Source organism: Phocoena phocoena, chromosome 13 (genome assembly GCF_963924675.1).
Source record: "Phocoena phocoena chromosome 13, mPhoPho1.1, whole genome shotgun sequence".
Classification (NCBI taxonomy): Eukaryota; Metazoa; Chordata; class Mammalia; order Artiodactyla; family Phocoenidae; genus Phocoena; species Phocoena phocoena.
In genome coordinates, this window is record NC_089231.1 from 77,446,911 (window position 1) to 77,518,999 (window position 72,089).

The window sequence follows — 72,089 nt, forward strand, 5'->3', positions numbered from 1 at the left end:
CGCCTAGAGCCCGAGCTCCGCAACAAGAGAAGCCACTTCAATGAGAAGACTGCGCATCGCAACGAAGAGTAGCCCCCGCTCGCTGCAACTAGAAAAAGCCTGCGCACAGCAACGAAGACCCGACGCAGACAAAAATAAATAAATATTTTTTTTAAAAAAAGAAGGAAATCCTGCCATTTGCAATAACACGGATGAACCTGGAAGACACCATGCTAAGTGAAATAAGCCAGACAAAGACAGATACTGCATGATCTCACTTATATGTAGAATGTTAAAAAAAAAAAAAAGTTGAACTCTTAGAAACAGAGAGTAGAATGGTGGTTGCCAGGGGCTGTGGGGTGGGAGAAATAGGGAGAGGTCGACAAAAGGGTACAAATTTTCATGTACAAGATGAATCTGATTTGAGGATAGAATGTTTAACATGGTGACTCTAGTTAATAATACCATGTTGCATAATTTAAAATTTGCTAAGACAGTAGAATTTAAGTGTTCCCACAAAAAAGTAAAAACCAGAAAGGATAACTACATGAGGTGATGGATGTGTTCATTAATCTGATGGTGGGAATCCTTTCACAAGGTATACGTATGTCATATCATCACGTTGTACACTTAACACTTACAGTTTTGTCCATTACAGCTCAATAATGCTGGGGGAAAAAAAGGACCATCATTTTTCAGTCAAAATTTGTATACCCATCTTCTTGGTTAAGGTAAGAGAAATAACCTGTCTCAGCCAGCCATGCAGCCGTAAAATCCAGAAACTTAGGAATTATTCTTGACACCTCCCTCTTCCTTACGCCCCCACATCCTCCATCACCGAATCTTTGCAACTTACCTCATCTCTCATTCACCTCTTTCCAGCCTCACATCTGCTTGGTCCAAGCCACCATGCTCTTCTGCCTGGACTATTGCAATGCTCCCCTCCCCAAAACTGGATTTCCAGCTCCCATGCTTGTCCCAGTCTTTTCTCCACCCTGCAGCCCAAGTGACCACATCTGACCATGCCACACCCTTAGTGTGATTATGTGATAAAAGTCTGTCTGAGCCTCTGGATCCAGCAGTGTCTGAAGCCAGCTACCCTTAGATGTTTCCTTTCCTCTTCTGTCCCTTGCAATGAATTCACCCCAGCTAATACTCACCTCTTTCCCCTACCATTCTGGACGCCCCTTAGTTATCTGTGTACCCCAGGTGGCTTCTCCAATGCCCAGCATCTATTAGACATTCACTACATGTTTGCCAAAGTGAGTTGATCTGGGTATTCAGTGTCTTGCTTTAGATAGAAATGGGGACTTGACAGGGAAACGCCTTGGCTTTGTCCTTGAAAAACCCACAGAACCTCACTGCACCAAGACGCCAGAGTCAGACCTAACAGTTGACAAGCAAGTTGTGTCACCAGTCCTCTTCTTCTCCATCCAGCGGTTTTTAAAAATAGTTTAGGGAGTTTTTCTCACTCTCTTAAATGTGGTTTTGCTTACTTGCTCCCCAGCCCCCTGGAAAGGTTCTCATCTCCTGGGCCTCTTTCGTTTTCAAGCCTGGGGAAAAAAAAAAATGTGCGTGTAGAAAACCCTATAATTACCGGGTCTGATTTTCATTTGAACTCTTCCTCTCTGACATGACTACAAAGTTCTTTGGTAGATGGCAGCCAACAAGGCCCCAGTGTGTGTATGCGACAGAGAATCTGCTGGCGCTAGTGTGTGTTTATGTGCAGGGTGGGAGGGGTGTGTGTATATGTGTGTGTGTGCTAATATAAACATATTAGCAAAGAAAGAGTGTGTGAAAGAAAGTGGCATATGTGTTTGTGCGTATGTTTGAGTGGGTGTGTGAATGAGTATGTAAGTAAGTGAGTGTGTTTTGGATATATGTATGTATATGTTGTGTGTATAAGTGTGAGTGTATGTGTGTCAATAAGTAGAAGGCTATGAATGAATGTGGGGATGTCCTTTTGTCTCTTGTGTACATGTGAGTGAATGTGAGTGTGTGTGTGTGTGTGTGTGTGTGTGTGTAAGTTAGCAAGAGCTTTAAACCAAGCCATGGTGGTATTTGAAAAGATGTACTAAGTGCCAAGCAAGGAGAAAGGGACACGGAGCAGGGACCAGAGATGGAGGGAGACCTCAGCTCTCCAGGCAAGAGGCACTCGTGTGGGAAGGCAGAGATGAGATGGAGGGTGGGTGGGCTTGGAGTCAACCTCAGAGAGTGAAACCACAAAGTCATGCCTATTACAGTCCCCGACAAACCTGTGAAGAGGACAATTAGATGTGAGAAGCTCAGAACCAGATGTTGATTTTGCATGGAAGATCCTAGAAATTTTATAGGGAAAAGGGTGCCTAAAAAGCAGTGGGCAGGGTCTTGGAGGTCAGATCCGCATCTTATTTAGAATGTAATGATGAAGACCATGAATTTCCAAGCTGGGCTCTGCGGGCTTGAATTTAGGGTCTGCTGCATCATCTTGGGTAAGTTAACTAACTTTTCCCTGCCTCAGTTTCCTAATCTGTAAAATGGGGAAGATCCTAGAATTTGTCTCATAGGGCTGTTAGTGATGATGGTTGGGTGAGTTAATATATAGAGAGAGTCTAGAATAATGTCTGGCTATTTAAGTGTTCATTATTGTCATCATCTCCATCACCATCATCAGCACCTCTCCAGCATTAAGCAAATTGCTGGCTATAAATGTAACAGGCATCTTATCTAAGTCAGCTGAATGAGTGAATGAACGAATGAAGTAGTTTTGCATTGATCGGCCAGATTTCCCTTCCTGAGGCCTTGACACATATCATATCCTCTGCCCAGGGCACTAGCACTCATTTTCTGACTCCTTGCAGCCCTCCCTCAGCCTAACTACATTATACCCATCCTTCTGGTCTCCACTGAAACTTCATTTGCTCCAGGGAGCCTGTCCTGACCTCCCCCATCCTCCTGGATATATACGTCCACACAGATCCTTGCACACTTTCTTCTTCTCTAAGTACTTATTCAATGTCTGTCTTCACTACTTGGCTGGACATCCATGAGGTCAGGAACTTTGTCTCCTCTGTTCACTGCAGTAAACCCAGGGCCTGGTACAGAGCAAATGCTAAATGCATTTTTTGATGAATGAATGGATGGATGGATGGATGAGTGGATGGATGAAAGACAGAGCAGTGCTACTCAGGCTTTACTATGCACGTGAGTCAACTAGGAATTGTATGAAACTGCAGACTCTGGGAATTACGTTAAAATGCTGGGACTCTGCATTTCTAACTAGTTCCAGGTGATTCTGATGCTGCTGGTCTACTTGCCATGCTTGGTAACAGGGTCCTAGAGCATCTACTTGTTTGAGGATTTGGAAAATAAAATTATTTTTATGCCATATAAACATGGATATAGAGGGAATAGAAAGAAAAGTTCACATGAACTTTTAAAATAAATCCCAAGGTTTTGAAGACACAGAGAAACACATCCCCAGGACCATTAGAGAGTCTTATCCACACTTCTCTGATATGCATGGGGTTCCTTGAGAAGAAAAGTTTGAGAATTCTTGCCCTACGAAGATCTCAATCCTGGAACAAGCCACAAGGAGACAAGCCAGGGCCGGTCTTAGAAATAGGTAAACCAGTCCATATAGCGTTTCCTGGTTACCAGGAAGAACTTACTTTCCCCCAAACACCTCCTTCAAGCCCAAATTTCTACATGGCTAAAAGCCACCTAAAAGGACATTGGCTTTTACTGCCCAGCCTCTGACCACACTGATTTCCCTTCAGTGAATTGTCCCTGTGTATTTCCAGATACAGCCCCACTGCCTGTGGCCTCTCCTTGGCCTGGTCCCTCAGCACTCCCTCCATTCCTGTGAGCATCTCTGATGAACTGTCTCTTGGCTTGAGCAAACCAGGGTTGGTTCTGTCGCTTCCAAGCAGTAAAGTCTAACCAATACTTTATCATTGCTTTGGGCAAATGCATTAGTTCCCAATAAACAAAACAAACCTGAAAAGAAAATCAATAAGGATAAATTACAAGCAACCTAATTATTTATAACAATATAAGATCAGTTAAGTGAATTATGAGATAGTCGTAACATAGAGTATCATGTACCCATTAAAATTAGGGTAGAAATCTCATAAACATAATGTCAAGCAGAAGACACTATACGCAGAGGAGTATATACTTATGGGACTCTGTTTTGTATGCAGTAGAAAACAGGCAAAACTGATCTATGGTGTCAAAATCAAGATACACCATTTTGTTGGGGAGATTGAGACTGGGAAATGGGCTGACATCTCCTGTTTCTTGATCTGGGTATTGTTTCCAAGGACGTATTGACTTTGTGAAAATTCACTGAACTCTGCTTTTTGATATGGGCATTTCTTCTGGATGTATATTATAGTCCAATGAAAACACTTTAATGATGAAAAAGAGTAGTTTTAAAATTTTGTTTCCTAGAGAGTCATGTGGAATTCCTAATTCTCATTAGGGAGAGGGGCCCCCAGAGCAGAACAGAGGCCGGGTGGATAAGACTTCAGGCTTCCAAACACAGTGAACCCAGAGCAGTTCATTCCTATCGGTTTTTATCTAGTAAGGAAGGTGGGAGGGGAATTTTATCTAGTAAGGAAGGTGGGAGGGGACATTCAACTGTATCTGTAATGCTGTGTTAAAATAAGCATGTGAGAAAGAGAAAAAATACCAGGCTCTATGGGAATTTTCTGCTTTAATTATCACTCTCTCCCCATTCTCCTGGGAGCTGAGATCTCCATGACTGGAGCCAGATTTGACCCCTATCCAGAATCTAGCACAGTTCTGGGTCAGTAGTCAACGCTAACAAGTGTTCGCTGAGTGACTGAGAGAACTATCATGGTAAAATCGGGTTCCTTGAAACACCGAGCTCCTGGATCAGGGCTTGCCTGAAGCCACTCCTACTGCTAAAATTTCAATTACATGAAATTCCCTTTTGTGTGAAATCCAGTTTCAGCTGGGTCTACTAACACTTGAAAGATTACAAATAGCTGCAGCCCCTTCATCTCTTTGTGCCTCAGTTTCCTCATTTGTCATACTTGTAGGAACACATGAAGAAGATGGGAATTGTTAAAAGCATAGGTTTGGAGTCAACAGATTTAGATCCAAATTTGTGCTCCATCACTCATTAGCTGCAAGAGCTTGGGTGAGTTACTTTACTGCCCTGAGCCTCAGTTTCTTCATCTGTAAAATGGGGACAGTGCCTACTTGCTGAAACTGTGAGAAGTATTCAATGCACGTAACGTCCAACACTCATTCGGTGTTGACCGTACGTGAAGTTCACTTCCCCAGCCCATCTCATAAAGATTTCATACACGTCAGATGAGTTAAGGCTCTAGGAAAGCACTTCCCTGATATTATAGATTATTATTAGCAAGGTAAACTGATTTACAGAAGCAGAGCAGAACAAAGGCCAAAGGGAGGCGAGATTGTGCTGGAAAACAAACCAGGGAAAGGAGGCAGACACAAGTGTTGTTGTTTAGGGCAAGAAAAAGGCTGGTACAAAATGGAAGAGAAGATGAGTATTTTCAAGCTTTAAATGAACGGTTTTTTCCCAACTCCATTCAGAGAGGAAAGTGCAGTCAGATATAATCAAAGGCTGACAAAGAGTGAGATATTTGTCCTGGTAAATACACTCATCTCTCCAAGCTCACTTGAAACATTTTCTGCTTTGCTAAAGAAGCTCTTATGAACTCAGAGCCGTAAAAAATCACCTGGTGAGCAGCTGTGCCAAACCGAGAAACAGCTGCCCAGCCCTGGACACTAGGAGCCCGAGGCGCCAGGCTGGGTGTCATGGAGGGTGACCTTGGATGGGCTTTAATGTGCTACTGGAGGTGGCACCACGCAAGTCATGAGCCACAGATGGGGCTCCTCCAACCAAGGAAGGTGCAGTGAGATGGCAGGGGGTGATCTGAGGCTTTTCTCCGGAAAGAGGAGGGACAGACGTTTGCTGCTATTTTTTCAATTGTTTTATGCATAATTGTCGGGTTGCAGTCATTGGGGCCTGGAGCGTGTGAGGGTCTCCATCAGCACCGCCCAAAAGAAAGATGACACAAGCCCCCATTTGTTTGCGTTTTCTTTAATAGCTTTATTGGTGTGCTAGTTTCTGCTGTATAACAAAGTGAATCAGCTATACGTGTACATATATCCCCATATCCCCTCCCTCTTGCGTCTCCTTCTCACCCTCCCTATCCCACCCCTCTAGGTGGTCACAAAGCACCGAGCTGATCTCCCTGTGCTATGTGGCTGCTTCCCACTAGCTATCTGTTTTACATTTGGCGCTGTATATATGTCCATGCCACTCTCTCACTCTGTTCCAGCTTACCCTTCCCCCTCCCCGTGTCCTCAAGTCCATTCTCTACATCTGCGTCTTTATTCCTGTCCTGCCTCTAGGCTCTTCAGAACCTTTTTTTTTTTTAGATTCCATATATATGTGTTAGCATATGGTATTTGTTTTTCTCTTTCTGACTTACTTCACTCTGTATGACAGTCTCTAGGTCCATCCACCTCACTACAAATATCTCAGTTTCGTTTCTTTTTATGGCTGAGCAATATTCCACTGTATAGATGTGCCACATCTTCTTTATCCATTCATCTGTCGATGGACACTTAGGTTGCTTCCATGTCCTGGCTATTGTAAATAGAGCTGCAATGAACATTGTGGTACATGACTCTTTCTGAATTACGGTTTTCTTAGGGTATGTGCCCAGTAGTGGGATTGCTGAGTCATATGGTAGTTCTGTTTTTAGTTTTTGAAGGAACCTCCATACTGTTCTCCACAGTGGCTGCATCCATTTACATTCCTACCAACAGTGCAAGAGGGTTCCCTTTTCTCCACACCTTTTCCAGCATCTGTTGTTTGTAGATTTTTTGATGATGGCCATTCTGACTGGTGTGAGGTGATACCTCATTGTGGTTTTGATTTGCATTTCTCTAATGATTAGAGATGTTGAGCATCCTTTCATGTGTTTGTTGGCAATCTGTAACATCTTCTTTGGAGAAATGTCTGTTTAGGTCTTCTGCCTATTTTTGGATTGGGTTGTTTGGATTTTTGATATTGAGCTGACGAGCCCCACTTGTAATTTTTAATTTTCTAGTAGCCACGTTCAAAAGGTGTGGGGGGGGGAAGCCCAGGAATCTTCATTTCATCAAGTACTCTCTTCCCAGACGATTAAGATGCAAGTGGAGAGCTGATGCTATTTTTTTGGAAACAGTGGTCGAAGGCAGCACTGCCCAGTAGGAAGTCAACAGATTCCTCATTCATGCAACCTTCATTAATGCATAGGTAGCATTGGCCAGTAGGGTAAGAGGACGACCTCCCCTTTTAATTCCAGGGGCTTCTATTTTTGTTTGATTTTTTTCCCAATGAGCATGAAATTACTTTTTAAAAATTCTTTGATGTCCTTGGCCTCGGTAATAAATGTAACTCACCTGCGTCAAGCACTCGCTGTGGCTCAAACGCCAAACTGAGCACTTTCCATGTATTATCTCACCTAATACGCACTCTCACCCTATAATAAGTACTGTTGTAATGACCATTATTTTTAATATTATTTATTAATTTATTTGGCTGAGTTGGGTCTTAGTTGCAGCATGAAGGACCTTTCGTTGCGGCATGCAGACTCTTTGTTGGGGCGTGTGGGCTTCTCTCTAGCTGTGGCTCATGGGCTCGAGAGTATGCGGGCTTAGTGGCACGTGGGATCTCAGTTCCCCGACCAGGGATCAAACCCGCGTCCCCCGCACTGGAAGGCGGATTCTTAACCACTGGACCACCGGGCAAGTCCCTGTAGTGACCATTGTATAGATGGGGAGGCTGAGGCTGGAAAAGACTAAGCAATTGCTCAAGGTCCCGGAGCTAATAAACAGAGGAGACTGGATCGACCGGGACTCATGTCTCAGTTTTGTCCTTTCTTTATTCATGTTTAGAGGTAAGACCACGTGACACAAAACGTTTCTTAATAAAGATCTGTCTTACACATTAGCATATAAAGCTCTTATAAGGAGCCTGGTTCATTACTGAAGACCCAGCACCTACCACGGTGCCTGGCACAGAGGAGCCCACCAAACTTTTGTTGAATGAGCAAGTGAATGAATGAATGAATGAATGAATGAAATGTGACATCTGAGACTTGAGGAGGCCAGGTATATAAAACACCCACTTCAGGCCAACGTCTAAAGCATTCCTTCCAGCTTCATCAGGGATGTATCTTAACAGCTCAGACATGCTTTCCAGTTGAAAACATTCATTTAATTAGCAGGCATTTTCCAAAACGGATGTGCCTTTCTCAATCACTGTGACTGCAGCAGACATTTGCTGCAAAGGTGCCCCCTTCCCCCAGACATCAAAGCTTATGCTCGCAGACCTTTCTCCCCCAATTACTTCCATTGGAGAAGGACAGCCGGGCGGACGAGAAATCGGTCACAACATGCAAGATGTTTTCCCTTTGTAGAAAAGATGCTGGTGGGATAAGGTCCTTTCGGCGGAGGGAAAAAAATCTATGCCTTTGTTTAATGTGTCTTTTAAAATGTTTCTTTGGCCGGCATGGGCTGCTCACTGTGACTGGCCAAAAATCATTTCTCATTGAGATCTAGCTTCCCCTCCCCAAAATAGTATCAAGGACAATCCGTAAGATATGATTTCATTGGGTTTGTTTTATTTCTTCCTGATTTTTGCAGCTCCTTGGATGTGCATTCTAGCTCTTGTGTCTGCCTTGGTTTGACCATTAATTACAACTCAGCTTAAATAGAGACTCTGCACCTTCTTCTCTCTGGAGTCCCTGCATCCCAGAGCCTGGGGAAGCAGAAGCTATGGAGTGGAGACGGCATCGAAATTTTGGAAAGATGATGGTCCTTAAGAAAACATGATCTCCAAATCCACTGAGTTATATAGCCGGAGTTGGCTGAATCAACCCCTTGCCCTAAGTTCTTCCATAGCTCCATCTGGATAATGAACGGATGCCTTAGCATGGTTCACAAGGCTCAATTCTGCCTACTCTCTAACCTCAAGTCTGCCCCTCCTGGACTCCAGCCAGGTAAGTTATTTGCAGTACCCAGCATCCTGCTTCCCCACTTCCCCACCAGCCCTTTTGCGTGTGCTCTTCCCGCTGCCTGAAACACCCTCTCTGTCCCACCTTATTTATTCTACTCAGCATCAGGGCTCAGCTTTGATGTCACCTCCTCCAGGAAGCCTTCCCTGCTTCTTCCCTCTACCCGCCACTGGAAGAGTTGAATCAAGTGTGCTCCCCAGCACTATCACATCTCACCCCTTCCAGAACTGACGGCCGTATTATAAATGCCCATTTATTTCTCCCTCACTCTCACTAGACCCTAATTCCTCAAGTGCTGAGTCTCAGAATCTGGCATATATTAAGCCCTCCATGAACAGCTGAGTGAACAGGATAAATACATAAATGTGGGCAGGACAAGGGAGGGGGCATAGCATCCAGGTAGAAAGACGTTGAATTTTCCTCATTAAAATGGTTGAGTTGCACAGTGCTGAAAGTTATCATGATGACAGTCATATCCCAACCCTTTCCCTCAACCCCAAGGGGCACAAAGACTAAATCTCCCCTACCATGGTCCCGACAAGGAAATCAACTTGGACCTACAACATAATTCCAGCCAAACAGGTCTGTTTATGGTTCTTCAAGCCAGCTAACTTTGCCCCACAGGCTGACCCAGAGGATTTGGCTTCCAAGACAAGCCACTTGGAATGAGCCCTCAAGGTCATGGAGAAGGTTGGTTGAGAAGAAAAGGCAACGATGGGAAGATAGAGGTACTTGGACAGGAATGCTGTCTCTGTTTGGCTTTGCGTTCTGCGTATATTCCTGTCCAGCAACTACCACAAAGCCAGGGCTCAATCATAAAGCTACAGTGGGAACTGGGTGGCAAAGGCTCTTAAAAACTGGAAGAGACTTTTTGCCTCCAAATTTCAGAGTCCTGGGGAAAACTCCATTTTCCCCTTCGCCTGCTTTGTCCCACACAGTGCTTAATCAGGTGAGTGGGCTTTGCTATTCTCCTCTAGGAGAGTGGTGGTGCAAAGCTCACTGCTAAGCAAAAATTACTGGGCTCTCTCAGCCTCCACCTACATGGCATCTCTTTGGGACAGTAAGTTTACACTTCTCTTCCTCAGAACCTCAAATTTCTCTTGTCCCTGGGTCATCACTCTAAGGAAAGTGCAAAAGGACTCCAGGCTCAGCGAGTTTTCCTCTTGAACAGAAGAACCCTTTCTTACCTCAGAATGTATGCTTGAGAACCATGCTTTGCTATCCTAATTTGATGCACACTCTCCCAGGTGTTTGAACCCTATCTTTACACCCTTCAGGCTGTGTGACCTTAGGCAAGTGAGCTAACCCCTCAGAGATTTGTCTGTAAAGTAGGATAATAATAGAGCTCTCTCACAAATTTTTGTGAAGACGAAATGAGATGTCAGAGGGAAAGCACCAAGCATGGCTCCTGGCTTCCACAAAGCACCTATCACCAGCAATGATTATTGCTGCACTGAAGTATACTCTTTTCTTGAATGAGGACTTGCCTTAAACCACTGTTTTTTCCAACCCCGATTCTGTAATCCTAACAAAGTACGTTGAATAAACAAAAATAGATTTTTCTGTTTTATACGCATGTAGAGCCTCAGAAAATCCACACGAGACAAAGAGCCGGTTTGCATTGACTCCAGGATGTATCATGAAGAAGTTTTGTTATTTCTGTTGTTAATACATTCCTGATAGCCACTTGTTTCCTGGTTATTTGCCTCTCTGGCTCTGATTGGCCGAGTTCCAGCTTCTTGAGGTTTTTACTGCATTTGGAAGCTATGTTATGAAAACCTTGAAGCCTCCACGAAAATGAAAACTTCCTTTTCTTCCCCTTTCTCCCCAGAGTGTGGTGGCCAAATACCCCTCAGAGTAGGAGGACTGTCCAAGTTCAAATGCTCTGTAGCAATGATTCCATAACTATCAGTTGTCCCAGAAAGTATAGCATTTTGGCATCTAAACTGTAATTCCCTGCCTTGCCTCTCACACTGAGAAGTGGTCAAGAAAAATTCTTTGTTAGTTCTGAGCATTCCCCATTTTAATTCAGATCATTTGACTCTATATTCATGATATATCTCATTTTTTCCTTCGTCCAACTATCCTTCCCTATCACCCAATCATTATATTCATCTGTCAATCACCTTCCCCATTTCTAACAATGTCACGCACACATACACAAATGCACGTACACACGCACCCAAACACCACACATGGTCAGCTCCCTTCTCTCCCTCCACCACGGGCACCCCCATCATTATGATTTATGGTTAACAAAAATTTTGGTTAAAAGGTTTGAGAAAAAAACAAAAATGCCTTTCATTACCACAGGGTAAGTGAAGGTGTTGTAATTACACGCCTAGCAAAAGAATCCATTTTTTCCTGAATACCTAAAAGGATTTGGATAATCCTACCAAGTAATAGTCTTGTTTTCTGTTCCTTGGTGCCAGACCAACATCCACCCACACCAAGACAAACGGTTCTTTTTTAGCTCTAGCAAGCTTCTCAAAAGCAAGACAGCCCCACAACCTGCAAATACAGCTCCTTGGCTTTATTACGTTTCTCCTTCTCTTTGTCTTTTGATGCTATTGTTGACTGCCCAGAATCAGCCTCAAACTGCCTGTCCACACCCTTGTCCAAAAGACCAAGAATAGCACCAAAATCATGTCCAGGAGTAGTAACCTGGGGTGGAGTGCCATCTGCTGGCCACTTTTATAAGACAGCTTCCAGCTTCTCAGCCCACACTAGGAAACGTTCCCTCATCTCAAAGCTGCTGAAAGAATCTGACGGTCTGGCCTAGGTACAAATGATTTTTACTGTATTAATATCCTATTATTGAGAATAGGCATTTAGAAATAAAGCCTCTTTCTCTTTCACTAATTTTTTTGGTATTTAAAGGCAAAATCGGAAATCTGGGAGAGACTGACTCTGCTTATAATTGCTTTCTTTAATTGTCGCTGTTAGTGTTATATTGGTGAATAATAATAATAAACTCTTAGGAAACTCAGTTTTACACACTCGTCATCAGGACCCCCTAAATCAGCATATCGTGGTTTGCAAAGGGATTTACGATCCTCGGCAAGTGTACGAGACTTTAACACAACAAAGGCAAGAAAATAAAGGAAAAGAAGAAAAATAAAACTGAAATGAATGATCCCCTTTCCAAAGGAGCAAGAATACAGATAATGAACCTAAATTTTTGTGATGAGGCTGATATGTTCCATTTGTTAATAAGCATTTCGATTCAAGGTCCTATGTGTTCATTTCTTTCTTCCAGGCTATTACATTTGTGCAGTCTCCTAAAATCCAGAGAAAACACCGGGGATTCTCCCTTTTAAATAATGAGCCTCTTCCAAGAGAGAAAACAGAAAATCTCATGTGTAAATGTGCTTCTTTAGAGCTTACTCTGCTTCTATTCTTTCTGGTTTCAAATTAAACAATGAAGTGGCAAAACTGACAGAAGGGAAGGAGATGCCTTTCTTTGAAAGAACTTACAGAACATTTTTATTTGTAATATTCACCGGGAAGTGTGTCAGTAACATACAAAAGTCAGACATTCTCTTTCCAATTGCTCCATATGGAAGTTCTCCTAAATGATCATCTACACAAGTGTAGACAAATATATGGAGAATAGTACAAATCGCATACACACACACAGATCCGCCACACTTGGAAATGTCCACTCTGGAGAAGGCTTGTCCTCTGGTTGAATGCTTGTAAGTTTTCTACACAGAACAAGTCTTTGGGATTCTAATCATTCCTTTTGTCTGTGCTCTGCTCAGGCTTCCAGAGGCATCTACAAGCTACAGTCCTTACTTCAAGGGGAGGATTTGGTTAATAGTTCTAGTATTTTCAGCCCCTTCATTGATTTCCTTCCTTTCTAGTATTTTTAGTTCCTGAGATAAAACCTCATTTATAATAAAGTCAAAATCCCTGGAAAACATTTCGTCAATGAAACATTCAGCTTTGCTGTTCATTATTTTATTGAATGAAGGGGTTTTTTTGTTGTTGTTTTTTTTCCCCCTTGAAACCTGGAAACCCAGCTCTGATTATTTAAAGGCAGACACAAAGGCAGAATTGGGTGGAGTTTTTAAATATCTTAAGATGTAAAAATCTTATTTTAAATGTTTGTTCTTTGCCATAAAATTGCCTTTCCAAAAGCACAGGTTTGCTAAGACCAACTCATTCACTTTAGGAACTAGCGTATGTCAGCCCCAGATTCAATTCTGACAGATCCTAATTAAAGGTATGTCTCAGCCTGTTTTTTTTGTTTGCTTGGATTTGTTTTGTTTTTTTGTTTGTTGTTTGTTTGTTTTTTAATCATTATGTGTTATTCGTGGTCCCTGGTCTAAAATATTGAAATTTTGAGACATGAGCAAATAATATTTTTAATTGAAACTAGTCCAGTAAGAAGTTCTATTTCTTTTTTTTTTTTTCTTTGTTTTTAAAAGTTTTATTTCTTTCCAAGGTCTTTTCATTATTTCCCCAGAAATTTGGGGAGGTTTTTGCAATCATCTTACATTTGAAATACCAGCAGCTAACTTCAACCCAATTTTCTGCCCTGTTTGAAAAGGATTTTTTGTTTGGGTTTAGTGACGTTAGGATTGAGAGTGTGTCTGCAGGCGCATGTGTGTGCGCAGAAAGATCGAGAATAAGAGAGAAAAGCACACAGATACTTTTGCTTTGAAGTTGCTACATAATTACTGTTAAGATCTACCAAAATGTACTGAGAGACAGCGCTCCTTACTCAAATCTGATGAATGCACAGGCAAGCAGCATCTAGGAAGGCTTTTTAAAAGGATGGATGAAATGAAGAATCAGGAGAAATGCAACCAAGGTAGATGAAAAGATGTGCTTTCTGTTGTTGTTTTCTTATAGAGACGCATTCGGAAAGAGAAGGAAAGGAGAGAGGAAAATGGGAGGAAGGGGATGGAAGGGAAAATTAAAAAGAGAAAAGAAAACATTTATAGAGAAGGGGCGAGAAACAGAGAAGGAGGGAGGGAGGGAGGAAGAAAGAAAGGAGGGAGGAAGAAGAGAGAGAGAAAGAGAGAAACATTTACCGAGCCGTTTTATCTTCCTGTGTTTCCTTATTCAAAGCCCTACGTTCTTGGTGCAGAAATTAAACATTACCTATGGGACACAGCAAAAAGAGGGGCTTAAAATAGTCAGTTTCCCTTGTTCACTTCCTTTGTTGGAATACCGGTTTGGAACATCTGAAGAGAAAATGGTCACAAAGTTGGAGAATTGTTCTTCTTTCAGCAGTGGTCAAACTAGCAGCCTCTTTCAGCAAAAGTTGTTGATGTCACAGTGCCCCCTGGAGTACGTCCTGGAAGGGACCCTAACTTCCCCCTTTAACTCCCCACTCTTCACTTGTTTTTCTTACCGTGGGGAGGGGAGGAGGGGAGAAGAGGATTGGAAAATTTTGAAACAATCTCAGAACCTTTTGAAGAGAGGATTTTGAGAAATAACTTCCGATTTCTTTCGGATAGTTAGGGGAAAGGGGAAGGAGAGAATGAAACCCTTCCTTCTCTTCATTTTTTTTTTGCCTTCCCCCTTACCCCCTTAATCCTATTTTAGTTGAGGTCTGACCTTGGAAATTTCCAAAAGACTTTAATCTCCTGTACTCCAAATTGCTAAAAGGAGCTCAAAGAGAGAGAGAGAGAGAGAGAGTGTTTGTGTGTGTGTGAGAGAGAGAGAGAGAGAGAGAGAAAGGTGGTTTAAAGTTGTTTATTTATGAATGGGTTAGACTTTCCTGATAGTAAGAATGTTAACTAGTTCATTAGGTACTCTCCTTACATTTAAGTCTTTTTTTCTCTCTCCTTTTCATTCCCTTCTCTTTTTTTTTTTTTTTCCAGACAAATACATTTAATCACCAAAACTCAGCTGAGAAAAAATGATCTTGAGTTCTGCCTTCTGCCTCTGGGCAGACCTGACCCACTCAAACGTTAATATTCTCAGATAGCTAGGAAATGCCATTTAGCATTTTCTATAACTACTTGCTCTCCTCCACCCCTCCAACTCCCCCAGAGAAAACAAATTACCTTCCTGTCGCAAGAGGGGTTTGGGGGGGAGGGAGGTGGAAAACCCAAGAGAAAGAATCATTTCCATACATATTTCCCAGATAAAAAAGAAATCCAGGCTCTATTCTGATCTAGAATTTGGGGAGGTACGAACTCATTGAAATCATTAAACATTTCATTTTTCAGATGAAAGGCTCTCATTTTGCATTACCGGGTAGGGTTCTGACGTAATTTGAAGTGTCACGTTGGAGGGGTCTTGGTGATTAAGTCTTTTCCATTTCTTTCATTAAAGGTCCGATTTTCCTGATGTGGGTTATAACTTCGTTCTAATCTGAAATTTCACCCACCCTCACCCCGCCACCCCCCCAAAACGATCTATATGTATGACTGATTTTGAAAGAGTAACAAATCCAGTTGTATACTTATTTTTTTAACTGCTTCTGATTTCATTGAACTACGAAACGCAGAAGCCACTTTGCTATCATTCTCAAAGGTCCATTTTAAATCATGAGCTACGTCAAGGTATAATTACTCACATTTAAAACACTCTGTAATTATAGGAAGAAAGAATAGAAAAACGACTTTAAAGAAAGGGATTGTTGGAAGCAATTGACTCTCAAGAAATGTCTGTCTTTTATAAAGTTCATAATTTCCCAGTAAATTCTTTTAAGTTAATAAACATCTTAAACATGAAGAACCTTAAAAGCAGCCCCCCACCCGCCACCACACATCCACACACAGAAAATGAAAACAACAACACCTAATTCTTCTAAAATACGCATTTTTTTAAAGACCTCAGAGACGGAAATATTTCTCAGGAAATGTCGAACACGAGAGTCTACATAATATCTACATGAAATAATAAATCAAACTCAGCTTTTTTTACCTGACAAAACACAATAAACGGGTTTGGAACGTTATTTTGGTGCATGTTTTTAGCTCTCCAAAAAAACCCAATAATAGATAATGCCTTATTGGGAAAGATAACGTGTGTTTTCTTATAACTTGGTGGGAAAAATTTTTGTTTTGCTCTTTGTAAAGGAAATTAGATATATATTTGGGGAAGAAGAATATAAGGTTTCACTGTGATACGAGCCAACAAAAACCCAGGAAATTCGAGGTTCAACTGATGCTCAGCTAAAAATTCACACCATTGTGCCCCTTTACTGACAACAGATTTAAGAGCCCAGAATGTCTAGGGGAACCTCAAATTTCCTGACTTCCAGCGCCTCATGTCTAAACACTAAATTATTTAAACATCGGTCGGTCATAGAAGGATTGCCTTTTTCTTTTTTTTTTTGCTTCTTGTATTTCCCCATGTATATTTTATATCTTTGCTAGTCTTTGTCTCACATCACCTGAAATGTATACATTATATTGCATTCTAACCCCAGTGACTGATACACTTTCTGGGGAAACTGAATTCTTCTTTCAATTTAACAGGAGAGAAGCATCATAGAATCGGAGTTTCCAAGCTGAGAGAAACCGAGGATATGGAGCAAATAAAAAGGTAAAGATAAGTCAGATGAAAAGGTGGAGAATTGGGGGGGTAGGGGAACCCCAGATTGTGTCCATGGCACTTTTGGGGGCTGTGTCTAGAAAATCATTAACCGTCAGGGACTCACGCCTTTGTGTAGGCTTCAGTTACAAAATCAAAGTATAGAACCCAACACGCTGTCAGGAGCCCTTGCTAAATATTTAAACCCTCAAGTTCCACACCATTTGTGGATTCCAGATCATTAATTTACTACTGGATTGTTAATTACAACGGAGTAATGGAAAACCGGGCTTGTCGATTTTATGGACACCGCTTCTGTACAAGTGCCTGCTAGTACTTTCAGAGGCTAAAAGCTTAAATTTTAACTACACTTTAAGTATTTGGGACTGGGGTGAAAGGGGGACCTGTGAGTAAATGCTTTGAGCAGGTAAGTAGTTAGTTATTAAAATGGGCTTTGAAGCTCTCTCTTGGTGTATGTCTGCATATTTTAACGGTCCCAGCAAAAAAACAACTTTTTTTTTTAATGCGCCTAAATTTGGATTTCATTGAATTTTCTGCATGCACTGATGTTAGGATATTTTGGTGAATTTAATTCCCCCAACCCTTCTGTATGAAACAAAAGAAATTCTTTCTCGAAGAGATTTAGCAAGGGAAGAGAAATCCTTTTTAAAAAGCTTAGAGGACAGGGAGGGGTGGGGAAATGAGCGGTAAGGAGGCTTTAATTTCTAAAGCTCTAATTCCACAGAAGAAGGACTATCTACGTAAGAACTGAAACTAATTTACCTGAATTCCTTTGTCACCACTTGGCTCTTGACTATTAAACGATTCTTTTCACTAGCCAATAAAACCGAATCCAAAGCCTGTTTGGGATGGAGGGGTGGTACCAGGCCTTCCCCCGCCGCAACATGGAAAGCCACTTTTCTATGCTATTTGTTTTGATTTCCGCAAAAGGATTTTCTGAGAGAGAGCTGGGGTTTGGACCACCCTACTTGGGTCTCACTCCGATGGGAGAACATGGGGGGACGCGTTGGCTCTAGTCGTGGGCTAAATGCCTCCTCGGTGTTACCCAGAAAGGAAAGAGAAAGTACCTGCCTCTCAGCCAGGTCGACAAACCGGTAGCCGCTTTGTCTTTGTTTCCCTCTCACGGGCTGTTTTAGGATCTCTGCCAACACACAGGGCTGTCGAAGTGATTGCTACTCTTCAGAAAACAGCCCAGATTTTCTGCACCTTAATATCTTTACCTCTGTAAATCAACAGCAAGATCCACTGCCCTCCATCTGGAAGATGTCAGAGAAGATGTTTACGAAAGATTTGGGGATCCTTAAAAGCAAGTAGCTGTGTAAAAATACTGAGTTGTTGTTTTTTTTTTACATTACGACAGTGACTTTCATTCTATTCCAGACATCCTGTTGGTCAGAATGACAAAGAATATATAAGAGAAGGCATTAAAAGTGCCTAATCATTATTATTAATAGGGAAAAGTACCCAGCACAGAGTAAACATTCAATAGCTATTATTTAATTTTAATAGTAGTAACAGCCTTTCAAACTCTTTCGTCCCACCTGTAAACTGGAAAGGTTTCCCCCCCCCCGCCCCGACCCCTTTTATTACAGGAAATCAAGCTGAGGAAGAAATGAAGATAAGATAAAACTGCTCAGTAATCACCGTCCCTGGATTTTCCAACCTCGAGTGAGGCTTCGAGGCCTTGTTTCAAAGTCTCTTTTCCAGACAATGACAAGCACCCAATTGAAAAAATGGATGAACTAAAGCTTTCGCTGTTCTATTGGATTGGTTACCCAATTTGACTGAGTGCTTACTTAGAAATTAGTCAATAAGGCAACTAATTAATAATTTGACTGGGCGGGGAGAAGTCAATTTCTCAGCGGCACACAGATGTAATAAGTCAGGGGAAATCTTGAGGCCCCCTTGCTGCGTAATTCTAGCAAAACCTTGTTGCTTTGAAAATCTTGTAGGCTGAGTTCAAAAAGGAATTCTGGGTTTAGTTTACATTGTATTAAGCCTTTTTGTCTCAATGAAATAATATAGTGGAGAGAAATGATATGCAGAGAAAAAAACAAAGCTGTGAGGGTTAATACAAGATATAGTAAAAATATATTCTATATAATTTATAAACTGTATTGCAAAATAACATAGTCATTATAATAAAAATGCAGAAGGTATTCACTATGTCCTAGGTATGTGCTAAGTAAGTACTTAGACTACATTGTCTTATTTAATCCTATGGTCCCACGATTAGGGAGGTACTATGATCCCCATTTTACAGGTGAGGAGACTGAGTCCCAGAGAGTTCAGCCACTTACCAACTGAGACTGTATAATAGTAAAGAGAACAGCAAGATTTTGAACCCAGATCCATGGATTCCAAACCCAGCTTTCCTATTCCTCTCCTCTGTGAGCGTGGGGAAAATTAACCAGTGATCTTGTTGCCAATTTTCTCCCTACCTAGGGGGAAAATGAATGACTTCCAAGACTGGCCCTAATTTGCTGTTTGCCCATGGACAAGGCGTGTTCCTCAGGACCTCAGTTTTCCCTGGACAACGTCAGAGAGGTCCTCTAACAGCAGCTCCATCAAATAACTCTATCATTCACCAATCTTGGCTCTGTCAAGCAATATGTTTTCAAAAATTCATCAGACGTTCTGTCTGTACCCAGAGATGGCAAAACTTGAAAAGACTAGGGGGTTTTTTGTTTGTTTGTTCGTTTTCTGCATTTAAAAATTTTTTATTTTATGTTGGAGTAGAGTTGATTTAAAACGTTGTGTTAGTTTCAGATGTACAGCAAAGTGATTCAGTCATACACACACCTGTATCTATTCCTTTGAAAGCAGGGTTTCTAAGTCTGGAATGGACCTTAAGAGATTATTGAGAGAGGCTTCATCACGTTATGAAGCACAAAAGCAGCCTGGGTTTAATTTGTGCTCCACCACTCACTAGGAAAGTGGGCCTCTGTGGCCTCACCTATAAAACTGGAATAATAGTATTAATAACACAGACATAAATACACATCCCAGAGGGTTGTGAGGGTTAAGATAAGAAAATGCTTTATACAGTGAAGGGCAGAGTGCCAGGAACATTGGGGATGTTCAGTAAGAGTTACCTAGAATAAGGATGATGGTGGTGGTGGAGTTGATGAGGACGGTGGTAATAACAGTGGGTGATGATGGTGACAATGGTGATGATGATGGTGGTATGGTAAAAATGGTGATGGAGATGATGATATTGGTGACGACTGTGATGATGGTGGTGATGACTCCGATCGTGAAGGGAATGATGGTGATGATGTTAATTCACCCAGTTAACAGCTGAGAAAATTAAGACCCCAACGTTTTACTCTAATAACCAGCCTAGCTGAAAGTAGAAATCCATCTCCCCTGGAGCTGGCCCACTGCCTCTGCCACTGTCCCATGCTAAAAATAAGTGGAGTAGGATTTGGCTGAAGGAAGCTGGGAACTGCAGGTCAGGTCATGGCTGAGAATCAGTGTGGTTTTGGCCTCCCCTCCACTCCGGGCTCATTTTACAATGCCAGAGAAATCACTCTGTCCTCACCAGACCTCATCCACTGCCTTTTATGGATGATGCCACCTCCTGATGTTTAACTGAGAGGTAAGGGAAGGTGAGGTCCAGCAAGATGCTTTTTTTGGTGTGTGTGTGTGGTACGCGGGCCTCTCACTGCTGGGGCCTCTCCTGTTGCAGAGCACAGGCTCCGGACGCATAGGCTCAGCGGCCATGGCTCACGGGCCCAGCCGCACAGCAGCATGTGGGATCTTCCCGGACCAGGGCACGAACCCGTGTCCCCCGCATCGGCAGGTGGACTCTCCACCACTGCGCCACCAGGGAAGCCCCAGCAAGCTGCTTTTTAACCAGTAGCTCCCAGTGATCCTATTGTAGCTGGTCCCACAACTGCATTCTGCGAAATTCTCCCGAACGGAATTAATTTACTTTCTGGTTTCAGCCCAAGAAACAAAATAACCTATTGAATTTGTCCATTTAATTTTCCAGAAGGGGCTAAGTGGCCCCTCAAGGGGCTTGTGATCAAGTCTGTGAGAAACCAGATTTGAAGGCAAAGAGGAGCATGAGAAAGGAAAAGAACATATATTTCATGCCAAGGAACAGCAAAATTGATATTTTGAGTCAGCGCACATCCCCAAAGAGCACTCTGTTTTCCCAATTATGAGAGAAAAATTACTTTTAAGATTTACCATCAGGGGACAGCTACCCCAAAAGCCCAAAGCTAACAAATAGGAAGAATGGGTGATGCTGTTTCCCTTAAGGTACCCATGGCAGACATTACTAACAGATAGTGGCATCCTCCACCAAGCCCAAAGCAGCCTCCCAAGGATTCTCACAGAGCTCTAGGCAGCCATGAGCAATCGATCAGAGTGGACCGACAGATGAAAATGATTTTCCACTTAGCATGTGGGAGACCCATAAATGATTCATAAGGTCTTGTGCCTGCTGAAAAAGCCATTAAGTGACTAGGTCAGGGGAGAGGTTACAGCCAGATTTAGGCCTCCCAGTCTAGTCACATTCCAAACATTGTGGGTGACATTTCATTCATTCCTTCACTAATCCATCCATCCATTTGTTCATCCACTCATTCATTCCCTCACTCAACTATCCATTCACTCTCTTATTCATTTTCTTGTTCATTCATTCCTTCAATCACTCACCCCTCAATCATTCATTCACTCATTCCCTCTGTCATTCATTCTTTAATTTAACCAATATTTACTTATTCTGCATTCTGTGTGCCAAACACTGTCCCAGATTCTGGAGACGTAAAAATGAACAAGACAGACTCAACCCTGTCTACAGGGAGCTTACAGTCTAACAGAAAAAATGAAATTTAACAATTACACAATTCATTATTTCTTTTTAATTGTGATCATTGCAACAAAGAAAAATACTGGATGCTCTGAGAGCAGAGATCAGGGACTCAGCTTAGCTTGGTAGGGAAAGGTGAGGGTAGGAATCAAAGAATGTGTCCCAGAGGAAGACACATTTGAGGTGAACACTTAAGAATGAGGAGTTAACTAGGCAAAGAGGGGGAAGGGTTTCCAGGTGGAAGGAATAGCTTCTGCAAAAGCCTGGAGGGGTAGAAGCACAGCACATTGCTGAAAATGAGAGCTCAGAGGGGCCAGAGCCCAGAACATGCAGGAAGGAGTGATGCTAGATGGTGCTACAGAGGTGGGCAGAGGGCAGTGCCCACTCCCAAACATGAGTCCTAGTGTGACCGTCACCTGCTAAGAACGCTTCAGTGACTGCCCCCTGCCCTCACAATGAACTCCAAACCCCTCACTATGTTCTGGCCCCGCTCACCTCTCCACCTTACCCCATGCCAGCCTTTCTCACTGAAGACACTCAACCCAGACTAAACATCCAGTTTCCAGAATGGGAAACACTACACTGTAAGCCCCATAGGAGCAGAAACAACGTGTGTTTTGTTTCCTGCAGCATCCCCAGTACTCAGGGTCCTGGAACAATGCCAGGCATATAGATGAACTTGAGAAATATTGTAAATGTACAAATGAGTGATTCTTTGACCCCACCCTTGGCATAGTGCCTAGCACAATGCACTGAAGGTTTAAACTTTGGACAAAAGAAGGGAGGAAAGAGAAAGGGAGGGAGGGAAGGAGGGAAGAAGCAGAAGGAAGGAAGAAAGGAAGGAAGGAAGGAAGGGAGGGAGGGAGGGAGGGAGGGAGGGAGGGAGGAAAGAAGGGAGGAGAGGGAAGGAGGAAGAAAAAACATCCTATGTGAGTACTGGAGAAAAGTCATGCCATAACCAAGTTTTTCAAAGGTCTAATTCCCATATGAAAAGACCCAGTGAATCTAAATAATTTCAGAACAAATTATTGGGAAAAAAAAAAATACAGACTCACCACCCTGGCAACACAGGGTCCGGGAGTGAGAAGCAGGCCTGACTGTAAGCAAGATGGGTGGGACCCATCTGGATGCTTCCAGCCAAAAAGCATTTCTGTGGCCTCCTAATTTCTGAAAGCTTTTGGCAAGGCTAACTGACTCCAGGCTCAAGTCTCCTACAAAGATCTCATCTTTGCCATTCCTCAGTTCACCCTCATGTACCTAACACAGGCCAGGCTACATGCTGGGCCTCATTTTCCCCACCTGTAAAATGAAGTCGTTGGGTTAGAACATATCTAATCCAATGCTAACACTGTTAGTCTCTCTTAGGTTCTTTTCTTGGAATCCCTTCCAATCCATCCACCTCAACTCCAGAAATATTAATAATAATTATGACAATAATAGTAATTATTCTTATACTAGCTACCACTTATTGAAGCACTTTTATTTCATCTTTGCAACTGTCATATAAGGTAGATCTATGATCTTCATTTTGACATGGGAGGAAACTGAAGTTCAGAGAGGTTATGTACCTTACCCAAAGTAACACAGCCAGGAAAGGGAAAAGATGGAATTTGATCTCAGACGTGTCTAAACCCAAAGTCCACCCTCCCCTTCCTTTGTCCACAAATCTAACAGGTCCTGGCAGGGCCTGTGTTTACTGAACACAGACATAGATTCCCCAGTTAGCATGTGAGGCAGGGACAAAAGAGGAAAAGGACTGTTTGTGGTAGTAACATCACTATTGTTTGCCCAGCCTCCCTTTTTCCTTTTTTTTTTGGCGGGGGCGGGTGGTGGTGGTGCGTGTAAAGGTGTGCCTCACACATATACAGATATACAAAGTTTTAGGGGCTATTCCTCTGCCATCCTTGTAGTTCTGATAGAACCACCAATCACACAACGCTCTCAACAGCAGCAGTCACGTCGGACCTAGGTCACGGGACCCACGCTTGCTCTATCATAGTGCGAGAGTAGTCATGGCCTGGTCACAATGATTGGTGATTGGTTCTTGTACTGGACATGTGACCCAAGACAGCCAATCACAGCCCTCCCCTGGTCTGAAGTTGGGAAGGAGAGGCTTTCTCTTTTCTCTAGAGCTGCTAAGCTGACATGATAGAAGCTTAGCGTTTCCGATGACCTTGCCCCACGGCCACCCTACCCATCGGTGCCATGAAAGGGAAGCCCCCTGTCAGAGAGAAGAATGTGGCCAATGGAGAAACTGAAATGGGAGAAAAGAAGAGAGGAACCCTCACCCCATGGATGGGCTGCTGAAGTCAGCTCCACACCTGTCCTTCCCAGTTACTAAGCCAATAAGGGTCTGAGCTGTGATCTGGGCATTTGGTCATTAGGCTCAATAGAATCCTAAGAGGAGGTTTTTTTGGTTTGTTTTTTTTTTGGTTTGTTTTGTTTTTGCGGTACGCGGGCCTCTCACTGCTGTGGCCTCTCCCGTTACGGAGCACAGGCTCAGGAAGCGCAGGCTCCTCGGCCATGACTCACGGGCGCAGCCGCTCCGCGGCATGTGGGATCTTCCCGGACCGGGGCACGAACCCACGTCCCCTGCATCGGCAGGCGGACTCTCAACCACTGCGCCACCAGGGAAGCCCTAAGAGGGGTTTTTGACCAGTCTTGCATACTTGTAGCCATATCCCATCACACACACACACACACACACACACACACACACACACACACTACATCTACTACTTAGAATTGTGAAGCAGATCTGGAAAAGGCCATCAGGGAGAAAAAGAGGCAAGGAAGAAATATGGAGAGAAAAAGAGGCCCCAAATCGCCATTTCCTCCACATCCAGTGTCGGCTCAGTCTCTGACCCAGGCCATAGCTCATGCATCGACGTCATCTGGGTTTGAGTTTCCCCAGAAAATCATGGCTACTCTTTACCAAACAGCTACCACTTTTTTTCTACTTTAGCTCATTTAATCCTCACGAAAACCTGCAAAATAGAAAAGTTATATCCATTTTGCAGAGGAGAAAACTGAGCCATAGAGCAATTAAATTGCCATTTAATTAACGAGTGGCAGAGCCTGGAGTTTTGAACCAAGATCGTGTAACTTTAAAATCTATCCCCTTTTTTTTTTTTTTTAAAACTACATCCGACTGTCACCTCCATCAATGACACATCGGTTTGGATGCCAGCATTTTCAATGGAGTTCTCCCTCTTCTCTTTCTGCTCTGATATGTCAAGGGGTTGCCTGAGCCTGAAGGTCTGAAATTAACCAGGCACATCCTGATACAAGAGATGTTTCTTTTCAGCAGCACAACGGCTTACAGGTAGTTTGATCCCGAGAGGAAATATACCCACGGCAGTGGCTGCCAACATGCAGCAGGTTCCCTCCGCTTCCAGGAATCAGTGCCTCTGTGTGTGGAAGGCAGTTAGGACAGCCCACTTGTTAACACAAAGGCAAAAATATGAAAATGAGGGTGTCTGATGGGTATGCAGTAAAGCAGGACAGAAGCCTTTGAAAGCAGACAAGATGAGGAAAATGACATAATATTCTTGTCACTTACACTGCTTTGAACCCCCAGTCCAAAAGCACTTTTAAATCTATGCTCAGTGTTAGTTTTCTTCCCGGGGGAGAAAAAGAGGTTCTGATGACCCATAGCAATCTGTACCTAGACTCTCTATTCAACCAATATTTATTGAGCACCTACTATGTGCCAGCCACTGTTCTAGGTACTGAGGACACAGCTGTGAACAAGGCAGCTTTCCCCAAACCATCTTTTGAACCATAGATCTGATCATGTCATACTCCCTGCCTAAAACCTTCAGTGGTTCCCCATTGCCCACACGATCAAGTCCAAAGCCCTCAACATGGTGTACAAAGCATTTCATTGTCCAGCCTCTTGAGTTTCATCTCTTTCACATGCTCCCCGTCCCCATTCCTTCCAATCCATGCTGTGGCTATACCGACATTTTTGCAGTGCCCCCTGGCCCCCAGGTTTTCAAGCTTTCTGCCCACCTTCCTTGGAGCAGTCTTCCAACACCGCCAATGTCCTCTCGCCCACTCATTGGCTGCCTCACTCTTACTTATCCCTCAACGTAGATGTAGCCTCTTCAGGAAGTTTTCTTGACCCCTCTTCCCGAAGAGCATCTTTGAATGATAGTGTTGTTTTGTTAGTCTCACATCTCTCTTTCTTCTCTGGTAACAGAAATCCTCCCTCCTTTGGAGAATGCATTTGAAGGCATTCGGGTGGGGCTATCCTGTGCTCCTATCCCAGCCACAGGTGATTTGAGCCTGGAATGTCGCTGAGCTATCACTGAGACCCCACTAACCTCTAAATGCCACAAGAGAAGGACAGACCTGTTTGCTTCACTGTCCTGACCCCAGCACCTAACACAGGTGGATAATCCACAGGGGGGGATTATCAATAAATATATTTAAATAGATGAAGGGAGAGAACTTAAACTGCTCTCACATTTGGTCAAGCTAAAACCAGCTGATTTTTCTCCCACCAAAAAGTCTTATTTTAGTTCACAGAGAACCGAATTTCAGCTTAAAGGTACCTGGGTTCATATCCTAGCTTTGCCACCTAAGAACTCAGTGGCCTTGGGCAAGTGGTTTACCCTCTTTGAGGTTCAGTTTTCTCATTCCTAAAATAGGATTTTAAATGAACCTGCTTCATTGGATGAAGGTGAGGGATAAACAAGATTATGTGTGCAAAATGCTTAGGGCAGGCCCCGGCACTCAGTGGAAATCAGTAAACATTAGTGGTCTCTGAGACTGTATTTAAACAGGACATAGCATTAGAGCTTCCTATTCAGAAGAGTTGCAACTGGGCATCTATTGACCATCAGAAATAAGATCCAGCCACAATGGCCCCTGATCAAGCAGACCTGCACTGGGAACTAAACAGTCAACAAAAGGCACACTTTACAGCCTCAACTCAACTAGCCAGGAGTTTCCCTTGATGCCTTATGGAGCATCATTTGGCCACATCCTCTACCCTTGTCTGTACCTAGGCATTGACCTGGATTGAAACTGCTACAATAAGGGACAGAGGGATGCCTGCTCATAATTTCCATTTTGTGGGCTTTGAAAGGCTTATCTTTGCCATACTCTTCTCATGGGATTTGATTTAGTGAAGTACCATAATTACCTAGAAACTCTCTCTGAAACACTGGTGGTGTTTCCTTGGGTAAGTGTGGTTGTTCCTGAAAGGGATGACTGAAAACCAGGCTATTTTTAAGAGCGAAAACTGGCTCATTTCCTCTTTGTCAAATCCAATTTGCTTCTTTCACCTACCAAAATGTAGCACTGAATGTACCAGAACGCCGTTGCCTGGTGCCCAACTGTGGTCTGAAGTCCTATTGGTAGTACTGCCTTGTGGGTAAGAGCATGAACTCTAGAATCAGAAAGACCAGCTGTGTGACCTTGGGGAAGCTACCTGAATTCTTAGAGTTAGTTTTCGAATAGGTAAAATGGGGACCCATGGTTGTCCTGGTTGATGACCTAATTGTTCTAGTTGGTGTTCTCCCGAAAGCAGACCCTATGTCATGAACTTGTGTGCAGGTAATTTATTTGGAACGTGATCTCAGAAAGTAGGAGTGAGCAAATGAGGAAGGAAAAAGATCATTTTTATAACTGTGTTATCCAGGTCTCTGCCATAGGCAACAGGCTCTTGATTTTGCATGGAGTATTTATTCAGTGGTCTATTGGTTAAGTCCCTGCACTTCTAGAAAGAGCTTGGGTGCCACCTAGCAGGCTCTCAGAGCACCAGAGAAGGTCCTGGGACAAATGCAGAAATCCAGGGAACAAGTCCTTGAGACTGTCAACGTAAGGTGTGTCTGAGTTCCCAGGGAACCGTCCACCACTGCTGAGGCTGAGATCAGAATTGACTGGAGAAGATGTGGAACAGGGACAGCACCTGGGACATCTACCTAAAACTCTTCGACAAAAAATAAATGAGATGAGCATGGATCCTGGCAGATAATAAGCACTCAATGCACTCAATAAATAAGAGCTCCAAGTGGGAGTGTTGAGTAACTTGGTAATTCCACAAGTACTACATGGTCAACTCAAAATAACAAATGTTTCCTCTCACGTGCCATCTCTGATCATGTGGGAGTTGGCTGTCTAGAGCCCTGTCGAGGCAAGGACTCTTAGATACCATCTGAGCTCAGTGGGAAGCAGTGATGGATTATTGATGTCTGCCATGAGAATGGGGTGGGGAGTAGGGGTACCTACGCTACTAATCTTATATGGCCAATATTTAAGATATATTGTTTCCTTCTTCAAGTCTTCCATTTCACACTTAGAGGTTAAGTGTCCTCACCTGTAAAACAAGGATAATACCTATGCTTGACCTTCTTGCCTCACAGGAAGACTTTGAAATCGTAAATTTAAAAGTGCTTTGGAAAGATATAGGATATACATAAATGTGAGAGCTTCCCAGCCAACTCCCTCCTCCCCATGACGTGGGGAGGAGCCCTTGGGAGTAAGGAGGTTCTCTGAGAAGATAAACCTGTTTCTCTTCTTGCTACTTAAATACATTGCATGAGACTGATTGATAGCTAGGGGACCCTTGTTTGACAATAATCCTTGTAGTCAATAAGTTGCTTTTTTCTGCCCATCAAACCTTAACTTTTCTCATGGCAAACTAGTACACTGAATTTCCTTTCAGACCCTCCACACACTCAGTCCATCTACTTTGGGTCCATCTTTCTCCGGGGATGGGGCTTTAACTGGTCTAAACCAGGAGTCAGCAAACTACAGCCCAAGGGCCAGTCACCTACTTTTGTAAATAACAAAACTTTTGTTTTATTTAAATACAGCCATGCCCATTCGTTTACATATGGTCTATGACTCTTTTCATGCTATAACAGCAGAGCTGAGTTGCAATAAAGATCATATGGCTCACAGCCTAAAATATTTACTGTCTGGCTGTCTAAGAAAATATTTTGCCAATCCCGGGTCTGAACTAATCACCCTACCCGTTCACTGGGTACCATGATTGGTCCATAGATTAAATCTGACCCAAATCAGGCCAATGAAAGTTCTCTTTTTCTCTGTACAAGAAGCTTAGAGGATGGGAGGTCTGGAGCCCCTGCAGCCATTTTGCAGCAATGAGGAAAGACTCATCTCTCTGGCCTCCAAGATCATGTAGAGGAAGTAAGACACATACAGTTGAAAGCTTAGAACTGAAATATAAGGCTTCAAAGAGGACATAGATGAATAGAACATTCAGAGTCTTCAGGGAGATGGTGTGTTTGAAGCTGGTCCTAAAGGTTCGTGGAGTTTGGACTGAAGGAGAAGAAGGAAAGTGTATCTCAGGTGGAGGTGACACAGAAAAACCATGGGTAGGAGTGTCTAGAGAACATTAGTGGGGCCACAAGGAGAGCTTTGCTGGGGGGAAACTATTACACACCCATGGGATTTGAAGCCACACTGAACCACTACGGAGATTCTTCTTCCATGTTTCAGCTAAAAAGATATTCTCCAAAGCCTATATGATAGAAATGGATAAGATGCTTAGAGATAAAGTATTAACAACAACAACATGTGACACAGCAGCCAACCACAGCCTGGTGTTCATGGGTTTTTCTTGGAGGAGGAATTGCTTCCCCTGGTTGGGGGAGTAACTGGGTACATGCTAAGCACCAAGCATTGTGCTAAACACTTATTTTATCTCAGTTAATTTCCTAAAAGCTCTCTGGGAATGCCCCCTGTTCTTATACCAATTTTACAGAGACAGAAACTGAGGCTTAGACAAGTTCTATAACTAGTCTGGTACATGGCAAGGATTTGAGCCAAGTTCACTGCCACGACTCCTCAACAATGTCCCTTCCTTTCCCACTCTGGCCCCCTGGTCGCTGGTGTGGCCTTTCCTTGGTGTGTGAAGGAAGTTGTGGAAATCCCCGCCACTCTCTACTGCTTCCCCCACCCCACGCCTCCGTGGCTCATGTGATTGGAGGGGGCTGCATGATGACATTCTGTTTACCTGGCCATATCCTGGGCCTTATGAGGGAATTCCCAGGCTTGAGATGTTTCTCCGGTAAGTCCCAGGCGGGAGAGAGGCCAAGGGCATTCCAACATTCCCAGGGGTTCAGAAGGCACCTGAGTGCCTGTTCAGCCTCCAGTGTCCTTTCCTGGACTGTCATCTCCAGAATAAAATCCAGATTCCTCACCATGGCCCACCACAGTCTTACTCCTGCCCGCCTCTCTGGCCCCATCCCACCCCACGCAACCCCTCACCCTTGGGCTCCAAACGCGCAGGCCTTCCTCCTCTTCTCCAATGTTCCATGCTCCCACCCGCCCCAGGACATTTGCACAAGCTGCTCCCTCCACCTTGAAAGTTCTTCCCCCAGTTAACTCCGGTGCATCTTCCATATCTCATCTAACATCCCAGGGAAACCTTCACTGACACCCTCTCCAGAGCTCATCAAGGGCCACTTGCATACACTCCGGTAGCCCCTGTGCCTCTCCTTTCTAGAACTTACCACAATTGTATTTAAATAATTTCTTGGGTCCTTGTTTTAATACCAGCCTTCCCCTCTAAAATAGAATCTCCATGTGGCCAGGGCTTGTGTCCTCCCAAATTCCTGGACCCTGGTCCTCAATACGTATTTCACTAAATGAATAAATGAAGTCCATGACATTCCCTCCAGGCAGGCTGCTGATAGATTCTTCTGGGTAGAGGAGGTACTTTCTGGATTCTCTTCAATTAATATTTACCAGACACTTACTATGATGCGGAAGTGAACGAGGGACGGGACCTTTCCTTGGAGGCGTACAGTGAGGGAGAAAGATATGCAAACCGTGCCACAATGGCAGTTCGTAATGCTTTGGTGGTTGCTTTATGGCCAGCACTGCACCCAATGCTTTACACATGGCATCTCTCTACAGAATTCATTTCATTTAACAGATAAGTGAAGTGAGGTTCACAGGAGCCAGGTAATTTGCCCAAGGTCACACAGCAAATAAGTGATAGAGCTAGCATTGGACCCCAACATGCATCTGACTCCAAAGCCAAGCTCCTAACCACTACACCCTACTCCCTCGATTTTCATACACAGCAGAATGACTTCAGTGCTATAATGCAGGTACAAGGGTTCAGATGGCGGCTGGGGGATATCAGAACAGTGGGTCAGTCCCATCTTGGAAATCAGAGAAAGATTCATCGAGGAGGTGGCATTTGAGCTGGACCTTAAAGGTCGGGACACATTTGGATATAAAGCAGCATATGGTATTCCAGGTGGGAGTCACAGCTTGAGCAAAGGTGCAGAGTCTTTGTTGTCTTACTTCTTCATTGGCTCCCATGGAGAATTAGTGTGAAGCTGGGGCTTGACACTCAAGGGACTGCACAAATGAAGAGGAAAGTTTTCCCATCCATATTTTCTGCCCAAGTGAGTTATCCAACTCTCACTCTGAGATTTAGGGTGGAGGAGGTAAGAAAAGGTGTCTCGACAGAGGGAAAGGAGAGGAGGGACAAGAGATGAGGGAAGAAGGAATCAGTGTGAAACAGGCAGAGCCCAGGAGGGATCACTGACCCCTGCCTGGAGCAAGTTCCCTTTACTCAAGTCTCCGCGTCCCGAGCTGACACTTTGCTGCTAACCCCACCCTCACCTTCTCCAGCTAACACTTGTCATCCTCATCTCTCAGCTTGGAAATCACTGACTCCCCTATCAGGTTAGATGCCCTTCCTCCCGCGCCCCCTGCCCCTGTGCACAGCTTGCCCTGCACAATCATTGCCTCTTGGGGCGCTTGTCTCCCCACTAGACCATGAGCTCCATGAGGCCTCCTTCTCTGCTGTGTGCTCGGCACCCAGACTGGTACCAGACAGAGAGACTTGCCACAGGGCTTTTGAAGTGGATAAATGATCCCAGAAAAATACAAAAGAGGCACAGAAAAGGGCCAAAGCCGCAATCTTCAGCAGCATTTACTCACTCGTGAATGGATGAATACACATCCAGACCTATATATAGCATTCCTTTATGCTCACCACCGCATTTGGTATCAGAAGTGCAACATTGGCTCTCAACTCAGATAGAGCTCATACGTGGCATGAACGTGAACATCCACGTGCAAAACGGTTAAATAACCATCCAGGATAACACATACTTAAGGGCCAAAGTATTTGGTATAAACTATAAATGAGGAAGGGGTGGGTCCCGGTTGACTGGGACCATGAGAGAAGACAATGGGAAGATTCTTAATAACAAAATTTCTAATAACGGGTACCATTTGGGGAGCACTTTCTGTATGCCAGGCATCGTGCTGAATGCGTCGTCTGCGTTATTACATTTTGCATCATTACAGCCACACTCTTGGATAGTATCGCATCCATTTTGTGGATGGAGAAACTGAGGCTCAGAAAGAATACATGACTTGCTCCGTGATCCCACTCCTGGGCATGTATCTAGAGAAAACTCTAATTCGAAAAGATACATGCACCCCAATGTTCATAGCAGCACTATTTACAATAGCCAAGATACGGAAGCAACCTAAATGTCCATGAACAGATGAACTGATAAAGAAGGTGTGGTTCATATATACAATGGAATATTACTCAGCCATAAAAAAAATGAAATAATGCCATTTACAGCAACACAGATGAACCTAGAGATTATCATACTAAGCGAAGTCAGATAAAGACAAATATCATATGATATTGCTTATATATGGAATCTAAAAAATGCACAAATGAACTTATTTACAAAATAGAAATAGACTCACACACACAGAAAACAAGCTTATGGTTACCAAAGGGGGAAGGGGGGAGGGGTAAATTTGGAATTTGGGATTAACAGATACAAACTACTATATATAAAATAGATAACCAACAAGGACCTACTGTATAGCACAGGGAACTATATACTCAGTATCATTTAATAGCCTACAATGGAAAAGAATCTCAAAAGAATTTATATATATATATATATATATATATATATACATATAACTGAATCACTTTGCTCTACACCTGAAACTAACACAACATTGTAAATCAACTATATTTCAATAAAAAAAAATTTTTTTAATTACATGACTTGCCCCAGACATCAAAGGAGGGCTAAGCTCCACAGCTATTTCTCAGTACTTTCTCTGTTGCTGTAGCTATAGGTAGGTGTTAACCCTTGCTACTGAATTTCCCCTCTGTCAATTCATCTTTCCCCCAAAGTTCCTACTCACCGTCTCCCGGTGGAGAGTGAAAGTAAGGATGTTCCATACCCAGAACTTAGATTCATGAATTCTCCTGTTTCCTCCCCTGCCCTCTAAAATTCCCTTCTCCTTCCCCATTCTGGGTTTTGAGTTCCTGTGGAGGCTCTGTCGGGGGCTCCCCAGGGAGCAGTGGTCTCCTACTTTCAGGAGTCCAACCTAAGCGGACCAGACCACTTCCTGCCAGGAGATTACCCAGACAGACCCATGCCTTAACCTTTGCTCTGAGTTCACAGTCAGCAGAAAGCACCTGCAATTCTGCAGCTTCTCTAACAGGCATATTCCCTCCCATCGGCTGGGCTTACAGCTCTAGCTGATGGAGGCAAATCAGGGGCCTGATACTAGGAGTCACTCATGGAAAACCCCACAGCCGGGGGAGCAAAGGGAAGGGCTGACTTCATTTATTCCTAGCGGTCCTTCATGCCTGTTTCTGAAAAAGAAGGGCATACGTTCATTTTCCCCCATAATATATCTGATGTATGTTAAAGTTCCAATATAGAGAAAATAAAAATACTTCCTTAATCTCACCTCCCATGGATATCTATAGTTACCAGTTTGATGCATCCTTCCAGACTTTAAAGACTTTTTTTAGATAAATAAGATTATACGACACACATTATCTTGTAATTTACATTTTTTCACTTAAATATAAGACATTAAGATTGTTTCCAATTTTTAATTGGCAATCTGTCCTAAAATGTAATTAACCCTGAAAATTATGAGAGAAATGTTCATTTCAAATAATGGTAATACACACTGTAATCAAGGTTTTCTTTTTTTCCCTGCATTTTTTCTCTCAATAAAAAATTGTTTTATTGCCTCAAAAAATAAAATTAAGATTAAAAAAAGATTGTTTCCAATTTTTCAATATTATAAACAACACAGCAATGAACATCTTCGTTCATACAATCTTGCGCACCATTCCTGTTTTGTTTTGTTTTGTTTTAAAGTCAATTCCTGGAAATGTGATTGCTAGAGCAAAGGGACTCATATGTTCAATAAGACTCTTGATACATATTCCTCAGTCCTCTAAATCTATTTCTTAACTTGTCAACCCACCAGCAGTATGTGAAAACTGCCAGTTTTTCCACATCCTTGGCTTACAAATACAGATGCAGCATCAGGGTTCTTTTTTTAACTTTTTATTTCTAAATAACTTCAGCCTTACAGAAAAGTTGTAAAAGTATTTAGTACAGTGAGTTCCCATATACCCTTCGCCCAGCTTCGAATGTTAACATCTTATATAACTGAAGTACAATTATCCAGACCAGGAGATTAACATTGGTACAATGCTATCAACTAGTCTACAGGCTTTATTTGGATTTTACCAGTTTTTCACTAATGTTTTTTCTCTGTTCCAGGATCCAATCTGGGATCCCACATTACATTTAGTTGTCATTTCTCTTTAATCCTCTCCAATATGTACCAATTCCACTGTCTTTCTTTGCCTTTCGTGACACTTTTAAAGAGGACTGGCCACTTATTGAGTAGAATGTCCCTTGATTTGGATTTGTTGATTTTTCCCATGATTGCGGGGTGGTTTTGCATTTGGGGGCAAGAATGCTACAGAAACAATGGTGCATCCTTCTCAGTGCATTGTGTCCAGAGGTTTAAGATGTTGTGATGTCTAATTTACTAGTGATATTAACCTTGATCACCTGGTTAATATGGGTGTCTGCCAGGTTTCTCTACTATAAAGTTACGATTTACCCCTTTGTAATTAATAAACATCTTGGAGGAGACACTATAGTTGAGATTAGATAAATAGCCTACTTCTCAAACTTTGGCCCACTTGTCTCAGTATCCATCCCTGGATCTTGTCAGATGCAGCATTTTTAAAGTAAAATTTTAAATGTGAACAAAGCATACCTGATTAAATAGGCAGTAGCTAGTGAGATCGGCAGATTAACTTGGAGTCTACACCAGCCGAGTAGGTATAAGCATGTGCACCCACCCAAGAAGATGTTGTTTCCTTTATGGTGAGCGCTGTCGCATGACCTACCGCAGTGGAGCCCATTCCTGGGCCGGTAATCTGCCAGTCTCATGCACGTGGAAAAGGGCTTGCAAGGCAAAGCACTCCACCATCTCTCTCTCACTCTCTCTCTCTTGCTCTCTCTCTTCCCCTTTCTTTCTTTCTGCCATTTGTTAGCAAGGTCACCCTAGGCAAATTACTTCCCCCACCCCTCAGTGCCTCAGTCTCACCATCTGTAAAATGGGAATAACAACAGTACCTACCTCATAGGGTTGCTGGTAGGACTCAGACCATTGGTGTTGTGGTGTAGCTTATCTGATTGTTCCTGGCTGTTCTTGAGGAATTTCTCCTCTGCCTTTAGAGTGTCTCTATCACACTAGCAACCATCCAGCAAAACCCTCTTCTACCACAGAAGCAGAAACTGCTACTCCAAGAAGGTGAGTGATTGTGGGGAGATGATCGAAGCTGGAGGTGTCCTGGTTCACGTGCCATTACCTTTTCCAGTGATGAATATTGAGTGGCAATACAATTCAAACAAGACACTTCATACACCCCCACTTTCCATCTGCCTTAGTCAGGACTGTTTTTGTGGAAGCGACAGAGGCCCAATTCAAACTAGCTTAAGCAAAAAGGGGAAGGCCCAATTAACTGAAAAAAAATCTACAGGCATACAAGCTTCAGGCATAGTTGGATCCAGGGGCTAAAGTGAAATCATTAGAGCTTGAGGTCTTTCTTTTTTTATAGTATCTCTAAGCTTACTTCCTCCCAGATCCTACTCCACTAGACAGCAAGAACTTCTTTGCCAACAGTCCAATGAGTCCTGGAATGGAAGCCTGGGATGATATAGCTATATCCAGACCTGCCTGCTAAAAAGTCCCAAGTGAAAATCTCCTAGGCCTACAGCAAAGATGCAGATAAGAGGACATTGCCCCAGTGCTGAGTTCAAGGCCTAGAACCTCAGAGCTTGACCATGTGGTTTCTGAGTCAGAGAATTATTACCTTTTATATAATAAATATTGTGCCTGGGTGATGACATGGTGGAATATAAAAGACAACAACAAGTCCCTATCCTTCCCACCTTCCACACGGCAGACATCCTACTGTACTGAGACAATCAAAGGTCACAGATGCCTCAATGAGATAATGAACCACATTCACTACCTACCGGCTTGTGTCCTTTATATCCTTCATATTGCTTATCAACTACTTTAGTAGTAAAACAAAAAAAGTAAGAGGCACCAAGTCCAAAGGACTTACCCTTGTCCATCTTCAAACTTGGACTAAACCTTGTGATCTAGTCTAACACACCTGGCTTGGGTCACATGCTCTCCTCTGAACCAATCACTGAGGCTAGAGGGATGGAGTGCTCTGATTGGTCACACGCTAGTCCCTGGACTAGGGAGATAGTGTCTATCCTACCTGAACCACTAGAACTAAGAGTGGGGTTTCCCAAAGAAAATAAGGATGATGGATGCTGGAACAACAAAAATGACATATTCCTTCCATCTGTGCTAAAGGAACCCTAGGATTCCTTTAGCTAAAGGATCTCAACCCTTTGAGATCATTCCTGTCTCAAATTCCACACTCAAAGAGGTTTTCTCGGACTTCCCTGGTGGCGCAGTGGTTGAGAGTCCGCCTGCCGATGCAGGGGACACGGGTTCGTGCCCCGGTCTGGGAAGATCTCACATGCCGCAGAGCGGCTGGGGGCCCGTGAGCCATGGCTGCTGAGCCGGCGCGTCCGGAGCCTGTGCTCCGTCCGCAACGGGAGAGGCCGCAACAGTCAGAGGCCCGCACACCGCAAAAAAAAAAAAAAAAAAAAAAGGGGTTTCTCTCTCCAAAGGACCCTAATTATCATCCTCATTACATCCATCACCATTACCAATACTTAGCTTGTAGGGGCATTCACACGGGTTGTTCAGAAACAGACTTGCCAGACAGGTTCTCTGGCACTCAGGAGATCTGGACTGAGGCCAACTGTGCTGATGCAGACCAAACCAGTTCTCATCAACTGATGATGGTCTATCGTGCTGTATCTAGATCTGAGCTCAGAGTGGAAGAGTGCAATAATTGATTAGTGATGTCTGCCCTGGGCACAAGCAAGAAGGACAGGAGCATGTTTGCAATCTGTGTCTTATCATGGAATATCTTGATGACACCTTCCTGCTCTAACAGGCTAAAATCCAGGTCAAGGCAATAAATTTTGGAGCACACATTGTGCATCCCTCAGAGGGACCATACAAAATGAAGCTTTGAATGCAAGCTTTGTTCTATGAAGGAGCTTACTTTTAACTGGGAAGACCGGACATTTAGGAAAGCATCTGGATATCAGATGGACTCTCAGCCTCAGATGATCCCAGTGACTCCTACCCACTTCCCCCAGGTTTAATTGTCTTCAGTTCCAAGGAACATCTTTAGCCCTGATTGAGCAGCTGTCTCTGCTCTTGACTGTGGATTCAGGATCCCTTTATAATGCACCAAGCCTTATAAAGCCCCCAATAGAGGCTCCCTTCTTGATGTAATCAGAAAACTTGGAAGAGCACTGACAAAGAGAGAACACTGTGTATCCAGAACACAGTCCCCCGCGTGACTAAACGTTTAGGCCTGGCCCATTCAGTGCTTCCTTTGTTCATGCCAATGCCCAGAACAGAAGCTACTCATGGAGAAAGCCTCCTGAGTTACCAGCACATGCACACAAGTGGAGAAGGGCCTCTCGGGCAGGACTGATGGCCTTACGATGTACAGGAGTCACCTGGGGATCTTGTTCAACTGACGCACCTCATTCAATAGATCGGGGGTGGGGCCAGAGATGCTGCATTTCTAACAAGCTTCCAGGTGATGTCCATGGTGCTGGCTCACTTTGAGGAGCAAGGGGCTGGCTAATGGACAGACTAGATGCTGTGGGAAGACAGAGAAGGGAACTAGGGAGAGGGGAAGCTGCACTGCACAGGACAAGGGTGGGAAGGGAAATGAGTGATGTTCTGAACATCTGCATGAAAGTACTGACACATGATTAAAAATTAAATAAAAATAAAAAGTTCCCATCTTCCTTCTCCCCTTAATCCTTCTACCTTAGAAGTAGGTGGAATTGCTGTTTCCCACCCAACCCAACATACACACACACACACACACACACACACACGCACACCTTTCACATGGGGAAACTGAGGCTCGGAAGGATGAGTAACTAGTCACAGGTTACACTTTGGGTAGAGTCAAGCCAGAATCCCAGCAGCCAGCCCCTGCCTATTCCCACTCCTCTGTGTTGTGACATGGAACCTAAAATGGGGCCCTGAGAGGACCTGGGGGCGTGTGCAGAAACAGCTTCAGGGTCCTTGTCAAAAGGCCTCTGGTTTCTCAAATAACGAGGCCAGTTGGAAGCTGTTAACACACATGGGACCCAGCCAGCAACAGGTGAAAGGCCGCTCAACCTATCAGCACTGCTTTAAGCTATAGCATGCTCCTGGCTTCCTCTCCCCAGTTTCCAGGGACCCAATCCCCAGATGCACCTGCCAGCAAATGAGCAGCAGCCAGAGGAGAGACGTGGGTCTCCCCCACTCTTCTCCGGCTTCCATGTCCTCCCATTTCCTGGGGCCCCCTGGGAGAACAGTTTCTCCAGATTAATATATAGTGCTAATGACGGGTAGCCGGTGGGAAAAGGCAAGGTCTACTTGATCCAGGGCTTGGAATGAAGCCAGGGTCCCTCTGGCCATAGATTCTCTGTCTCCTTCCAGGTTAGTGTGCTGTGTAAGGAGATTAAGATGTATAGTCTGCAAATGGACTAACCCTTTCCAGGCCTCTTTAATGAGGCTTCCCATAATAGGGCCATTTCTCTTTCTAACGTATGTGTACACATTCACACACACGTACATGCACACACGTTCCTTAACATAACCCATATGGAAATAAAAATCTCTCCCTTGCTCTGTTTTTTAAGTGGATGCTATAATGGGCAACACTTTTTTTCTTCAAATGAAAGTCCACGGTTCAACAACACACCTTTCCAGTGACTCAAGAAGGTAGTTTCAGCCAACTGGCTAGGCCCCCCTCTTAAAGCTCAACTTCATGGGTAGCGAGTAATCAACTAGACCAACAGTTCTGGGGTATAGTGAGAACCCAGCACAAGGTATGGTAAAGTTCCTAAGAAACATACTGAGTCCTGGGACTCTCTCTGGATGAAGCAGCATAAGCAGCTTCGAACCCTAGGTCCCTGCAGTGAGGGAACACTATTATGTTCTATATCATTCACACCGTCATCTACAGCAAAGGAGAAAATTCTAGCCTCCAATATTGCCAGGTACCTTTCAGCTTTAAAATACACAGTGGTGGGGCAGGGATAAAAAAAGCAGATTCTGAAGCTGCCCCTCTAACCCTTGACTTTTTAACAACCATCACTATTATCCACACCAGGCCTACAGATGAGAACTCTCTGGAGAGTTTCAACTCCATCCTGGATCAGAGGATCTTCTGACCTTCAGCTTCCCAAAGAGCAGGGGCATTCTCAGGCCTATCTCAGATACATGAGCTTCTGAACTCAAAATGTCAAGCAGTGGCTCAAAGTTGAATTGTCTGACCACAGGGTAATAAAACTATATATTACTTTATTTTTTAAAACACTGCCCATTTAGAAATTTAAAGGCCCGTCCCAAATAGCATGAGACAAAGAGGAAATCAAACCCAACAATTACAACAAGGAAAATAACAATAATGAGAATACTGTGTATTTTAAAAATCACATGGGAGGTGCCCAAAGCTGTAATCAGAAGTGCAAGTCATAGTATTAAATGTTACCGTTATTGGATTTTAAAGGATACAAATAAATGAGTTGGGCATCAACTCAGGAAGTTAGAAAAGAACAAAAACCAACTGGAGGAAAGTACAAAGAACTATTAATAAAGAGAAAAGGAGAAATATGTGAGTTTAGATTTTAAAAATCCAAAGCAAAGAAACAGAACTCCGAGGGGTTTAATCAAGAAAAAAAATAAGCAAGATATACATAATTAGGAGGAAGGGAGTTGGTGGAATAACCACAGAGATGGCAAAGATTAAAAATGGCAAAGCCTCTTAATCCATACAAAAACATTTGCTGAAATATTTGCAGCATCCACAAGGTTCATGTTTTAATTATAAAAATAGTTATTAATATTCCTATGTAAAGCATACTTGCAAAACCTTATGATAGAAAAATGAGCAAAGGACATGAATAGGCAATTCAGATCAGAATAAATACATATAGGCAATTAACATATCAGAAAATGCACAACACTGTAGGTCAAAGAAGGAAACATGAAAATGACCGTGATGTCATCTTTCCCGCTATCGAATTAGCAAAGTTTTGTTTCTGTGGTTGTCCTTACTGTGAATGGCTAGTGAGAATGGAGATGAGGTGGACCAGGTGCTCTCCTACCTAGGTGAGAGGAACGTACATTACTGAAAGACCCCTTGGAAACATTTCAGGTGACCGGCAATTTCCCTCAGGCGGAAAGTTTTTGAACTTGGCAGATGCTTACAAAAACAACAACAACAACCTGATGCCTACACACTTGGGGGTTCCCACATAACAAAAGAGTCAAATTTGGGATGCCCAAGAATGAGATCAAGCCGGGAAGGAGAATGCCTGGCTCCAGGATCGATCGTGCTCTGCCACCAACAACCTATATGACTTTGACAATTATTTAATTCCTCACAAACTCCATTTCACCACCTGAGTAATGCAGGAGCTAAATTTGATCTATAAAAGCTTTCTCCCCAGCCCTGCCCCGATGCTGACATGTTGCTTCATTCTCTTCTCAGTGCCAGGATCTTCCTGGTGTCTTAAGATGTGCATTTCTGCACAGGAGGGAAGAGAAAGAATAATGGGATGGGAGTCAAGAAAAATGGACTAACCATCAAATACGAGAGAGAGTTTCTAACCTTTGCTTCACTTTCTGCATTTCTTAAATGGCTATAATGCTTTGTATGTTTAAGCTCTCAGTAAATATTTGCTGAATTAAAATAAAAGATGAGGGCTTCCCTGGTGGCGCAGTGGTTGAGAGTCCGCCTGCCGATGCAGGGGACACGGGTTCGTGCCCCGGTCCGGGAAGATCCCACATGCCACGGAGCGGCTGGGCCCGTGAGCCATGGCCGCTGGGCCTGCTCGTCCGGAGCCTGTGCTCCACAACGGGAGAGGCCACAACAGTGAGAGGCCCGCGTACCGCAAAAAAAAAAAAAAAAAAAAAAGATGAAATGAATGAATGAGTGATATAGAAAGCCTATTTCCACAAGATTTTTTTTTTTTCTTGCTGATCTACAAATCACTGGTAGGATGTAACTAAAAAATATATATTGACAAATTGATTAGGGTCCCTCAAAATGAAATTGTGAGCCAAGGAAGGATACACATGGACTCTATTTCCTTGCCCTAAATCAGGCCTTACTTAGCAGTGGCACAAGCAGAATAAACGTCAGTCACTGTGGCCAGATGATCCAAAGCACCTGGCCATTTCAGAGGGGAGAAAATCCAGTCAAGCCCATTGCAGGTGATTCTTCAGAGCTGAGAGTTATGTGGCCAGTGGTGTCAGCCATATGGACTCAACCATGTCCATCCACTCCTCAAGCATCATTATCACCCTGGCGGTCAGGATGGGAGGAACCGGTGTGGGCAAAGCCACATTCCAGGTGTGGCTACCACACAACATGACTCTCTGTAATGAGACAGACTAAAGCTAAGTCACAAAGCAGGCCAGCTCAAGTTGGATTCAGCCAAAAGCACAACCCACTACATGCGTATCACCACTCCCCAGGCCTTCACCTACAGCAGACATCATCTTAACCTTCCCCACTGTGCCCAGAGAGGACCTCAGAATCCTTCACAACACTGAAACTTCCAGGCTATACCAGCTGATATAGCAGCTGATCAGAGTCATCACACAAGACAAAATGTATCTATGATTTCTGGTTCAGAGAATAACTGATGTCCCAAAAACGGGTATTATGAACTGGGTTGTGTCCTCTAAAAATTCATACGTTGAAGTCCTAAGCCCCAGTACCCTGGAATGTGACAGTATTTGAAAACAGGATCTTTGCAGAGGTGATTAAGGTAAAATGAGGTCATCAGGGTGGATCCTAATCTCATATGACCGATGTCATTATAAGAAGAAGAAATTAGGACACAGACGCACACAGAAGGAACACCATGTGAGGACACAGGAAGAAGACAGCCAACTACAAACCAAGGAGAGAGGCTTCAGAAGAAATCAACCCCGTCGACATCTTGATCTCAGACTGCTGGCCTCCAGAACTGTGAGAAAATAAATTTCTGCTGTTTAAGCCACCTAGCATATGGTATTTTGTTTTGGTAGCCCTGACAAATTAATACAGTGGGTATGTTGATAATTTGTTAGGTGAAAAAATTAAGTTATAAAAGAGTACATAAGATATAAGTTTTGTATAATTAAATCACACATGTGAATGTGGAGGGGTGTGCATCTGTGTGCGTGCAAAAGAGAGAGTGCCCACCCACAAAGGAAAGTGTCTGCAATGTTACAGACCAAAGCGTTCACAGTGGTTCTTTCCACATGGGAGTACAGGTGATTTCAGGGAGCCAGGGCGTGGTTCCTTGTTGCTACTAATCAATACTGCCTTTTCAGTGGTCATATATTAATTGTGTAATTCTAAAAGATTTATAATAGTGTACACATATCTAACCACTATGACAGCCAACCCACGTATGATACGATGCGCCAGGCACTTACTGTTTTATTTATTTGAATTCATTTAACCCTCACAATTACCCCACCAGGTAGGGACTGTTATTATCTCCATTTTCTAGATGAAGAAACTGAGGCACAGAGAGATTAAGTGACTGCCCAAGATGACAAAGCTGGCACATGGCAGAGTCAAGCCTCCAAACCAGGTGGTCTGGCTTCACGTCCATGGCCTTAACCCCAGAACTCCCCAGCCTCTCCATCAGTGGTCAATTCACTGTTTTCCTAAGAGTTTATCTGAACACGTTTTTGTTCAGTGCGTGATTTGATAAAAGCGTACCTGAATACACACACACACACACACACACACACGCTCACTCACTCAAGTACATTTAGCTGTGCTTCATGGCTCAGCAAATTACTTAAGTCCTTTCCATTTGAGATACACAATTTAACTGGGTTCAAGATCCCTTATCTGAGAGGGTGACACCCCTCCTGTAAACCTAGGGCGGAAGACCAGAGAAGATCCCCATTCCTAAGTTCCGGGGGGATGACCCTTATGCTCTTGAACAGGGAGCAGGGTAAGCAACTAATTCATATTTTATAAGTTTGTTTAATGGAGCCTTATTTTTTGGGTTATGTATTTTTAAAGACCACATAGTTTAGATTGATGGAGACACGATGCTGATTCTCCTCTGAAAGCCGGAGAGCTGAAGGAAGCTCAGCCCTTCTGGGGCCAAGGAGGGACAGGGAACAGTCACAAATGGACAAATTCCCGTCAGCAGGAAACTGGTTAAATAAATTATGTTCCTCCCCATAATGGAATGTATGCAGCTGTTAAAAGCTAGGGCTATAGGTCCTGTCAAGGAAGGGTGTTCATGATATATAGCTAAGGAAAAAAGATAAGTTGCAAACCACTAGGGATAATATGATCCTATCTGGTGATAGAAAATTGTGGGGTGTTCGTGTGTCTGTGTGTGTGTAATAATCACTAAGGATATGGACCCTAGTCGAACCAACTGGAGTTCACAACCCAGTTCCATTACTTCCTAGCTGTGTGACCTTGGGTTTTCTTAACCTCTCTGAGCCCCAACTGCCTCCCCCTTAAAATAAGAGGAAACCCTAGTGCCCAGCCCATGCGCCATGTGGCGTGAGGGTGAAATGAGAGATTGATGGAAGGGATTTTCATTGGCTTGGTACATTAAGCACTCAAAAGATGCTTGTAAGATGACGACGATGATGATGATGACGATATTGAAAAGGTCCTTAAGAAAACTCGGCAAATTTTTCACAGTGTCCAGCCCCCGGAGAAGAGTGTCAATGAGAGCGAGGCTCTCACTGTTTGAGCGAGGCTCTCCCTGTTTACATCAGACATTTGTCGTATTTGAATTTCTATCATGTGTATGTTTGACTTTCGTCATTAAAATACAATTAAGTGGAGTTTCGTTTTGTTTTTTTTTTTTTTTTTTGCTGTACGCGGGCCTCTCACTGTTGTGGTCTTTCCCGTTGCGGAGCACAGGCTCTGGACGCACAGGCTCAGCGGCCATGGCACACGGGCCCAGCCGCTCCGCGGGCATGTGGGATCTTCCTGGACCGGGGCACGAACCCGTGTCGCCTGCATCGGAAGGCGGACTCTCAACCACTGCGCCACCAGGGAAGCCCGAGTTTCGTTTTTTTAATGAATAAAGCTGACAGCTCTCCTGAAAGAAACTGTATGACTTCTGAAGTTTCCAGTAGCCTCATTTCTGGGGAGCTGGTTGTGATGTGTCCGCACTCCTGGGACAAGGCTTCTTCTCTGTGGGGTGGAGAATAGGAGAGGGAGTCTTCCAGGTGGGAATCAGCAAGGTCATTTGCATACTCCCAAGATAAATGCCTTGACAATGAAGTCTGCCCTAACTTGATCGCTACAATCCCTCTTTTTTCAACTCAATTCAAGCATGCTAACCAGATAAAGCTGGGCCAAGTGAGCAAACCTACAAAACTTCAGGGGCTGTGAGAAGAGATATTATAGTAAACAGCAGCGATAATTCCCTGAGTCCTTAAAAGTGTCAGGCACGATGCTAGATACTTCTGTACCATCTCATGTCATCTCTCATAGATATCCTGTAAGGTAAGTACTGATTGGTCCCCTATTTTATAGAGGTAGCAATGGAGGCTCAGAGAGGTGAAGACACTTGTTCAAGGACACACAGCTGATGGCAGCAAAGCCAGAGTCTGATTCTACGCCTACCTGGCCACAAATCTAAGCCTTCCACGGTACATAATTTGTGTACTCCGTCAGAGAGAAAAAGGGATGGACTCTTACGTGGTCAATTAAATACCTAGACGCCCTCTACTATATCTCCCAAAGATAAGTGCAAAATATTTCATATTTGTGACCTCCCTTGAAATTTTTAATGCCAGCTCAAATTCATTGTTTCTGGGATACCGTTCAGTTTTATTTTGTGTGATGGTAATAAGTGTTTTGTAAGAAAAGAGTTTCAAGATCTAGTGATTTTAGGGAGCCCTAAGTTAAATTAGTTTTCTTGGGTACATTCCCTTATTGCAAGACATTTCAGAGCCTTTGATATGCCAAGTATATCTGACTCCTCAAAAAGGTGCAACTGAGTACACTGTTGCTCAAACTTTCTGATGATGGAACCCTTTTTCTCATGAAGCATCTCCTAGGACAGAACTCACTTTGGAAAATGCTATCCCAAGTCAAACATCCCTTCTTTTTTCCTTGCTTGTTTTTCCAAGCACATTAAAAAAAAACAGTAGAAAAGTTTAAACACATTTAAATCTAGGACCGAAAGAAAAATTATCCAGGTCTCTCCCGAAATCATCCCTGTGCCTTCAGAAATACCCAAGATTCTTAGGTATATACCTGACTATGAGAGAATTCCAAATATAAGGTGACCACACCTGTAAGACGAACCCATGCTTTTCCCAATGGGAACATCTAAAAATAATTTTTAATTATATGTACATATATGTACACATATATATGTATATATAACTTGACTTTACAACTTTTAGGGACCTAGATGGAGTCCAGTGTTTATACTTATCATATGTAATTTATTGAGTTTGACATATATTTTTAAATTACATACAATGTAAAATAATGTTGATGTAGAAAATCTACTTTCTCCCACTCTCACATACCATGAAACAATTTCATTCAAACTCTGCCTGCATCGTCGTCTTAAGAAAGCCCCTTTCTGTACCATCTCACATGGCGTTGCAGCTCAAGCCATGTTCACTTCTGCCCAAGTGTTTTAGAAACGCAGCCGTTTTTAACCCATGCAATATGCCATCACTAGAAATGTTATTTCAGACCACAGGTACTGATAAATACAACATGGTGACGGCTGGGACAATTGTGTTTATCCCTCGTTCATCCTGTAGGTGTCTCGATGTGACCTCTACAACACCACTGCTTACAGAGCTGTTTGTAAAGTCATCTTTAGAAGGCTTGTTTACACTGACATCAAATACTGGCAGTTCTGAGTCACAGCTCCTGGAATTACCGTTACGTCTCTTTGGTTCTGACAGGTGAATGCTGGAATCTTCCAAAGAACTAGCTTTGATGTCCAAGTTATTCTTAAATAGGACCTTGCTGGTCTAAATAAAATAATCGCAGGAGGGCCCCATCGTGTGAGACACCTCACGGGGACCTAAGCGTTTGCAACTTCTTCTCTCCTGCAGGATGATTATGGGGAGGGGCCTCTCACGTTACACTGTGCATGTTCAGTGAATGTAAAGGAAAGACCTCCCCTCCAAAAGGACGGCTGTACCCTGTCGGCAATGAGTGGCTTAAGGACAAGCTTTGCACTCCAGCTTGGGAAAGAGTCAGACCTGATATGGCATGGGCCTCTTTCTGCCCAGCACCAGGAAGTGAGGGCAAGAAAGAAAAAATTATTGACCTAGGGAGAGCACTCGATTGCAACCTCATGAGTAAATGGGCCATTTATCCCCCAGTCCAGAGCCCCTTGGAAAGGTGACCGTCCATCAATCCCTCCTCCGAGCTGCCCCTTGATGAGCTGTTCTATCAATGGGCTAATTTAGCTGATTACAGAGGAATTTGAGAGGAATGGGCCGCCAGAGCCTGGGTCTGGGCCAGCAATGCATTAAGTCCACCAGTGTCTCCATCACGCCCCAACTTGGGACCGATAGGGGCGTCTTATTCCTGAAAACATGTCCCATCTGATGGGCTTTCTCTAAACTCAGCTCCAGCTTATCAGGTGCTAGGTGGAAACCCTCCTGCTACAGGGCATGGATTGTTCTGTCCTCCAAGTCCTTGATGGGGGAGGATGGCCTCTGGGACCAGTGCCAGGCTATTCTCGGCTGCTGGTCAGCGCGTGTCAACGCCCAACCCCATGGGATGGGAGTGCGGGGAGTGATGCAGAGGCCCAGGCTGGACTGTCATTGCTCCTTTACCCCTCTGACTTTTTACAGCATACGAGGTTTGGAAAATGCCCCCATCATCCTCCAACACGGGGGAGGCTAAACGCACATACAGGTGCAACAGACGAACAACGATGCTGGGAATCTCCCCACTCCTTCCGAAAGGAATCACATGCTAATATTTCCTACCATTCCCATCTTTTGGATTAAAGTATTGCCCTATCCAAATACACCACTTAAAATATTGAGTTGTTAGCCATTTACACTTTAGTATGAGTTAGTCTGTCCACTCTACTTAAGGCTCTGGGAACAGGACATACAAGGATACCTTCAGAAGATAGAAATCTATCTGGAGGAAATGAGGGCCGAGGGCTGCTACACTGAGGAGTACAAAGGCGTTTAATTCTCTGCACAGTTGGGTCACAGCCAAGTTTCAATGGAAGGGAAAGGAAGGTATAAAAGAGGAGGAAAAAGGACCCAGGCTTCTTGACTGAGAGGGATCCCAAATGCAGAAAAACATGAACCTTCCAGCTCAAACCCCTATTTAAAGGAATAAGAGCACAGGCTCATACAGGTAGCTATAAAGTGACTTGAGTATCATTCATTTCTATTAAGGAGGGTCTGAAACGATCCCCTCCCTTTTAGTGGACTTTCCTATCAGGACTGTGTTGGTACACAAGTAATCCCGCTTGTTTATTTCTCCAACTTAAAACCCAAACCCGTTTGGATTAAGCAGAAATCCTTTTTGATTGCCAGTGACAGAAATCAAATTGAAACCAGCCTGAGCAAAAGAAAAACTTTATTGGCTTGTGTAGCTTTGAAGGGTAGAGGGCTGATTTCAGGCATGGCTGGATCCAGGGGCTCAAATTATATGCCAGTAAAACCTTTTTCCAGCTCTCGGTTCTTCTCCTCCCTCTTTGTTAACGTCATTTCTAGACAGACTTTCCACATGTAGTCTCAAAAAAGGCCACAGGGAGCTCCAGACTCACATTCTGCCAGCTCAGAAACTCACTCGAAGGAGAATAACTCTTCCCTGAGAGCTCCAGCAAAAGTCCCAGAGCTATTTCTCACTGAACCCATTTGAGTCTCACACCCGTCCCTCAACCAATCACTGGGGCCCAGGGATGGACTGCCCAGTTGGCCAGACTAAGTCTCATGCACAGCTCTGAATCTGATGGGTGTCAGCCCCACCCAAGCCACATGACCTGTAAGTGGAGAGAGGTGGCTCTCCAAAGAGAAATGAGGGGGTTGCTTCCAGTGAAGAAGGAAGGGATTCTGGTCAGGGAAGCAGCAGGGTCCCTACAAGGCTCATAGACCAGTGCAGTAAATTTTTCTGGGTTCTCACATAGAAAATTGTAGATCCCAGTGGTGGGTGAATACAGAGGCAGGACTAATTTCAGTGATCCCCATAAGACCTCCTCAAGACAGGTTAGTCCCCCTCTGGAGTTTTACCCCATTTCCTGATATTCTAAAATTTGCTGATCCTCTTGAATTTTCAACTCAGTTGGCTTAACTGTGGCTTAAATGTTACATCAAAGGCAAACTGCTAACGAGAAGAGGCTTGACCCCACAGGGAACATGTGGGGTTAGGTTCCAAAAAGACGGATTTCTTTCTTCATCTCAAGGAGTAACTTTAATCAAGCCCAATGATCTCTTTAAGCCCCTCACTCGATTCTAGCCAACAAAGAGTGGTGGGTGAAAGCTTCTTTGGAATCAGAGATGTGTTCAAATTGGCAGCTCTCCTGTGGAACCTGGGGCTAGTGAATTAACTTCTTTGAATCTCCATTTCCTCATCCATAAAATGAGGTTAAATAACCTCTACCGTATAGATTCTGAGGATTAACCATTCATTCAACATTATCTGAAAATCTACACTCGCCTGGCACAGTACTAGGTACTGGGAAATATAAAAAGAAACAAAATCAACAAAACTCTCCACCATTATGGAGCTTATATTCTAGCAAGGGAAACAGACAATAGACATTAAGAAATAAGTAAGTTATTTTGAGTGTTAAAAGATGAGTTTTATAGGGGGAAATGTAGATCAAAGCAGCAGAAATTAAAGAGTATATGAAAGAAAAGTTTCAGTATTGAATAAGATGGTCAGGGTGAGTCGCACTGAGAAGGCGATATTTGAGCAGAGGCTTGAAGAAGGTGAGTGAGGGGGTGGGGAGGTGGGGAAGAGTGGCCCAGTCAGAGAAAGCAGCCAGTGCAAAGGTCCTGAGGTGGGAATGTGTCTGGTACAGTCAAACGCAGCAAGCAACCTATTGAGGCTAGAGAAGAGTAAGCAAGGAGATGGACAGAGAAGAAACGAGGGATCCGATCCCGCAGGACCTTGTGGCCACTGTAAGGACATGAGCCTATGAAATGATTACCACAACTTGGCCCATAGCAGATTCCAAGAAGCGGAAGACTGGTGATGAAGATGATGGCCACGGTGATGATGGCAATGATGACAGCGCAGTGATATGATGTAGCACCCAGCCCTCCAGCAATAGCATCCTGGCTTAACACAGACACACTCTCACCTTTCTGAGCTGTTCTGAGGATTTCCAAATTAACACAGGCAATTTGCACTTTGAACCCATGCTGAGACAATTGTTCTGTAAACATAGGGTGTTTCCTGTCACCACGAGTCTTTATCATGTGCCTGACACCATTAGCACCGAAAGGTCACCAGGTGGCACCCATTAGCAGGACTAACACTTGTTCTGCTTACACATCCCTGTTCTACACTTCCTTCTGGTATCAGCAGAAATTCCCTGAATCCAACCAACTGCCCCCATGGATATCATGTGTTCGTCACTCATGGCCTTTTGCCCAAACCGAGTGGATCATTGCCTGGGTAATATGTGGTGTATGGGTCCAAATTATCTGGATAGTATTAACAGCAACTGACAGGGCTCCAGGCTATCAGTGTTGACATCATCGAACCAGTGCCTGCCTCATCCTGGCTCTTGACTCCTGGAAGCTATTCCAAAGGGCAACTAATCCTCCTCAGATGGCTAGCATCCCAGCTGAGTAGTACCACAGCACCGTTTCTTCAGCAAGGAGATCCCCCAACATTAATCCAGCTCATGGACGCACACACGTGTGAGGTTGTTGAGATATCCTCTGACAATGTCTCCTCCCATTACCTCCGACCTGGCTAAGTGGGCTCCTTGCTTCACCTAAACTCATCTCCCAGATCCGCTGCAGCAGGAAGTCTCTTTTTGAAATTTACGCGCGGAACTATCAAACTATTCAACGTGTTCCAAATACCCTGGGGAAGGTCCGGACTCCTTAGGATGCCACCATGACTTGGCCTCTACCTTCCTCTCCAGCTTCATCTCCCACCAGCCCCTCTGGCCAGGCTAAGAACCTGAGAACTACTGTACATGCAGTTCTCCATCATCCAGGCCATTCAGTTCTCACAGGTCCTCGTCCTCCACAAATCCTCTGCAGACCTCCAAACCATGGGCAGGAGCCCCTGCCACGTGGGCTGAGTAACCAGTCCAGAACCCCACTGCAGCTCTTACCACCTGTGTCATATTGTGCCTTGGTGAGGCTCTCCCATCTGCCAGACGTGCTATCTCATTCAGCCTTGGGTCTCCGCCTCTGGGGAAGGGATCTTCTCAGAGCAGATGCTCTATAACTGCCTGTTGCTTGAACACCAGGACCAGTCACGTGTTTAGTCAAATACCATCCTCCCCTGAAGCAGATGAAGACACACAGTCCACAGCACACTGTAGCAGGCTGGTTCGGCACACCTTGGTCCAGATCTCCCCTCCACGACTTATCGGCAGTGACTCTGGGTAACTCAGTTTTTCTAGTCCTCGTTTTCCCATCTCTAAATGAGGGGTAGCCTCACCACTTCTTATAGCTACACTGAGGATTAAATGAGATATTCTAGTGAGTATTCAAGGAGCACTAATAATCACTATTATTATATTTTCCACTATCGATGAAGTGGTCACCATATCCGCAAAGCTAGAGATTCTTTTCTATTTGTTCACTGTTGTATCCCAGGCTCCCGCCATGGTGCCTGGCACATAGTAGGTGTTCAACAAATGTTTGAATGAGTGAACAAGCTGGTCTTGTTAGACTGAGGGAGAAATTCCCTGTATCCCTAGAATCTTTGGCTTCACACGTAGGATTCTCCAGATGTTTTTCCCATTCCCAGAGGTTCCAGTTTGACAGGGCATGGGTGGGCCTGGAAACCTGCATTTGAATGGGTTCCCCATGATCACCCCATCCTCCATCAGTTCAGGAACCTCAGCATCAGATGATTTAGGTCTCCATTACCTCCCCCTCTTTTCTCAGCTCATCTCCTGTTCCTTTCCAATTGCAGTCATCTGAAAGCCCAGTCTTAGTCACCGTTGTGATCATTGCATTGGAGTTGATATTATTTGTGTCGGACACAGAGACCCAGCAGAGGCTTTTAAGTGAATACTTGGTAATGGAACAATCAAGTTAAAAGAGCAGTGTGACACAGAGCATGAAATAGGAAAGTCTCATGGCCAATTGATTTGGACCACACTTATAGGTTTGTGAAATGAATTTCATTTTCTGGACCAAATGGAAACCCATCTTATAAATCACTGCCGCTCTTAGAGATTAATAAAGGAAACAGGCTTGATTAAGAATTCAGAGCATTGGTCCCATTGCAGATTTATAGACCCAGAGGTCTTGCCACAGGGATTTCAAGATGTCCCACCTGTTAATCGTCATTTAGGAAGATTAACCCCAGGGTTTCTGACTAAGGCTTGAGGGCAGGGCCCAAGCCCTGCTTGGACAATAAAGTAGATTCTAGGAAACACACTTCTCCATGTATTTCTAACCCTCCCCAGAAATGAACTATTCATGTGGCCTTTGACATAACATCCTGTGTGGGTTTTCCTAGATTCTGGACAGGTGGGGAATTTGATTTAAAAATCTTTCTGCGTCTCTATTCAAACTTGACAGACAGTGTTGGGTCAAGATTTTAAAATAAAAATAAAGCAAAAGCAACAAGAGAAAAAGATGTTTAGTGAAATCAACCAGATGCAAAATAATCCCCACCAGCTCTGACGTATGCATACCCTGCACCCTGGAAGGTTTACAATGAGTGCTAAGGTATTTAACATTCAAGAGTATCTTTGGAATTCCTTATCTGTCAAAGCCTGTATACTCAAGACCAAAAAGAGTAGAACTCATGAAGCTGATGTGAGGAGAGGGACAGGACCACACTAACAAGCTTTCTGGGACAGAAGCAACTCCTGTTACTTGGTGAAATGTCTTGCTTCAGGATCCAGTACTTGCAAAAGTGTGCTCTGCAAATAGGAAGTCACGCTAGTTTAACATTCTACTCTATAATATTTGGGGCCCTGATGGTTTAAAATTCAGCAAAAATTAGAAATCAGGATGGTGTTCATAACAATGAAAAGGGACAGACTTCCCTGGTGGCGCAGTCCTAGAGATCTATTGTAAAGCATAGCGATTATAGGTAACAACACTGTACAGTATAGTTGAAACTTTGCTAAGAGGATACATCTTACGTTAAGTGTTTGAAACTTTTGCAGGTGATGGATACGTTTATGTCATTGATTGTGGTGATGGTTTCACAGGTGCCTTCTCATCTCCAAACTCATCAAGTTGTACAATAAAGAGGTACAACTTTGCGTCTGTCAAACAAACCTGAATAAAGTGGTTTAAAAAAAGAAACGAGATGGAAAGAAATGTTCACTGCAGGTGCTCAGTAAAGAGCCGTCACCTTGATGGTAGAAGCTAGAATATAAATCACAGACTAGCTTCTGAGGACCCTAGGGCCCCTTCTACCAAGAAACTCTCCTGAATTCCCCCTTATATTCCCGTAATAAGCCCTTTTACCTGGAGTTAGCCTAAGTCAGAATCTCTACAAGCCAAGTGTTATCGACTGAATTGTGACTCCCTGCCCACCCCAATTCCTATTCAAAGCCTTAACCCCCAATGTGACTATATTTGGAGATAAGGCTTTTAAGGACATAATTAAGATTAAATGAGGTCATAAGGGTGGGGCCTTAAACCAATAGAGCTGGTGTCTTTATAAGAAAAGGAAGAGACTCCAGAGCTCTCTCTGTGTGTACACACAGAGAAAAAGGCCATGTGAGAGCACAGCAAGAAAGTACCATCTGCAAACCAAGGACAGAGGTCTCACTAGGAACCAATCCTGCTGGTACACTGATCTTGGACTTCTAGCCTCCAGAACTGTTCGAAAATAAATTTCTGTCGTTTAAGCCAGCATGTCCATGGGGCTTTGTTGCAGCAGTCCAAGCAGACTAACACACCAAGTGTATTTGGTTTTGTGGCTTTCAGTTACATATATTAGCTGAGACTCTGTTAATACTGACATACCACAAAGGTCTTAATGGGAGTAGCTTTATTGGCCCTTTAAGAGTAATTTGCCATTACTATATTAGTAGATTTCCTATAAATCCTGCTAGGTATGATCAGAAGGGGTTATTAGAAGCAGTATAAACATTGTCCCTGTTAACTTTCCTGGGGGTCATTCATTCATCCAACACTTACTGCACACCAACCGTGCATCCAGTATTGTGGCAGGCCCCAGGAGAGAAACAGTAAACAAAGCATGGCAAATTTTGCTCTCGTGGGGCTGACGGTCTAGTGGACAGAGACAGAAAATAAACAAGTGAACGAGCCAATGTCAAAGAGTGATAAGGGCTCTGAAGGAAACAAAATAGCGTGGAGCACGATGGAAGGCGTAGTTTGGACTGACTGGATGGTCAGGGAAGGTCTCTAAGAGGAGGTGACATTTTAGCTGTGACCTAAAAGAACTGCATGGGCAAGCCAAGAGGAAGACCTGGGGAAAGCATATTTCAAGAAGGGGGTACAAGTTCAAACACACTGAGACAGAAATGAGGACATATAAAAGCCCCTCCAGCCAAAACTCAGAATTGTCACTGGGTTTGAAAAAAGGAGTAGGTGTTCAGTACCTACTTGTTGCTTGAACAGAAGACAGGGACAGACTTCCCTGGTGGCGCAGTCCTAGAGCCATCCTCACTTTACCCAGTCAAGCTGTTGCAGGTATACCAGAAGTCCCTAGAGCACTGTAGCAGGCTTGTCCAGCAGACCTGGGTTTGGATCCCTACCCCATTTCTTAGGGTCTAGTGTACTTGTAAGGGAAAGCCAACCTTTATCCAATGGGATGCCTTTCATTCAAACCTTGTTATGTTACCCAACCTGTTAACGAAAGTCTTCAGACCAGCAACGTCAGCATCACCTGGGAGCTTATTAGAAATGCAGCATCCCTGGTCAAACCCAGATCTACAGAGTCAGAATCTGCATTTTTTAACAGATTTGTATGAGCATTATAGGTTGAGACTCATTGTTCTACAAAACACTCTGGACCCATCATTTAACTTCATCCTTGGAAGAAAGACATTAAAAGATATGGACCCATCGGCAAAATATGACTACATCATCCTCTCCCTCATCTTTGACTTACTGTAACTTCTGTTAATAGCCCTGCAGAAATACAATGACCATGTGGGCTGCAGACGCACGACTTAGGAGAAACACTTGGATCTGGAAAGGGCTCGGAAGGGAGGAAACTCAGAAATGTTTGGTCTTCGTTTTCTGTTCAGCTTACCCCAGAATCAGAGTCAAATGGGGACAGATTCTCCTGAGAAAAACCAGGACCAAACAGCCGCACTGAGTCATGACTAGTGTGCTTTCCCAGGAGGTGGGAGAGCCCTTTGTAATAAGTTCTTGCAAGGTCCCAGAAAGGGGAGCAATTACCAGCATTGGTTACACACAACTTCAGCATCTCCAAGCCTTTGGGACCAGAGGTCTGTCTCCCCCGAAGAATCATACTTGTGAATCAGTGTTATCATTGGTGGGAAGAAGGCCCTGGAATTTGATTAGATACAGCTGGTGCAGCAAGGGGTTATTTGCCCAGAAAATTAAGTCTATCTTGCCTACGAAGCCCTAAGCGGGGAAAGTGCAGGGTCGGTTGAAATGGTTTCAGCATCCATGGGACAAATTAAAAGGCAAAGAGAAGAATATAATCTATAATTCATGAGCCCAAGCAGAGCAGGAGAAGTACATCAGAGGGAAAAGCCCACGCAAGCGCAGGATGGGTCCCGTCGTCTGACCATCTAGGGAAAATGGTTATGATTATTTCGCACAGGAAGGAAAAATGTTTCCAATAATCAATGAAGATTCGTATTCAGAAATGTCCATAAGCTGGCGTAAGAGACAGGACAGGAAGGATCTGAGTATCTATTTTACAGAGCGTTTAAAGGTGCTGACGGCGTGATCAATTACTCAGGCAATTTTCTAATTTGAGGGGCATCCGCAAAAGGCAGATTTTTCCCACCCCTCAAATCCCTCCTCCCAGACCAGCTGATCCCACTCACCCTCCAACAGCAGATCAGGAGACTAAGGGGGTGAGCCCTGCACTAGAGTGACTCACAGAAGTTCAAAGGCAACTCTTGCCCACCCTCCCTCCCTATCACTGGGCTGAGATGGGAGGGAGGAAAATACAAACCCAAGGTCACAGGAGTGGGAAACCAAACCCTAAGGGGTACAGATTCCTATATGGATTCAACTGAGAGTCCTCTAGACTAGGGGCCAGCAAACTTTTTCTGTAAAGGGCCAGATAGTAAATATTTAAGACTTTGCATATCCTAAGGTCTCTGTAGCAACCACCCAACTCTGCCAGTGTATCATGAAAGCAGCCATAACCATATGTAAAGAAAGGAGTGTGAGTTGTTCCAATTAACACTTTATTGACAAAAGCAAGTAGTGGGCCAGCTTTGACCCAAGGGCCAGAGTTCATCAACCCCTGATCCAGGACAATTTAGTCCTATCTTCTCATTTTACAGATGGAAAAACCAAGGCTCAAGGGAGGAAATGACTTGCCCAAGGCCACACACCTAGGTCAAGTCAGAGCTCAAGCTGAAAGCCTAAAATGTTGACTGCACTTTTTAAAACTCTCTCCACTGTACTAGATGGCCCCTTCCTTCCTGTCTTCCTCTTTTCATTATGTGCTAAACAACTAGGGATACGGTACACAAACACACAGCCCCTGCATTCATGGCTCCAGCCTGGTGCTATACTCAGAAGCCATTTTTTAAATAAGCTCACTCGCAGAATCAGCATTATGTTTGTGTTGGTTTGTAAATATTAATATTCTAAAACCACTGCAATTAAATGATTAAAATCGTGATCACTGGCCTGGAGCACGCAATACCTTTGGAAATATATTTTCTCTTTTCATAGTTTTGTAGTTTTTGGTTAATTATATATTTTCTCTTTTCATAGTTATGTAGTTGTTGGTTGATTAATTAGACAACTAATCGTGCTCATTGAAAGGAAAAAAATTTTAATGTAAATAAGAGGTGGAAAGAGAAATTGCCCAGTATCTTGGTATTCAAAGATATCTGCACCAGCAATCTGGTGTGTAGCCTACATCTTTATATATCTTTATATAGACACGGATATGTGTGTGTGTGAGCGTGACGGGGTTTTTCTGAGGGCGGTTAACAAAGATGAGATCTTTCTAAGCATATCACTCTGCACATGTATAACGCTGCTTCTATACCTATTTACTCCCATCCACTGACTTACTGTAAATTTTTGGAACACATCCCACTCATGAGGCGACATTTGTCTGAATCCCTCAAAAGCTTGTGAGGCCTAAGATGGAGTGGTGGTGATGGTGATGATTGGAACGAGACAGGAAGACTCGCAGAGACGCTCCCGACCTTAGGGAAGGTGAAAGGTGAAGGTAGTAGCCTAATCCTTGAGTGTTAAATTGTTTAACGAGTTCGCCTAACGGATCTCACTGTTTAGGATGAATTTGATGGTCCAGAAATAAGGGCACCGTCATTAGTAGAGGGCAACTTTTACAAAGATCCAGACCAAGGAGCATCTAAAGATAAATAATGCATGGCAGGGAAATATTTGGCATGGGTCTCCAGGAAGTGGACTGAGGGGTTTTTTTTTTACCTTCTCCATCTCAGATTTATGAATCTGACAAGCATGTAAAACATGAGACCCTCTTAGACTGGGGGACTGGGGGTTGTGACATCTAAAACCCCATGAGCTCAAACGTTCCCTCCTCTTTGAATGGTGCCTCAGGTCACATAAATCATCCATGTCCTGACCCAATTCAAACACAGCCGTTTTCTGAAGCTGGCAAGGGGAGGGTTTTGTGATCCATGTTGATTAGTTCCATCTATCCGTTTTTCGAGCCCTGACTCTATACAAGAGTATTCATCTAGGGCGTTCTCAGTTGTAAACAACAGATGCCAACTCTGGATGCCATAAGCAAAGCAGGACTCTTTTGGAAGGTTACTGGGTAGCTCACAAAGCCTAAAGAATAGACTCAGAAAACAAGAACACTACGTCCAAAAGCAAGAACTAATGGTGACACTCTTCAAGGCATCACACTCCGGATGAATCAGCTCCAACCCTTTTTAGTCCTTGCATCACTCCACTCAAGACAATTTTCGGGAGAGCCCAACTGATCCTCCGGGGTTTCACGCTCACCCCACGACTCGGGGAGGATGGAACTTTGATTGACATGCCCACCCTTGGGAGAGGGGTGGCTTCCCCAGAGCAAAAGCAGGCAGATGTTGCTGGAAAGAAGGGCGAACGGATGCCAAGCAGGTGGAAATCACAGATGTCTGCCGCTGCAGAGGATGTGCTAGGGCTCACAGCTGAAGTAGGAGCACACGGTCAGAGGAGCTCACAGTGCACAGAATACATGGTTGGTTCTCCCTCCATATCCTAGTCTACCCTACTTCCTCAGGTACATGAAGCCTGCGGGTGGGTGGGGAGGGGATGACTTGATGAATATGGCCTTTTAAGAGGAGCAGTTAAGTCGAAACCGCTGGGCATGACACAGTACTTCCAAATGGCACTTCTACACCCTTTCTTGCTCCCCACCACCCAAGTTCAATCTCCCTCCAGCAGTCAGTGCACTGCTTCTAAAATTCACCTCTGGGGCTTCCCTGGTGGTCCGGTGGGTAAGATTCCACGCTCCCAATGCAGGGGGCCCAGGTTCAGTCCCTGGTCAGGGAACTAGGTCCCGCGTGCCGCAACTAAGAAGTCCACGTGGCACAACTAAAGCCTCCACGTGCCGCGACGAAGATCCCGCATACTGCAACTAAGATCCGGCACAGCCAAATAAATAAAGAAAGTTCGCCTCCAATCACGTCCGTCCCCCAGTTAAAGCCCTGCACTGGTTCCACACTCTCCCGTATACAGATGCCACATGATATATTTCAGATGCCAGGGTCTGCTTTCAATCTGCCTCCTCTTTTACCTGTTATCGCCCTCGCTCCCTGGTTCCGAGTCCCCAGATGCTACAAGTTCCCTCCTCCCTCGGGGATTTGGCAAAGCCCGTTCTTCTTCCTGGATTTCTCTTCCTCCTGCCTCCTTCCTACACCCCACGCCCCTTGCACGTGGCTAACACCTTCCCACTTGTATGAGTTTACTAGGGCTGCCATGGTAAAGCACCGCAAACTGAACAGCTGAAACCCAGTTCTGGAGTCGCGCCACAATTCTAGACGCTAGACATCCGAGATCAAGGTGTGGGCAGGGTCAGGCTCCTTCTGAAGGTGCTAGGGAACGATGGTTCCACGCCCCTCTCCTGGCTTCTGGGGGTTTGCCGTCAATCTCCGGCGTTCCTTGGCTTGTAGGGGCCTCACGCTGATCTCTGCTTTCGTGTTCTCAAGGGCGTTCTTCCTGTGTGCGTGTCTGTCTCCAAATTTCCCCTTTCCATAAGGACACCAGTCGTACTGCATTAGGCGCCTACCCTGCTCCAGGATGACTTTATCTTAACTAATTGCATCTATAATGACCCTGCTTCCAAATACGGTCCCCTTCTGAAGTACTGGGGGTTAAAACTTCAACATGTAAACTGGGGGAGTAAGCGGGGGACACAGTTCAACCCACAACACCATCCTTCAAGTCTGAAATTAAAATGTCACACAAGACAGTCTCCCCAGACTCCCCAGACTAAGTAGTGCCCCTCCCCCATCCCCATACGCATTATACCTGTGCTTTCCCTTTGTGGCACTTCTCAGAGCTCAAATAAATTATTTGTTTTATGTTTCTCCCCCACCACCAGATTAAGTCCCATGACCTAGGGACTGTACTGCCTCCTCTATGTATTATTTCTGGTGACCAGCACATAGTAGGACCTCCACCTATATTTGTTCTATGAATTAACCAGTCACAAACTAGCCACAGACAGGGTAGTGTGAGGTTTACAGGCTCAGGTTTCAGAGGCAGACCACCTGGATTTGAATCCCACCCACCATTCCTTCCTGGAGGAATGATCTTGGTCCACGACTCAGTTTTCCCTTCTGTAAAATGGGAATAATAACGGTTCCTCCTTCCTCAGGATGTTCAGTGAATTAATACACATGGAAAATATGGACACCGGTGCCTAGAGCAGGGCAAGAACGCAACGATAGCCCTTCAGGCAGGGAACGCCCAAATAAGCATATGAGTGGGACCTCCCTGGTGGCGCAGTGGTTAAGAATCCTGCTGTCAATGCAGGGGACGCAGGTTCGAGCCCTAGTCCGGGAAGATCCCACACGCTGCAGAGCAACTAAGCCCGTGCCCCACAACTACTGAGCCCACACACCTAGAGCCCGTGCTCCGCAACAAGAGAAGCCACTGCAATGAGGAGCCCGCGCACCACAACGAAGAGTAGCCGCCGCTCACCACAACTAGAGAAAGCCCATGCACAGCAGTGAAGACCCAACACCGCTAAAAATAAATAAATTTATTTTTAAAAAAAAAAAGCGTATGAGTGGCTTTGCTGTGACAAACACCATGCGGCTTTTACTAACTTTCAAGGCAATGCTTTCTCATTTCACAGGGTCACCGGCCCCGGTCTCCTTCCATGCCTGCATTTTGTATTTCTGGTTGGTTTGGCCATGCCTCTCCCTGGAATGCAATTTCACGCGGTTTGGGAAGAGATGATGTTCCTTGAAACTTCCGCCCCGTGGGTCTCCCGAGATTGCTCAGAGATAGAAAAGTGGGTTTGGCTCCATTCAGAACCTGTTTGAACATTCGTTGCACATACTTCAAAACCCTATCCCTTGGACTTCTCACCCATTTACTCTTGGCAAAAAGCAGCTTCCTGCTTCTGCGACGTTAAAGCTTTCAAGCTTAGGGGAAAAGGCTTTTTGGACAACAAACAGCCCTTTAAAAACAATATTTTGATGAGTTAAGTGTAAATGAATCAGAAACACATGGATTAAGCTTCTCTTGATGTACACATGGGTTTAATAATTATAGGAGGTGGGGGAGAAGGGAAATGGGGCTGGAAAAGCCGTGTCTTGGGTTTTATCAAATCTAAAATGTTTGAGAAGTAATTCAAGACATTCCACACATCCCCAAATGTAGCCAGATTTTCCGATTCCACTTCCAAGGAGCCACACTGGATCTTTCTAGTAACGATTTGAGTGTTCCAAAGTGCCAGGTTTTCGTGGCTTCTGATTGGCTGGGCATGAAGCTATGATTTATGAGACCATTCAAAGATTTATATATTGCCATTATAACGAATTCCTTCCAAACTGAACGGTACCCAAATGCAGCTTTATAAAGATCTTTCCTGTTAGAAGCCTCTTTCTATTCACAAAACTCTCCTTCTTTGCTTTTTTTTTCCCCCTCAACCCCCCTTAAGCCACAGATTTCCCCATGAGGTCTCAGACCAATGAAGAGTGAGGGAATTAATTTTACCACGGCTGAAACGTGTTTCACTCTGGATTGAGTTTTAAATGACTTGGGTCCATATAAGCGGCAGGTCATAAGAAGGTTATAGCTAAAGGGCTCATAAGTTAGGTGAAGGGTGGAAGGGGTAGAATTTTATAAATGCTGATTGCTTTCATAAAAAGAAAAGCTAAGTTGTGTTCGTGCTGAACACAGCCAAACACTCAATACATCAGGGCACGCTGTTTCCTAGAGGAAATGTCTCACCCTGGTTTGGTGGGTTTCTGCCTTCCTATATTTAAATGACGTCTTCAGTGTTGGGTAAGTAACTTCTTCCATGTGTCCTTCCCCCAAATAAATTTTGAGTCACTCAAAGCTCAGAGGTATCCTAAACTGTGTGGCTTAAGGGGCAGCAGGAAGGTGGGTGAAAGGTGGTTGGGGAAAGGACTTTCTGATTTTCTAATTCATTATCCCATAGGTCTTGTTTCCAATGATATGTTCATAAGCCCCATCCACCACGGAGTACAGAGGTTATCAGGAAAAGAAATAACAGAGCTAACCTGCATGGGGTTCAGAGGCAGGCACATGATTGCAAAATTGAAATGGGAGGTTGGCTGATTTATCATATACCGGGGTCACTGACCCAACATTGCTGCATAGGAGAACCACTGCCCAAGTGACCCAAGCCATCTGTGTCAGTCAGCCATGCCACAACAATGCTGCATAACAAAATATCCCAAAATTCAGTGGAGTGTAAGGACAATCAGGTACTCTTTTTTTTTTTTAACATATTTATTGGAGTATAATTGCTTTACAATGGTGTGTTAGTTTCTGCTTTATAACAAAGTGAATCAGCTATACATACACATATATCCCCATATCCCCTCCCTCTTGCGTCTCCCTCCCACCCTTCTTATGTTTGCAGATCAGTGAGTTGAGTGCAACCAGCAGAGGTAAGATAGGTTTCAGCCTCCAGATTCTGACTGTGGGCTCCAGGCTGTGAATTGAGTTCAAATCTGTTTCAAGTGTCTTTCGTCCTCCTTGTACCAGTGGTCACCCAGATCATGTGACCTTCCCCACATGTCACATTCTGGAGCTCAGATCTGCAATTTCCTTCTCAGATATAAAGACATTGTACTAATGCTGCTTCTTGTTGTCTACAATTCATGGCTTTCCTCTACTGCAAGACAGGGTAATCTGATTTCCACCGCACATCTCAGATGGTCACCTGAGGTCCAAATGAGCAAAGAGGTGGGAAAGCATATACACTTCATGAAGGCAGATTTTGGTTCTCTGTGCTATATCCAACCCCTAGAACAGAGCCTAACACATAGTAAATGCTAATACATATTTGTATAAGAAATAATGAAATTGAAACCCAAGCAACATCTTCTACAATCCCACTGGAGTGGACTGACAGCCCCATCTGCCCAATAATGGGATGGATTGTACAAACTGAAATCTCCTTGAGGTTACAGCCATTCGATCTGCCTCACAAACAGGCTGTGCATTCAGGGTTGGTCATTTCATAAACTGAGTCATGACAGTTGTGGGGAGTGCCAGTGATAGTAAGAATCATACCATCGGCTAGAAAGAATAGAAGCCCAATTCTAATTAGCTTAACAAAAAAGAGGCGGGGAGTGGGGTGGGGCATGCATTGGTCCACCTAACCAAAACTTCCATGTCAGGTCAGGCAACTTAAAACAACGACCCAGGAGTTAAAACAAGCACCCAGCTTCTCTCCATCTTTCCATTCTGTCTTGGAAACTGAGAGCTTCAGGTAGCGTTAGTTTGCTGCTGGAGTTCTATATAAGACCACCCTGTGATGTTCAAGGAGCGTGGTTGCCAATGGCTCATCCCCCATTCTGAGGAAGTTAGAGGGTCTCAACTGGTAGCCCCCTCAGAAGGGGAAGGCACCCTGTCTCTCAGAAACCCAATCAAACGTCTTCCTGCATTTCACAGGCTCTGATGGGTTAGATATTCATCCCTGAGCCGACGACTGCAGTCTGGATAGAGATCTGCTCATTGCTTGCCCCAGTTGGACCTGGGAGCTGGGTGTCGGGCCCATCCCACCCAAACCTTGTGGCTAAGAGGGAAAAATCCCTGCAGAGAGAAACTCTAGGTAGTGCTAGTGGGGAAAGAGTGGACTGAATGATGGTATGCCCGCTACACGCCACCACCTCACGTTTAGGTTACCTTTTTACAATTTCCAAAGCTCTTTCCCACAGATGATACCTATGGAACCTTACAGAGGCTCTGTAAGGAACATAATAAAGTTTTTTGGCTCTGATGTTTCCCACCACGTTCACCAAGAGGGCACACATCTCTTCCCACTCCGCATTTGTCGACATAACGTTGGGAGCTGGAATCAGCCATGGTGGGATATTTACCTGGAAACTGGCAAAAGCTACAAATCATGACCTTTTTTATTCTTCATATCCACCAAGAGGATCAGAGAAGGATCTGTTTACCATCCCCAATCCATCCTCAGAAAACACAAATCTGACTCAGGCATTCCGTATCAATGCCTCCGTAGCTAATTTGCCTTCAAATTCTCTTTCCAAATTCATTCCTTTATTCATCCTTTGAGCTCTGGCCATAACAAGTCATTTGTTATTCCTTAAAATACCAGGTGCTTTCTCACCTCTATGACCTGGTACATGTTGTCCCCTCTGTCCGAACACCTTTGTCACCATTCTTCACCTGGTGAACTCCTACTCCTCTGTCAAGACCCAACTCAAATACTCCTATTTTGCAACTCCTCCACGTAGGGCCGACCAATTGTTCTCTGGGGTCCCAGCTCACCTCTACTCCAAGACTTGTCATCGTGAACTTAATTACTCATTTACACATCTGTCACCCCCCTAGAAGACTGCCTATTTTGTTTCACTGTTGTCTTCCAAAGTCTTGTACAAAAATAATTCTCAAATTAACAATGGGTAAAAGCTCAGATCAGGCAGATAAGTAAATAAGATAGAGACCTATCCTAATCATCTTTACATCCCTCCCACCTGCATTTATTATGTGCTAAACATCTGTTTGTGGCAAGAATGATGATTCAAACCCTCCCTTGACCAACTCGAGCCAGTGGGAGAGCATCCGTGACTCCGCTGTCATCTGTAACACACCAGCGTCACCAAACACTATTAAGCATTCTTTCAGTATAAATACAAAACAAATTACAGAGACGCAGACCTTGATGTCTGGGAGCCTGCATTAAACTAATGACATCAACCCTCAGCAAATAGGAAAGAAAAAAACAAGCAGAGAAAAAGCTGCATGCTTCACGGTGAGATGGGAATGGGTGGCACCGACTCAAGATGGGATCAGAGCACAGGGACACAGAGTACCAGGAACTCCGGCCAGCTGCCCTACTTGGGTGGGAGAGAGAGCATGAATCACTACCTCACTCGTGCTCGAAGCTCTAAGGACTGTTGGATGAGAGGTGGGTAAGGCACAGAGATGATAATTAGTCACAGCCAACATTTTTGGAGTGCTGTTGTATGCACCAGGCACTGCTCTGAGCATTCTAGCTCTCCCAGGTCATCGAACACCCACAATAAGCCTGACGTTAATTCGCTTTCTACAGATTAAAAAACTGAGCCTCAGGAGCGTTAAGTCACGTGCCTAAGATTGCACAGCCAGTAAGCCAGAGGGCTGGGTTTCCAGCTCAGATCTGTTTGGTTCCTGAGCCTGATTTTTACCATAGCACCATACTAACTCAGAGGAGTTAGCCAAGAATACAAGACAAGTTTGGACCCTCTTTTTCTAAAAGGGAACAAGTCTGTGTCAAGTGTGTAAGAGTTTGCGAATCAGCCAACCTTTGATTTACTCTCGACTCTGGAGACCCTCTGGCCTTTCACATGCTCCTGTTCCTTCTTTTCTGTCTTCTTTCTGGGCTATTAGGAGGGTAGATAGAAGAAAAGATTCTAAGATCCTAAAGGGAAAAAAATCTACAATATAAATTCATCACCTAACCAGACTGCCAGGGTGAAATACCTCATCTGCCTCTTTGGCCAGGATCCTTCAGGGAGTGACCCTAGTATATGTCAGAGTCCTGGAAAGAAAGAGATGACCCACTCCATCTGTGCTGCTGAGAGGATTATTTACAAAGGTTTAGCAGGATCAAGGAGATTCAGCAAGGGATGGTGTAGTACCCAGGGGCTGACAACAGATGGGAGGCATTACTACCCTGGTTCTCAAGAGTCAAGGGGGAAAGTGAGAAAGTCAAGTAGATGAGGCAGCCTTGATAAGAACAGAGCTTTGGTGGAGGGCCATGATCAACCTGGCAGGAGGAGCCTGGATTATAAACACTCAGCTCCACCTCTCCCAAACCAACCCCACATCTCGTGCTGGTTCCTCCCAATAGCTGAATCCAACCAAAGCCAGAATGCAGATAACCCCATTGATGCATTCCAGTTGGGACAGCTTCCCAGGATGAGAAAGTGGATCTGGAAGCGCTAATGGAAAAAAACAAAACAAACAAACAAAGAAAAAGGGCACACCCACTTTATGAAGTCAGTCTCCTAGAGGTAGAGCCTGAAACTCACTCTCCCAGCTTCCCTTGCAGCTAGAACCCAATCATGTGACCCAGGATCAGCCAATCAGATGTGTTCAGGTGTAACTTCCATTGCACTGAAAGGTGGATGGCCTGGAATGCACTCTGACATTCTGGTGGGGAGACATCCAGCCTGCAGAGGGACCAGGGACAGGTGTCTTAGTGGTGCTGTTTTCGGTAGTGTTAGTGGGTCACGTTGCAGTGCCCAGGCCTGGTGGAGCAACCCAGGGGTACAATTCAAACTGTGCAGATTTTAAGCCTTATTTTCTGTCCTGGAAATTCAGTAAGCTTTCTGGTACCCTCAACGCCATCCTCTTCTGCCTAAACTAACTAAAGCAACGGCCCCCAACCTTTTTGGCACCAAGCACCGGTTTCGCGGAAGACAATTTTTCCACGGACCGGGGTTGGGGGAGATGGTTCAGGCGGTAACGTGAGAGATGGGGAGTGGCAGATGACGCTTCACTCGCTCACCCGCCGCTCACCTCCTGCTGTGTGCCCGGTTCCTAACAGGCCGTGTACCAGTACCGGTCCACAGCCTGTGGGTCGGGGCCCCCTGGGCCAAAGCAGGTGCTGTTGCCGGCAACTATGAACTCTTACTGATGCACTCCTCTACTCAAGAACCTTCTATGGCTCCCTCTTGCCATTGAAATGCTAAACCCCTTCACAAGATTCTTCAGAACCTGGATCAAATCCAACTTATGTTCCAAGACTGAATAAAATTCTCTCCTCGGGGCTTCCCTGGTGGCGCAGTGGTTGAGAGTCCGCCTGCCAACGTAGGGGACGTGGGTTCGTGCCCCGGTCCAGGAAGATCCCACGTGCTGCGGAGCCGCTAGGCCCATGAGCCATGGCCGCTGAGCCTGTGCGTCCAGAGCCTGTACTCCGCAATGGGAGAGGCCACAACAGTGAGAGGCCAGCGTACCGAAAAAAAAAAAAATCCTCTCCTCACTCCCACCTTCCTCCCAACTGCCTTGTTCTCCAGTCACAAAGAAGTCACCATGCTCTTTATCACCTCCATGCCTCTGTATAGGGTCACTCCCTGCCTGCCTGTATCACCATTTTCCCTCCCCTTTATGTAAAAAATTCAGTTTTTGAGAATGCAGTGTAGTCACCACCTCCATGAAGCCTTCCTGTCCTGCCTCTAAGAAGATGTTGTGACCCTTTCCCTGTGCTCCTATAGTTCTGGGCTAATTTATCTACTGATGTTCTTATTATACTTTCCTGTGTTTATGTGTCAATCTGCTCCCGACCAGGATGGGAGCAGGGTCTGTGTCTTAGACTCTGTCATAATTTACTAGGGTACCATAACAAATTACCACAAACTGGGTGACTTAAAACAACAGAAATCTATTCTCTCACAGTTCTGGAAGCCAGAAGTCGGAAATCAAGGTGTCTGCAGAGTTGGTTCCTTCCGGAGGCTCAATAAATGCTTGGACCAGGTGAATGAGTGAATGGAGTATACAGAAATCTTTCTGGTAGATCAAAAGTCAGTGTTTCCTACCAACAGCCCCTTTCCTTCAGGGACCAGGGTCAAGTGTATAGAGCATCTGTCAGGAGAAAATGCAGCTGCTCCTCCATTTCTCCTGACCCACCTCCAAGCCCCCACCAACTCTTTAGTCAATTTTTTTTATAACACAGCCAGGAAAACAGGTTTGGCTCAAATCCCCCTTTCATTCTTAGACCATCTAATTTCATTTTTTATTTTTTCCCGGCTTTACTGAGGTGTAATTTTTTTTCTTTTTTTTTTTTTGGCTGTGTTGGGTCTTCATTGCTGCGTGCGGGCTTTCTCTAGCTGCGGCGAGCGGGAGCTACTCTTTGTAGTGGTGCACGGGCTTCTCATTGCGGTGGCTTCTCTTGTTGCGGAGCATAGGCTCTAAGCGCATGGGCTTCAGTAGTTGCGGCACACAGGCTCAGTAGTTGCAGCATGCGGGCTCTAGAGCGCAGGCTCAGTAGTTGTGGCGCACGGGCTTAGTTGCTCCGCGGCACATGGGATCTTCCTGGGCCAGGGCTCGACCCCGTGTCCCCTGCATTGGCAGGTGGATTCTTAACCACTGAGCCACCAAGGAAGCCCCTTCAGGTATAATTGACAAATAAAAATTGTATATATGTATACAAATAAAAACTGTATATAGGTGTACAACATGACGCTTTGATACACATATATGCTGTGAAATAATCAACACGATCAAGTCAACTAAGATATCCATCACTTCACTCACCTAGTTACAATTTTCTTTTGTTTTCTTGTGTGATGAGAACACTTAAAATCTACTCTCTTAGCAAATTTCAAGTATACAATACAGTACTCTTGACTATAATCATCAGACTGTACGTTAGATCTTCAGAACGTATTCATCTTACATAACTGAAAATTTGGAATGGGAGAAAATATTTGCAAACCATATATCTGATAAGAGGTCAGTAACCAAAATATGTAAGGAATGCATACAACCCCAAAACATACACACACCAAAAATAAAAGCAAATAATTTGATTAAAAGACAGGCAAAGGACCTGAATAGACATTTCTCTAAAGATGTACAAATGGCCAACATCACTAATCATCAGGGAAATGCAAATCAAAACCACAATGAGGGGACTTCCCTGGTGGTCCAGCGGTAGAGAATCCACCTTCCAATGCAGGGGACGCGGGTTCAATCCCTGGTTGGGGAACTAATATCCTACATGCCGTGGGGCAAATAAGCCTGCGCGCCACAACTACTGAGCTCGCGCGCCTCAACCAGAGAGAAGCCCGAGCGCCACAACGGAGACCCGACACAGCCAAAAATATTGAGAAAATAAATAAATATTTTTTAAAAAAACGCAATGAGACATCATCTCACAGCTGTTAGGATGGCTATTATCAAAAAAACAGGAGATAAGTGCTGGCGAGAGTGTGGAGAAAGGGAACTCGTATGCACTGTTGGTCAGAATGTAACATGGTGCGGCCACTATGGAAAACAGTACGGCGGTTCCTCTGATTTCTTTTGCGCTTCCGGCAAGTGACTGCCTTATTGTCAATGGAACATTCTCACGAGAGATCATCTCAGCACTTCCCTTTTCCTCCCCTCTGTTCCAGCCGAAAATGCCACCATAATGGCTTCCATCTGGGACAGGAGCTAAGAAATGAGGAGGCACCTGGGGATGTGAAGGAAGTTACGGTGTGGAGGCAGGAAGAGCTCAGACACACATCTAGTGAGTGGCTGGACCAGGGGCTCATGGTGGGGACCAGGGAAAGAGTGCATCTAAATGCAAAGTCAAGTTTCTTCTCTTTCGTTTGAAAATTACAAATCTATGCTTGACACAGACAACTTCACACAAAAAGAGAAGCCGGAAGCGAGCCACAGGTCCCAGGTCCCTAGTAAAGGAAGCTCCCTACCATTGTGAGTTTTCTAAGGAACAATCCTAGTATCATGTGTCAGTTAAATGCATGGGCTTTGGAGTTAGTCCCATCTGGCGGTAATTCTCTGTTCTAGCACTTGGCAGAGAGGCTGTAGTGGGTTAAATACCGGTCCCCGCAAAGCTGTGTCTACTTGCAACCTCAGAATGTGACCTTGTTTGCAATAAGGGTCTTTGCAAAGGTAATTAAGGTAAGAATCTCAAGATAAAACCACCCTGAATTTCGGGTGAACCCTATATCCAATGATGGGTATCATTATAAAAGAAAGAAAAGGGAAATCACACAGAGAAACCCCAAGGAGAAGCCAGTTGAAGACAGAGGCAGAGACTGGCGTGATGAGTCTGCAACCCAAGGAATGCCAGGTACCTCCAGAAACCGAAGAGGCAAGGAAGGATCATCCCCTAGAGCCTCCAGAGACAGCCATGACCCTGCGGACACCTTGATTTTAAACTTCTCGCCTCCAGAACTTAGAGAATAAATTTCTGTTGTGTTAAGCCACCAAGTTTAGCAGTCCTAGAAACCAATAACAGATGTGATACCAGGCAAGCCGTTTCATTTCTCCTCTCTAAACCTCTGTTTTCTTGACTTTAAAATGGGCACAACAGTAACATCTACCCCTCAGGGGTGGCAGAAAGATTCGATTCAAGGCTGTCTTCAGGGCTGCTATCATTATAATTCTTACAAGCCTGTCAATTACAGACGGGAGAGTCATGAACAGACTATCCCCACGACTTGAGACAAGTGTCTAGCACACACAAAGGGAAGAAGAGGGAGCAATGTGTCATTCTTGTAGACCAGCCCCAGACATCAGAGGTGAGAGCCGGGAAGGGCAGGATAAAAGTAGAGAAGACCTCAAATGACGTACGTGGGGAGGAAAGGGACCCCAGAGACAGGCTGGAGGAATGCAGAGAGAAAACCTAAAAAAGAAAAGATCCTCTCCTTCCGATGCTTCTGAGAGGGCCTGACACACAGCTCTGAATCTCTCTGAGCCTCAGTTTGTTTTTCCACAAAATGGGGATCATAATAGAATCTCTCTCGTAAGATTTTCTGAGAGTAAAATGACACTTGGTGTAGAAAGTGCTTAAGAAAAATGGAATTCATTCATTCATTCCATTCATAATTGTTGGACCCACGTATGGGCCAGGCACCACACTAGGCATGTAAGAAGTACTCAGTAAATGTTCTCCATCATTTTTATTTGTGTTATTATTATTGGGTGAGCTGGAAACATCTGTGTGGCCATGGGCTTCCCTGACTGTGGAAGAAAGATGCAAAGGGACCATCCTTTTCCCCTCCCTCAATCTCAGCCCACAGACATTCTCCTTGGCATCCTTCTCAGAGGCATCCATCCATCAGCAAAGATTTTTCAGGACCACAAAGGACTGGGGGTAAAATCATCCCTCTCCTGCACCGTGGGAATCTGCCCTGAGGACGTGGCCCCGGCTTCCCAGAAATGCAACAGGAGTGATGGGACAGCCATAAATCTTACAAATGACTTCAAGCTAATCAATCATGGCACTCAACAGAGAAACAGGACACAGGGACTTCGCAAGCTCCCTTGTGCCCTCACACCCAAGAAGAAAGATCACTTCATTTGTTCATTCATTCATTATTTCTTTCAATAAGTAGTTGTTGAGCATCTCTATGTGTTAGGAACTGTTCCAGGCTCCAGGAAGATAAAGGGGAAAAATAAACAGACAATGTCCCTTCCAGCATGGAGCTAACAGCTCTGTTTATTGTACAGATAAGTATATTATTTCAGACCATAGACAGGGACACCAAGGAGAAGTTATCCAAGGTGATGAGAGTGTTTATAGAGGGATCTGACCATGGGGTCAGGAGAGGGGACTGATTGGGGAAAGCTAAGAGCTGAAGAATAGTACATAGGAGTTAAGCAGGCAAGGAGGGGAGTGCAAAAGTGTTCCAGGCAATGGGAACGGCTGGTGCAAAGGCCCTGTGGTTACAGGGAGTACTGCTGGAGGGTAGAAAGGGAGGAGGGCTATGGAGAGCAAGGAATGAGATAGGGCTGGAAGGTAGCAGCAGGTTCATGAGATTGATGCTACATCTCAGCTCCATTTCACAGGTAAGAACCCAGGTCAAGGAGGTTTAGTCACTTGCCCAAGCGGCAAAGGATGTCCTTGACGTGTCTTAACTTAGGACTTTTGGGTTTTGCTTTGTTTGTTTGCTTGCATAAGCAAAAGGAAGATAAGGAGAGATTTTGGAAAGGAGGTTGGAATAAGGTGGGGGCGAGGAATAGACATGCATGGCTTAAGCACAGTTCCCGGGACAAGCGGATGGGCCAGAGTATTATTATCGCTTTGCCTTTACACAGCACTTTTGCTTTTCTTGTTTGTTTGTTTTGTTTTGTTTTTTGGCTGCTCTGCCCAGGATGTGGGGTCTTAGTTCCCCCACCAGGGATTGAACCCGTGCCCCTGGAATGGAAGCACAGAACCTTAACCACTGCACTACCAGGGAAGTCCTCCACTTTTGCTTTTCTATTTATGATTCCCTTCAACTTTCCAGGTAAGTATTATTATCCCCATTTTCCTAGAAGGGAAACTGAGGCCACGAAAAGTGAAATGTCTTGCTCTGAAGCAGAGAGCTCACAGTGCTAAAGGCGGGATTTGAACTCAACTTTTCTGGCTCCTAAACCAGTGCGCCTATGGACCACCTCCAACTGCCACTCTGGGGCAACCATCTATCTTTGCCCCAACTGTCTCATCCCACGTGCCATTCCGTGCTAACACCATTCTCACAAACACACAGGGTGACCCTGGAAGAAGACATTTTCAGTAGTAGCCTCAATTAACTCTAATCTGGTTTCCACACTCTCAAGTGGAAAAGGTTAAAAAAATAAATGAGGATATGGGGAGGGGGAAGGGTAAGCTGTGACGAAGCGAGAGAGTGGCATGGACATATATACACTACCAAACGTAAGGCAGATAGCTAGTGGGAAGCAGCCGCACAGCACAGGGAGATCAGCTCAGTGCTTTGTGACCACCTAGAGGGGTGGGATAGGGAGGATGGGAGGGAGACGCAAGAGGGAAGGGATATGGGGATATATGTATACGTATAGCTCATTCACTTTGTTATAAAACAGAAACTAACACACCACTGTAACGCAATTATACTCCAATAAAGATGTAAAAAATAAATAAAAATAAATAAATAAATAAATGGTTGTCGGGAATTTCATTTTTTAAGTAACTTTTTATGGATCAGGACCCATATTTTCATCCTCATTCCCATACTTTTTTTTTTTTGGCGGTATGCGGGCCTCTCACTGTTGCGGCCTCTCCCCTTGTGGAGCACAGGCTCCGGACGCGCAGGCTCAGCGGCCATGGCTCACGGGCCCAGCCGCTCCGCGGCATGTGGGATCTTCCCGGACCGGGGCACGAACCCGCGTCCCCTGTATCGGCAGGCGGACTCTCAACCACTGTGCCACCAGGGAAGCCCTCCCATATTTTTCACATCTGTAATGTTAGCCAAGCTTACCTTTACCCCTCTGAGCCTGTTTTTGTAAAAAGACTGGCTAGCCTGAGAATTACATGAAAAACACAAGACCTTGAATGTAGCCCCTGGTGTGTAGACTGTGCTCTGCCGAGTTAGCCTTTACCGTTGCTCTAACTATGATTAGAGCCATGAAAGAGTTTTCCTCAAGAATTTCCTTCATAAAAAGTCAAATGCAGTCACCAGACAAGGCATCGAGCCATTCTGGAAAGACTCTCAACAAACAAGCTTTGGAAAAACCACTACAGAAAATAAATTATCTGATGAACCTTTGGTTAATCAGGGGAAAAAATGTAGATGAACTTA